The sequence below is a fragment of the Vigna angularis genome, chromosome 5 (genome assembly GCF_016808095.1).
Source record: "Vigna angularis cultivar LongXiaoDou No.4 chromosome 5, ASM1680809v1, whole genome shotgun sequence".
NCBI lineage: Eukaryota > Viridiplantae > Streptophyta > Magnoliopsida > Fabales > Fabaceae > Vigna > Vigna angularis.
Genome location: NC_068974.1, coordinates 11,112,212 through 11,184,300, shown reverse-complemented (window position 1 = coordinate 11,184,300; position 72,089 = coordinate 11,112,212). Strand labels below are relative to the sequence as shown.

Here is a 72,089-nt window from a genome sequence, read left to right as displayed (position 1 = left end):
ACTTTCGATCTTGATGGGCGTACTTCCAAACAGTATATAATAGGTGTTAATCTGGTACCGTTCGGTCAGGCTTTGATTTGATACTGTTCGGTTAGGTGCTGATGTGATACCGATCGGTCATGTGTTGTGATCTTTCGGCCAGGGTGCAAAACGTTCGTCCCAGTGGTATCCGGTTTAATGTTTGATCATATTTGTTTTTAGGTGGCGAGCGTTCGGTTTTGGCATTTTGACATGCTAGTGATTTTAACGCTTGGTAACTCTTAAGCGTTCGGCCTGGATCAGAGGTTTGTGTATGGTCGTTCGTCATACAGCGTTCGGTAGCAGATCCCGTATTGCCCGAGCGTCCAAAAGTAGTGGAGGCTTGCGTTTTTAAATTTTCTTTTAAATTTGTCTGAGCATTACAGTGTAGAGGACGAACGGTCACGAAAGATAGAAAGTGAACGAACGGTCGTGCAGTGGGAGGAGCCGAACGGTTGTATAGTGTGCAGGACGAACGATATAAAGATATGGAGAATAGGAATGATCAGGACGAGCGGTAGATGATAGAGAGTAACCGGGACGAGCGGTAGAGTCTGAAAAGCCGAACGTCTATGCAGAAACGCTCATCGCCAGGAGAACGAACGCTCGCCCTCTGGACGCAAAAGAGCACGCTCGTCCAGCGAACAGGAGTTGACGCTCGTCCTTCAAGCAGAAATGGACCCTTGTCCAGCGAGGACGCTCGTCCGGATCAGTGGACCCCCCCCCCTTTTTTATTTTTTTTATTTTACACTCATGATGAAAATAAATAAATCTATTTGTCATTCCGGACGAAATTGGGTGTTGATACACAGGCTAAATAAGTGGGTACTTAGGTTAAGCTTTTTCCACACAAATGCGAACTTGGTACACCACACTCATTCAGGGGTGCCTAATGTGTTCTCCCTCATTCGTTGTCTTTGTGATTAATTTCGAAACAATTATTTGTCAATTTATTAACAAATTCGTCCCAATCCAACCTCAATTGGTAACGCTCCAGGTGTAGGACCAGAACTGGTACCAAAGGCTAAATAAGTGGGTACTTTGTTATAACTCTTTGCACAGACAGGCCAAATAGGTACTTGGATAAAACGTTTTACACATGAAAGTCAATTAAGTACAACAAACTGAATTTTAACTACCAAATATATTTGTCAACAATTTCTGAAATCAGATTGGATGTGCAACCAATACATAAATATGAAATGTAACAACAACTATTCTTTCATCAATAATCCCCAACATTCTACAAAAGGCCTAAATCTTCCAACACTTGATTCCTCTGCATGTTGTCCACATCCAAAATCCATTGACAAACATATTGCTCCCTAAATTGTTGTAGTTCTTCCTGTAAAGACAATAATGCACAAAACATGAATCCAATGCAACATTTGTATGAAAGATGCACAACATAGAAATTTTGACAGCTTACAGTTGTGTAACTGGGCATTGTGTTTCTTTCATATTTGTCAATGCCATCCCACAACTCCATAATTTTCAAAACAATTACTCCACAATCAAATCTACAACAACACAAGTCCAACAACGCAAGTATCATATTTAACATATCATTTATACAAGAAAATATTATATTTACAAAAATCAACATTACAAACATACTTGTTTGGTTGGATTGGAGTATGCAACTGTTGTCCCTCAAATGATGGTTTCTTGTCTTCCGAACAATTCAACAAATGTCCAAAAAGCAATGCAAGATTATGTGCTTGGAAACAACATACTTCCCTTATAAATTTGTAATTACAAAGTAAACATCAATTACTATACATACAATGACATTGTCAATCTTTTGTCGTTCTTTTCTTTTGTGCCCTAAAGAGTCCAGTGCAAACAGTCAAACAACAAATCTATGGAAGTCAAATACAATCCTGCGTACCTTCTTCCTTCTATCACGTCCTTTACTTTGTTCACCAAGTTCCTCCATGACACTACACCAACACAAAAAGTTAAATTACATTACACCAACACAATCAAGTAAAAGAACAAAATGGAAATGATAACAAACATTGTCAGCATTTGTTAAAAGACAACCAAAAAGAGAACAAAAAAATAATACTAATTTATTAATTCATATCATTCGTGCCACATAAAAATACATTTTGTAAGACTCGTGGTACAGGAACAGAACTGGTACCTAAGGCAAATTAACTGGGTACCTGGGTTCAAGTTTTAGCACACCGAGGCCAACAACGACCACCACACTAATTTTGGGGTGCCTTCTTTATTTTCCCTCATTTGATCTACTTCTACATTATCTGGGAACAATTTCTTAACAATTTTTTAACAAATTCGTGCCACATAAAAATACATTTTCTAACACTCATGGAACAGGAACATAACTGGTACCTTAGGCAGAATATGTGGGTACCTGGGTTCCAATTTTTGCACACCAAGGCCAACTAAGTCCACCACTCTTATTTTGGGGTGCCTTGTTTGTTTTCCCTCGTTTCAGCTACTTCTAAGTAATCTGGGAACAATTTCTTAACATTTTTTTAACAAATTCGTGTCACATAAAAATACATTTTCTAGGACCCTGGGTTCACCAACATAACTCGTACCAAAGTCGAATGAACTGGGTAATTGGGTTCAAGTTTTTTCACAGCAAGGCCAACTAGGTTCACCACTCTCATTTTGAGGTGGCTTGTTTTTTTTCACAGCAAGGCCAACGCGGTCCATGACTATCAATCGAAAAAAATTACAACAACAATGTAAGATTAAGCAAACAACAAGTATACAAATCAGTAACACAACAAAATCCACTTGGGAGACATTTCATACATAAGCAAAAGCATCCACAAACAACATCATGCATGTATGAAACCTTCATTCTGTTGGAACAATCGGTACCGTTATAGAATTTTGCACAGCGGAATAACTTATAAAGCGGAAAGCGTGTTCAGTCAAACTCTTAATAAGATGGTCAGTTTTAGAAATTTAATTTTCTTAGAGACAAATTTCCAAACCGTTGATGTACGTACAATAAAATAAGTATAGGGAATAAGAAGAACAACACAGAATTTTTATCCTGGTTCGAATCAAAAGATTCTACGTCCAGTCGTTAATCACTATAAATAGTGATTAACCTTTTTCACTAAAAATTGTTTAACAGATTACAAGATAATGAACAATAAAAATGAATAGAACTACTCTACCAACTTGAAGAGAACCACTTCAGCAATCGACCAACGATTCACAAGCTTCTCCTTTCACAAGACCAGGCAGAGCACCTTGCTAACTTGAAGAGAGTCTGCTCCGACTATCGACACACGATACGCGAGCCTCTCCTTTCACAAGACCAAGCAAGGGAACAATGAACAAAAAGCTTTCTGAGAACGTTCCTTTGACACACAGTGTTCTAAGCTTTCTCAGTTCAAAAACAACGTTAACGTTCTAATTTCTCCAAAACAAAATATATAGCCAAGTACACTGAATGCCAAAGGTCAGATCCCAACTGCCATGAATAATCGATTATTGTAAGTGATAATCGATTATTCAAGTCCGTTATAGGTTTTCAAAAATGTGATAATCGATTATATGAAGTGATAATCGATTATTCAAGTATGACTTGTGATAATCGATTATTGCTTCATCATAATCGATTATTGTAGTTAAAAATGTAAGTTTACAAGGTTTACAAGAATTTCCTACTACATTTAATTTCTACAAATTGCTTTTAACTAATTCTAATATCTTCTGCAACTAAAACTTCTTGTAACATCATCAAAACAAATTTCTTCAAGATTTACCAATACTCCTTATTGGTAACAATCTCCCCCTTTTTGATGATGATCAAAAATTCAATTTTAAAAGCAAATTTGGCTTACCTGCAAAACATACAAGCTAACAAACAACAACAAGGTTAGCAATACCTGTAATAATTTATACTTCTCCCCCTTTTTGATCAGAAGCAAAAAGATCAGATGTTAAAGGCTCCCCCTAAATATGATCTCCCCCTTAATTAATCAAAGGATGCATATAATCAAGAGATCATTTTATTTATGAAAATAAAGATTACATTGGAAGAAGACACATAACAGACTGAATTATAACATAGATGAAATGGCAAGTAAACAACAAAACAGTCTTACAGAGAACCTATATCTAAAACTCAGGACTAGGAGATCTCTCGGGAGGTTGAATGTTGAGATGATGCTCGATGTTAGAAAGGCGAACATCAAGATCAAGAAATTGATCAACCATGTACTCTTCAACAGATCGTTGCCAATCATAAATCTCCTCAAAGTGAGTCTTTTGTGCAAGACTCATATCCTCCAATTGTTTAGATAACCTTGCAAAATGTTCTTCCATAGAAGTTGAGGAAGAAGAGGGTATGTTGGATGGTCCAGCATCAGATGGAGCAGCAACACTTACTGGGTCAGCCATATGAGTGTCCATGTCATCATCTTCATCGACATCAGGATGATCATCATCTTTGTGAATAAGGACTCTGCCTCTAGTAATGAATCCCATCTGACGAAAGGTAGTATCGCCAATTTCCGAGCCAACAACTTGAGTGGCTTGGACAAGTTCTCCTTCAACATTGACACCTTTGTACTCCAAGATTCTAGAAATAAGAAGAGCATAAGGAAGGTGATAGGAAGGGGATTTCTTAGCTTTTACCATAGTGTCAGCAATGAGAGCAGGCCAATCGATGTGTATGTGATTTAGGATCCCATACAGAAGAAGTAGATCCTGTTCAGAGCATTGAGCATGATTGGTTGCTCTAGGACATAGGATCCAGACAAGTAAGTAGTGAATCATCCTTTCTTCAACCTTGAAACCTCCAACAAGCAATTGCCTTCGATTAGTCTGTTGTTCAGGGTGACGTAGGAAGGATTGGAAGGTCAATAATCGATCGAAATCTTGGAGTCCGAGATGAACTTTGACAGCATCATCCCAGATGGGTAGTTGGGCAACGTTGGTCCACACATCATCATCTAAAATTATGCGGACACCCTTGACTTTAGTGGAAATAATCCCATCTCGATATCTCATGTTGAAATAGAACACTCTGATAAGATCGGGATAAATGCAACCTTTTTGCTCCACCAGATTTGAGAGTCCTTGATCATTAAAAAACTCTAGAAATTGAAATCCATAGAAACGGAAAAAATCAAGGCGAATATACTTTACTGCCATGATTCTTCTCTCTTGCCAGGAAGAAACATAGTCCGCATGTCTTTCTTGATCTGAAATCCATCCATCAATCGTTGTCGGACGTGGTTGAGAGGAAGAAGATGCTCCAACAGCTCTGCGGCGATGTCTCCTTGAATCTGCCATGGAGAAAGGTTGAGGGAGTGATGTTTGAGAGATTGAGTAAAATTGGAGAGATTTGAAGCTCAAGATTTTGATTTCAGCAGTTTCTGGGAGCAAAGAGATGGCCAATAATCGATTAGAGGGGCCTATTTATAAGAAGAAGGGAAAAACTAGCCGTTTATAGCCGTTTGGAGCCGTTATGGGAGGCTCCAACGGCTTTATTTTCGAAACTGTTTGCGTGATAATCGATTATCGTAAGTGATAATCGATTATCTGCTCGTTGGTCACTTTCCAGAAATTGTGCGATAATCGATTATGTATGAAGATAATCGATTATTTGCTCATGATTTTCCAGGGATGAGTTTGAAGATTCATAATCGATTATGGGGTAAGATAATCGATTATCTTAGTGTAGAGGATGTATCCCAGGTTTGTAATAATCGATTATGACCTGATGATAATCGATTATTAACGCTGATCTTATGAAAATTTGCAAAGAACCATAAATGTGGAGTCTAAGACATGTCTAATACCCCTAACTCTCTTCTAAGCTCATAGAATCTATCTTTAGGCAGGGCTTTAGTAAAGATATCAGCTAATTGATGTATCGTGTCAATGTATTCAATTTGGCAATCTCCCTTTTGAATGTGATCTCTCAAGAAATGATGTCTAATTTCAATGTGCTTAGTTCTTGAGTGCATTATGGGGTTCTTAGTTAGGTTGATAGCACTAGTATTATCACATTTCAAAGGAATGTGATCAAGGAAGATATCAAAATCCTCCAGTTGCTGTTTCATCCATAAGATTTGGGCACAACAATTGCCAGCAGCAATGTATTCAGCTTCAGTAGTAGATAAAGCTACACAAGCTTGTTTCTTTGAATGCCAAGACACTAAAGAACAACCCAGAAAATGACAAGTGCCACTAGTACTTTTCCTATCAATTTTACAGCCACCATAGTCTGCATCAGAATAACCTATTAAACTAAGTGAAGCATCAGATGGATACCAGAGTCCAAAAGAAGTGGTTCCTTTAAGGTATTTCAAAATCCTTTTGACAGCAATTAGATGAGATTCTTTAGGATTAGCTTGGTACCTAGCACACACACATACACTTTGCATAATGTCTGGTCTACTAGCAGTTAGATACAGTAAGGATCCTATCATTCCTCTAAACATGGTTTCATTTACCCCTTCACCAGATTCATCCTTATCTAAATAGCAAGACGTTGCCATAGGTGTGTTGGCTTCTCTACAAGTATCCATACCAAACTTCTTAAGTACTTCTCTACAATATTTAGTGTCAGGAGCGGCTGCAGCGGAATGGTTAGCGTGGAATAACAAACCAAGAGGGTTTTTAATACGAACGTGTGCCTTTTAATTTCTACTCAATTAAACTTACCAAGCAATTAATAAAGACAAATAAAGAGAGTAAGGTTGAGAGAAATTTGCACAGATGATTTTATCCTGGTTCGGATCTTACCAATCCTACGTCCAGTCGTTTATCTCAAAGCAAGATAAACAATTCACTAATCACAAAACAATTACAAATTACAATCACAAAGAAACAATTTGTAAGAGTTTAGAAACCACCTCTCTTGATACCACAAGAGATGAAACTACACCTCCTTTGAGTCTTCACAAAGGATGAACACCTCCTCCGAATACTTCACGAAGGATGAACACCTCCTCCGAATACTTCACGAAGGATGATTCTCTTCCGAACACCTCCTTAGACACACCAAGGATGAACCGGCTATTTCCTCTGTCACTGTAGCAGCACTTCACCAGCTCCACAGACACGAGTTTCACAAGCCGAACAAGAACACACAAGTCTCAAGAATTTCTGAGTATTTTAGCACAAGGGAAGAGTTTCTGTGTCTCTAGTTGTTCTTCTTGAGAGGAAATGAGAGTCTATTTATAGACTCATCCAAAGACTCTTCCATTTTTCGTTTTCAGCCTTTCTTACTGTGTTAATCGATTAGCTACAGTGGTTAATCGATTAACACTCCAACGGATAGTCCAACGGCTCTAAAAACGGCTAGTTTTTCAAACGGTCACTGTGTTAATCGATTAACACCCTCTGTTAATCGATTAACGTTAATCGATTAACAGCCCCTGTTAATCGATTAGCTACAGTGTTTTGCTACAGTACATTGCTATAGTACATTGCTACAGTAATGTGCTACAGTATTTTGCTACAGTAATTTTACAAAACACTTTCTTTTTCTAATCTAAGTCCTATACATATTTCTAAGAGTATTACAAAAGCTTTCCATAGCAATACAAGTCTTCATAACATCTTGAATCTTGATTTCTTCTTGACTTGATTTGGACATCATCAAAACTTCATTTTCATCATTTTGCTAACAATCTCCCCCTTTTTGATGATGATAAAAAACTCCTTGATTTAAAGCTTTTGGTAATAATCTGTATTTAAAACACAACTTATGGAAGAAAGAGTGCATTAGTGAATAAGCACAAATAGCACAAATAGCACAAATAGCACAAATAGGCAAATAAGCTTTAAACATTTTCTCCCCCTTTTTGATCATAATTAAAAAGTTGTGTTTGATGTTCTCCCCATAAGATAATACTCCCCCTTAATAAAAGCATGTATGCATATGAGCTAAAAATATTTCAAATTTAAAGATTCATTCAAACATGCACAATAGGATATTTAAAGCAAATATTTTTAGGAGAAAGAGCTTATAAAACATTGTTGAGATCTTCATCTTGAGGGTTGTCATCATTCTTTGCTTCATTTGTTGTCTTCTACAAATCTTCATCATTGCCTGCATGTAATTCAACTGACTCAAGAGGTTTTGCCTCAAGGTCTACAATTTCATCAAAGACAACATGCACACATTCTTCTATTTCAAATGTTTTCCGTTTGAAAAATAGTTCCATCTACCTTGGAATAAAAATTTCTTAATTCTTCTTTTTAAATATTTAGAACAAGATAATTTTTTTTAAAAGTTTTCTTAAATATTGTTTTTAAAAAAATTCTAAATTTTAAACAATAAGTACCCAACTATTTTGTATGGGTCCTTTGGGTTAGTTTGAAAATTTGAAATCAGTTTACAACCCAAATATATCTACCACTTGGAACACCATAATGCTTAATTTTACATTTGTTAGATGTATGACCCTTTTTCATACAATAAAAGCATGATACAACATTTGTGTTCCTATAAGTTGTTCCTTTTTCTACCCAATTTCTACGGGTTCTATGATTGTGTTTATTTTTAATTCTAGGAACATACTTATTTTTAACAACCTTATTTTCATTATTTTTACTACATTCTCCTAAGGTTGTTTCATCTAGTAGTTTCTTATGATTAACACAAGATGCACATTTATCACTACTAGTAAATTTACCCTTTTCAAAACATAAAACTTTATTTTTCAATTCTTTATTTTCTTCAAAAATATTTTCAAAATTTAATTTTAAATTCTTATTTTCTTCAAGAATATTTTCAAAGTCTGATTTCAAATTTTTATTTTCTTCAAAAATATTTTCAAAATTTAACTTTAAATTTTTGAAATCCTTTTTCAATTTTTGATGGGCTTTATCTAATTTTTCAGATTCTACTATTAAAGCAGCATAAATTTCATGCAATTCATTTTCACTAATTTGACTAGAATTATCAGAATCGCTAGATGTACTTACTTGGCTTCCAGCGTCGTCGTTCACCACTAAACAGATGTTTGCTTCTTCATCAGAATCACCCATACTTGATGTTGTGCTTGATGAAGAGCTTGAATTATTCTCTTCCATGATCAAAGTGTTCGTTTTAGCACACCCAATTTCATCTCCGCCTTCATGAGTTACTCTTAAAGTTTCCCACATTTCTTTAGCGCTTTTGCAGACAGAGACCCTGTAGAACTCATCAACAGTCAATGCTGATGCAATGATATTCCGGGCTTTTACATCATTCTGAGATCTTCTCTTTTCTTCAATGGTCCATTGATCATGGGGCTTTGGTTCCTGCATATTGTTAGTTGGAACAAAAGGACCAAATGCAACAGCATCCCAAATATCTATATCAATAGATTCCATAAAAATTTGCATTCTGACCTTCCAAAATGCGTAATTTTCACCTGTGAATAGTGGTGGTCTATTGATTGATGCACCCTCTACAAAGGTTTGATGTGATCCTGCCATTTGAATGACTATCAAAGCAAGCTCTGATACCAATTGTCAGGAGCGGCTGCAGCGGAATGGTTAGCGTGGAATAACAAACCAAGAGGGTTTTTAATACGAACGTGTGCCTTTTAATTTCTACTCAATTAAACTTACCAAGCAATTAATAAAGACAAATAAAGAGAGTAAGGTTGAGAGAAATTTGCACAGATGATTTTATCCTGGTTCGGATCTTACCAATCCTACGTCCAGTCGTTTATCTCAAAGCAAGATAAACAATTCACTAATCACAAAACAATTACAAATTACAATCACAAAGAAACAATTTGTAAGAGTTTAGAAACCACCTCTCTTGATACCACAAGAGATGAAACTACACCTCCTTTGAGTCTTCACAAAGGATGAACACCTCCTCCGAATACTTCACGAAGGATGAACACCTCCTCCGAATACTTCACGAAGGATGATTCTCTTCCGAACACCTCCTTAGACACACCAAGGATGAACCGGCTATTTCCTCTGTCACTGTAGCAGCACTTCACCAGCTCCACGGACACGAGTTTCACAAGCCGAACAAGAACACACAAGTCTCAAGAATTTCTGAGTATTTTAGCACAAGGGAAGAGTTTCTGTGTCTCTAGTTGTTCTTCTTGAGAGGAAATGAGAGTCTATTTATAGACTCATCCAAACCAGGAGGTTGACTAACATATACCTCTTCTTTAATAAAACCATTCAAAAATGCGCTTTTCACATCCATTTGGTACAATTTAAACTTGGTTTAATCCTTTTCGACATCCCTATTTATGTACGAATGTCTCAATTGGGTCCTCGTTTTCTAAAGTGTATCAAAATGGTCCCTAATTTTGAAAATTGAGAGCAATTGAGTCCTTTCCGTTAAGTTGGCTGAACGGCGTTAAAAAAATTGCTGAGTGGATACTGAGTTGACGAACGAACGCTCGTCCACCAGCGAACGAACGCTCGTCCACCAGCGAACGAACGCTCGTCCATCAGCGAACGAACGCTCGTCCATCAGCGAACGAACGCTCGTCGACCACCGAACGAACGGTCGTCCAGTGTGGAACGAACGGTCGTCCAGCAGTAAGAGGTCGACGAGCGTTCGTTCTCTGGTGGACGAGCGTTCGTTCGCTGGTGGACGAGCGTTCGTTCGCTGGTGGACGAGCGTTCGTTCGTCATCTCAGCATCCACTCAGCAATTTTTTTAACGCCGTTCAGCCAACTTAACGGAAAGGACTCAATTGCTATCAATTTTCAAAATTAGGGACCATTTTGATACACTTTAGAAAACGAGGACCCAATTGAGACATTCGTACATAAATAGGGATGTCGAAAAGGATTAAACCTTTAAACTTCATCAAAGAGGCATAAGCAAGTAATAATCTAATTGCTTCTAACCTGGCTACTGGAGCGTAAGTTTCATCATAGTCGATACCTTCCTCTTGACAGTAGCCCTTTGCAACTAACCTGGCTTTGTTCTTTGTGATGTTTCCATCTTCATCAAGCTTGTTTCTAATCACCCACTTTGTTCCAATGACTTGAAAATCATCTTGTCTAGGAATGAGTTGCCAAACATCATTCCTTTCAAATTGATTAAGTTCTTCTTGCATAGCAACACACCATTTATCATCTTGAAGAGCTTCCTTTATGTTCTTAGGTTCTACCTGAGACACAAAAGCTACTGTTAAGCAGAAATTATTAAGATTGTGTCTAGGAGTTACCCCTTTTAATATATCTCCGATGATGTTGTCCAGAGAAAGTCCTCTTGGTTGTTGATAGCTTTTAGGATCAACTACTTGATGTTCATTTTGAGTTTCTGGTGGATAGTTTTCATTTAGATACATCTCTTCAAGAGCTTCCCTCAAATAATCCTCATCACCTGCAATTGATTTATTTGACTCAAGAGGGTTCACCTCAAGGTCCACAATTTCATCAAAGACAACATGCATTGATTCTTCAATTGTCAAGGTTCTTCTATTAAACACCCTATATGCTTTGCTAGTTAAAGAATATCCTAAGAAGATTGCCTCATCAGATTTAGCATCAAATTTGCCTAAATTATCTTTACCATTATTCAAAACAAAACATTTACATCCAAAGATTTTCAAGTGAGATACATTTGGTTTTCTACCATTAAACAGTTCATAGGGAGTTAGCTTAAGAATAGGCCTAATTAGCATTCTGTTCAACACGTAACAAGCAGTACTAACTGCATCAGCCCAAAAGTATTTTGGCACATTTGATTCATTTAAAAGAGTCCTAGCTAGTTCTTCTAATGACCTATTTTTCTTTTCAACAACACCATTTTGTTGGGGAGTTCTTGGAGCAGAGAAATTATGAGCAATTCCATGTTTTTCACAAAACTTTTCAAAAGATTCATTTTCAAACTCACCACCGTGATCACTTCTCAAGGTTTTGATTTTCAATTCCTTTTCATTTTGAACACGTTTTGCAAACGATTTGAATGCTTTAAAAGCTTCATTTTTAAGGGTTAAGAAGAATGTCCAAGTAAATCTAGTGTAATCATCAACAATCACAAGAGCATAGTAGTTTCCACCAAAACTTTTAATTCTAGATGGACCAAACAAGTCCATATGCAGAAGTTCTAAAGGTTTTGATGTTGAAATCATAGTTTTAGATGAGAATGAGGATTTGGTTTGCTTTCCCTTTTGACATGCAGAGCAAAGTTTATTTTTCTCAAATTTTAAATTTGGCAAACCAATCACAAGATTTTTTGAAATCAATTTATTCAAATGTTGCATATGTATATGTGCAGCTCTTTTATGCCATAGCCAAGGGTTTTCCTCTTTAGCAACTAAACATGTTATATTATGACTAGATGCATTTTCAATATCAATCAAGTAAATGTTATTATGCCTAACACCTTGCAAAGCAATTTCAGTAGAATCTTTAAAATATACGTTGCATCTATCACGTTCAAAAGTTACCTTGAGACCCTTGTCACATAATTGACTTATGCTTAGGAGATTGTGTTTGAGACCTTCAACACATAATACGTCCTTTATAGTCAATGTGTTTCCTCCTCCAATGTCTCCATTTCCAATGATTCTACCTTTGTTGTTATCTCCATAAGTCACAAAGCCTTGCTTCTTCTTCTTAAAAGAAATAAACTTTTTCTTGTCACCGGTCATGTGTCTTGAACAACCACTGTCAAGATACCACAGTGACTTCTTTAACTTAATAAGTTCCTACAAAACAAATTTGAGCAAGACTTTAGGTCCCCAATCTTATTATGGGTCCTTGGGGTTAGTTTATGCAAACATACATCATTTTACAGTTTTAACCCATGCATATTTACCATTTGGAACACCAAAATGTTTGATGCTGCATTTGTTTGAGGTGTGACCAAGTTTCATGCAGTAAAAACAACAAGCCTCATACACTTTATTTTTCACAAAAGTTCCTTTTTCTACCCAAATTCTACGAGTTCTTATCACTTTAGATTTTTTGTGTAGATGCGTGTTTCCACTTCTTGCATTGCTTTTCTCAAGGTTTGTTTTGGCATATGACTTAGACTTAGTTGCCTTTGCAAGTAAATTCTCAAGAATATCTATATCAAACAGATGACTTTTACATGATAGACATTCAATAGGTTGTACAATAGTATCAGATTCAGATAATTTAGTTTCCAAATTACTAACTTTGTTTCTTAAAACAACTTCGTCATCTAGTACTTTTTCATACCTCAATTTCAATTCATTATGCTCTTTCTTTAGCTTTTTATGAGCAACATCAAGTTTTTCAGATTCATTTAACAAATCAAGAAATGCCTTTTGTAAGTCAAACTCATTACTTGACTCTAAGCTAGAATCACTTACTTGGCTTCCTGCATCTTCTAGGTCTGCCATTAAGCACAAATTTGCTTCTTCATCTGAAACGCTTGAGCTTGAAGAACTAGAAGCATTCTCTTCCCAAGCTATGTAAGCTTTCTTCTTCTTTGGAAACTTTCTTTCTTTCTTTTCTTCACTTTTCTTATTTTTAGGACAGTCAGTCTTCACATGACCTCTTTCTCCACATCCATAACATTTAATGCTTGAAGAAGATCCATGATTTTCTTTCCTTTCTTCACGGTATTTGTCTTTTCCCTTGGCTTTCATAAATTTTGCAAACTTCTTAATCATAAGACTCATGTTTTCTTCATCATCATCGGAGTCATCATCTTCAATCCTTTTAGAGTTCTTTCCTTTGGAGATCTCGGACTTGAAGGCTAGTGTCTTTCTTTTGCCTTGATCTTCTTCAGCCGTCAATCTTCTCAACTCAAGTTCATGCTCACGGAGTTTCCCAAACAAGATTGGCATAGACATTTGAGTAAGATTTTGAGACTCAGAGATGGCAGTCACCTTTGGTTGCCAAGACCTGTCCAATGATTTCAAAAATTTTACATTTAATTCATCAGTATCAAAAGTCTTACCCAACCCTGTCAAGTGATTCACTATGTGAATGAACCGCTTTTGGACATCAGAAATTGTTTCTCCAGGTTGCATTCTGAACATCTCATACTCCTGAATGAGAGTGTTCTTCCTTGCACGTTTCACGTCCTCTGTTCCTTCATGTGTGACTCTGAGAACCTCCCACATTTCTTGTGCTGTCTTACAAACTGAAATTCTATAAAACTCATCAAGTACAACAGCAGATGAAATAATGTTGCGAGCCTTAATATCAAATTGAGCTCTTCTATTTTCCTCTGGAGTCCAGTTAAAGTATGGTTTTTCTACTTCTACACCATCAATAGTTCTTTTTGGAATATAGGGACCATTTAGTACAGCTTCCCAGATGCCTCTGTCAACAGACCCCATAAAAATTTCCATTCTGACTTTCCAGAATGCATAGTTATCACCAGTAAAGAGTGGTGGTCTGTTGATTGAAGCACCCTCGGCATATACTTGAGTTTGATGACCGGCCATTTTCGAAAAAAAATTTGAAAAAATATCAAAGCAAGCTCTGATACCAATTGTTGGAACAATCGGTACCGTTATAGAATTTTGCACAGCGGAATAACTTATAAAGCGGAAAGCGTGTTCAGTCAAACTCTTAATAAGATGGTCAGTTTTAGAAATTTAATTTTCTTAGAGACAAATTTCCAAACCGTTGATGTACGTACAATAAAATAAGTATAGGGAATAAGAAAAACAACACAGAATTTTATCCTGGTTCGAATCAAAAGATTCTACGTCCAGTCGTTAATCACTATAAATAGTGATTAACCTTTTTCACTAAAAATTGTTTAACAGATTACAAGATAATGAACAATAAAAATGAATAGAACTACTCTACCAACTTGAAGAGAACCACTTCAGCAATCGACCAACGATTCACAAGCTTCTCCTTTCACAAGACTAGGCAGAGCACCTTGCTAACTTGAAGAGAGTCTGCTCCGACTATCGACACACGATACGCGAGCCTCTCCTTTCACAAGACCAAGCAAGGGAACAATGAACAAAAAGCTTTCTGAGAACGTTCCTCTGACACACAGTGTTCTAAGCTTTCTCAGTTCAAAAACAACGTTAACGTTCTAATTTCTCCAAAACAAAATATATAGCCAAGTACACTGAATGCCAAAGTTCAGCTCCCAACTGCCATGAATAATCGATTATTGTAAGTGATAATCGATTATTCAAGTCCGTTATAGGTTTTCAAAAATGTGATAATCGATTATATGAAGTGATAATCGATTATTCAAGTATGACTTGTGATAATCGATTATTGCTTCATCATAATCGATTATTGTAGTTAAAAATGTAAGTTTACAAGGTTTACAAGAATTTCCTACTGCATTTAATTTCTACAAATTGCTTTTAACTAATTCTAATATCTTCTGCAACTAAAACTTCTTGTAACATCATCAAAACAAATTTCTTCAAGATTTACCAATACTACTTATTGGTAACACATTCCATTGAAATCAAAAAAAAAAAACGAACCTTCACTCAGCACGAGGTGCGGCGGTTGGAACACAGACGAAGATAAAGGTGTGGGTGGGACTGACAACCCGGAAAACCCCTCTTTTTGGTCCACCGAACAGTCCACACTCCGGCGACACTCCGGCGATGCTCCGACGGCACTCCGCCGGCACTCCGGGACAGGGACGGAAGCAGCTGGGACGACGCGAGACCTTCAACGCGCCCCTAGTTCGCTGGGCCGGACCGGACGGAAGACGATGGCGTCTTCCCTTCCTTCGCCAACGTCGAACCTATGGCGACCGTGAATCGGAATCGCCTGGAGGGGTTCGATAGCTCCCAGACAGCCTTCAACGTTGTCCGGCGACACTCCGGCAAGCACTCCGTCGGACGTCTCTCTCTCCAACTCCCTTTCTCCAAGTTGTTCGGCCTCTCTAGGTTACACTCTCTATCTCTGAACCTTCGCGCTTCTCTCTCTTAAATTGTTCCAAAATCAATTTCAAATTTGAAACGCGGACCTGCAAACCCTGACCACTCCCTTTCCACGTCATATTTCATTTTCATTTAATTTTTCCAACTGGACCACTCAAATTTAGACACGTGTGACGTGTCTAAATGTTGTCAAAAGTGGTTGTTCAAATATCATTTTCCAATTTATATAGAATATTGTAAACTTTAAGAAAACAAAAATCCATTCTTGCATTTAGTATGGAGTTGTAAAAATGGTTTTGCTGACTAAGTTGTGTTTGTGAACAACATCCATTCACCACTCCAATTCGAGAGATTTCCGAACACAACGGCGGCTTCACCACTATCAGCCACCATCAAACCATGGCGACCTGAAACTCGTTTCACAGAAATACCAGTAATTTTTCGGCAATCGCCACTTCAGACTTGAGGAATCGTCATATCCCGTTAGGGTTTGCAGACTCTCCATTGTGGAGCTTGCTTCAGGTGAATAATTTGAAAGTCTTGCTTTGTCCGCGCAATGATTAAGCTTTGTTCCCATAGAAAAAATATATTATCCAAATGGGTATTGTTTGCAAAAATGCACAGCACAAATGAGGCGATTCAGGAGGTTGGAGAAGCGAGCGAGAGAGTGAGCAAGGTTATGATGACGTGTCCCACACTGGCACTTGACACTGCTCTTAATCAAACTGGAGTTAAAGTTTCCCCTGATTTAGTTGAAGATGTTCTCAAACGATTTGAGAATGCGGGCATGTCAGCATTTCGGTTCTTTGAGTGGGCAGAGAAGCAGAGAGGGTACTCGCACAGCATAAGGGCATATCACTTGATGATTGAATCTCTGGCTAAGATTAGACAGTACCAGATCGTGGGGGACCTTGTTAATGCCATGAGGAAAAAGGGCATGCTAAATGTGGAGACTTTTTGCATCATGATGAGAAAGTATGCTAGGGCTAACAAGGTCGACGAGGCTGTTTACACCTTTAATGTCATGGATAAGTACGATGTGGTCCCAAATCTTGCTGCATTTAATGGTTTGTTAAGTGCTTTGTGCAAGTCCAACAATGTGAGGAAGGCTCAGGAGATTTTTGATGCTATGAAGGGTCGATTTGAACCAGACGCGAAAACTTATAGCATTTTGCTGGAGGGGTGGGGAAAAGCTCCCAATCTTCCCCGGGCAAGGGAGGTTTTTGGAGAGATGGTTCATGCTGGGTGTGATCCTGATGTTGTTACTTATGGTATAATGGTTGATGTTCTTTGCAAAGCAGGGAGGGTCGATGAAGCAGTTGAGGTTGTGAAGGAAATGGATGAGAGCAATTGCAGGCCTACATCTTTCATTTATAGTGTCCTGGTTCATACTTATGGAGTGGAGCACCGAATTGAAGATGCTATTGATTCATTCCAGGAGATGGAGAGGAAGGGAATCAAGGCTGATGTTGTGGTTTATAATGCCTTGATTGTTGCCTTTTGTAAAGTAAATAAGTTTAAAAATGTGCGCAGGGTCTTGCAGGAGATGGAGATCAATGGTGTTGCGCCGAATTCAAGGACCTGCAATGTTATCATAAGCAGTATGATTGGTCAGGGACAGACTGATAGAGCTTTTAGAGTTTTCCGCCGGATGATCAAGTTATGTGAACCGGATGCTGATACTTACACAATGATGATAAAAATGTTTTGTGAGAAAAATGATCTGGAAATGGCTCTGCAAATATGGAAGTTTATGAAGTCAAAACAATTTGTTCCAAGCATGCACACCTTTTCTGCCCTTGTCAAGGGGCTGTGTGAAAAAGGTGATGCCGCAAAAGCTTGTGTTGTGCTTGAAGAGATGATAGAGAAGGGAATTCGACCATCACGTATTACGTTTGGGAGGTTGAGACAGTTGCTTTTAAAGGAAGGGAGAGAAGATGTGCTCAAATTTCTTCATGAGAAAATGAATCTTCTTGTCAAGGAGCCTTTACATGATTAAAAAAGGTGAATGCAGTTGGCAACTAGAAACATATAGCAAGCTTTGAATACTATTTTGTTGTCAAAACAGTTTTGTAACCACAGTTTTGTATACTTGGGATCTGCCTATTATGTAATATAGAAATCAGACCGCTTAACTTACTGGTAGACTTTTTCCTTTACTTATTCACTCTGATTTCTGTTATTATAATTTTGGTTTAATCATTCACTAAGTCCCTATTTTCGCATGAAATCTCAATTTCGTCCCTTTCTTTCTGAAAATATCAATTGGGTCCCAATTTTATGAAAATTGCAACAAATCGATCCTTTCCGTTAATTTGGCTGGACGGCGTTAAAAGAATTGATGAGTGAATGCTGAGATGACGAACGAGCGCTCGTCCTCCAGCGAACGAACGCTCGTCCAGCAGTGAACGAACGCTCGTCCACCAGAGAACGAACGCTCATCGACCTCTTACTGCTAGACAACCGTTCGTTCCACACTGGACGACCGTTCGTTCGGTGGTCGACGAGCGTTCGTTCGCTGCTGGACGAGCGTTCGTTCGCTGGTGGACGAGCGCTCGTTCGTCATCTCAGCATTCACTCATCAATTCTTTTAACGCCGTCTAGCTAAATTAACGGAAAGGATCGATTTGTTGCAATTTTCATAAAATTGGGACCCAATTGATATTTTCAGAAAGAAAGGGACGAAATTGAGATTCCATGCGAAAATAGGGACTTAGTGAATGATTAAACCTATAATTTTTTATGTTGCTTCTTTTCATAAGATTTTCCTTTTCCTTTGGCAGATATGCGGATACTGCCAAGTCCTTCCCAAATATAAAATGCATTGATGATCAAACATTGTATGCCATGTCATTGCTGATGAGATCACAAGACCATTATCCACTAGATTTTCGAATGTGACATAATGATGCCCTGCATGTTATAGGGAAAACTTCCTCTAAAGTTAGAATATCTCTAAATTAGCATGGGTGTATTCACCCTTTGAATTTGAGTTAAGATTTTATGCTTGATGATCGATGAAGTTTTATTGGAAGTGAGCGGGGGTTAAAAGTATTTGCTTTGGATTTGTCCCTAGTGAATTGGAAAATATCCTGATTATCATTTAGTGAAGAAAAACCTTGCGCTAGTGGCTGTTCATGATCTCTGACAAATCAGTGATGTCACTTACCCTGCTGGTAAAGCTCCCTTTAAAACTTACTTTTATTGATCGCAGACTTAGAATGATATTCTTAGATTTTCAGTATGTTGTTTCTTTTGGCCTAAATTTTCAGCTGTTAAAATGCCATTTGAGGTGGGTCTGCATTTTATGATGTCACTTTGTTACTAGCTTATGTTGTATATAATTTAATAATGTTCTACATGATACAAATGTGTTAATTTTCTGCAAAACCGGAATCAAATTAAGCATTGTTATTGGGACTAGAAAAATTATTATATTACACTTAGTTGGATTGATTTTAATCCTTGATTAAGATAAAGGTTGCAGTGTAGTTGCACCGGGTTCTCCACTTTGACTCTAAGATCATCCAAAATGATTTTCATCCAGAGTCCTTCACACATTCCTTGAGCAAGGGCTCGAAATTCAGCTTCTGCACTAGAACGTGATACTCTATCTTGCTTTTTGCTTCTCCATGTTACCATACTATCTCCAAGAAATACACAATATCCAGAAGTAGATTTTCTGTCAGTAATTGAACCTGCATAGTCAGCATCAATATATATCTTCATAGTCAATGTGTCTTCTCTTTTGAATAATAGCCCCTTTCCTAGACTTGACTTCAAGTATTGGAGAATTTTGTCAACTGCTTGCATGTGTCTCTCTCTTGGATCATGCATAAATTGACTCACTACACTAACTGCATAAGCAATGTCTGGTCTTGTGTGTGATAGATAAATCAATTCCCCACCAATCTCTGATATTGGGCCTTCTCTACAGGAGCACTTTCTTCACTTCCAATTCTGTGATTCTGTTCTATAGGAACTGTTGAGGTTCTACATCCTATCTTTCCTGTTTCTTTGAGGAGATCAAGAACATATTTCCTTTGGGAGATGAAAATTTCGTTCTTGGAGTAGGCAACCTCTATTCCAAGAAAATATTTGAGTTTTCCTAGGTCTTTCGTTTCAAATAGAGCTGCCAATTTTTCTTTTAATGCCAATTTTTCTGTTTCATCATCTCCTGCAATAATCATATCATCCACATGGACAAGCAATAGAGTGAGTTTACCTGTAGAAGAGTGCTTTATGAAGGAAACCATTGCTTTTGTAAATCTTCCAAACCATGCTCTAGGGGATTGCTTAAGACCATACAATGCTTTCTTCAAGAGGCATACCTTGTTTCTTTCATTTTTCACTTCAAGACCTGAGGGAATCTCCATGTATACTTCCTCATCTAGATTTCCATGAAGAAAGGCATTCTTCACATCCAATTGGTGTAAGTCCCATCCAAAATGGGCAGCCAAAGCGAGAAAAGCGAGAATAACTCGAACTGTATTCATCTTTGCCACTGGGGCAAATGTCTCCTCATAATCAATCCCATATGTTTGGGTATATCCTTTTACCACCAATCTAGCTTTATATCTTTCTATTGTCCCATCTGCCTTATGTTTCGCTAAATATCCATCTACACCCTATTGCCTTCTTGTCTCTTGGCTTATCAACAATTTCCCAAGTGGAATTTCTTTCTAATGCATTCATCTCTTCTTTCATGGCTTGATTCCAATGTTCAAGTTTCATGGCCTCCTGGATTGAGGTAGGAATTTTTGTGGCATCAATGGTAGCAATAAAACTTCTGTGCTTATCAGAGAGATTGTTAGTGCAAACATACTGAACGAACGCTCGTCCAGTGTGGAACAAACGCTCGTCCACCACTGAACGAACGCTCGTCGACCTCTTACCGCTGGACGACCGTTCGTTCCACACTGGACGACCGTTCGTTCAGTGGTCGCCGAGCTTTCGTTCGCTGGTGGACGAGCGTTCGTTCGGTGGTGGACGAACGTTCGTTCGTCATCTCAGCATCCCACTCATCAATTTTTTTAACGCCGTCCAGCCAACTTAACGGAAAGGACTCAATTGATATGAATTTTCAAAATTAAGGACCATTTTGATACACTTTAAAAAACGAGGACCCAATTGAGACATCCGTACATAAATAGGGATGTAGTAAAGGATTAAACCTAAATTTTTCGTTTTTATAAAAACACATCCTATTAACTTAAGGTAACTGAGTTGACAATATTTTTATCAAATCAATCTTGATTTTTATTCTAAAATCTGTTCACTATTAATTTTTAGTTTTATTGACAAGTTTTTTAATTGATAAATAATATTCTATCAATTAATTAACGAGTTGGTTTAACGTTCAGTTGTGTTGATCATTTTCATTAAGTATTTAAGATTTTTGGTGTTTTTTTTAGTTGCCGTACAAACAACTTTTAAATAAGGAAAAGTGTCTTAAATTGTAAATTATTTTTATTTAAGTTATATATATTGTACAGTATAAAATATTAACCGAGTGGTTACAAACAACCAACCGGATATTCAGGTAATCTGTTTATATCTTATTCTGTTTATATTTTATTGGGCTTATATCAGCTTAGAAGGGCCAAAAGCCAGGTAGGTTCCACTTATACACTATTCACTCTACGCTACGATGATCATTGACTAAATATTCAACCAAGAGCCGAGGCTCTTCAAACCACACGCCTAACTTGAGCGTCGGAGTACCTTTTGCAGGTACATCCTCCCACGTCAAGAGGAAGACCGATCGGTTTGTGCCAACACCGATCGGCCAATAGCAGGAGTTTGGAAGCGAGCGAGCGGCCTAGACACATCAATAGGTTAGTCTTTCGGTCCCAAAATTATCCACCGAAACATTTATGCCCCCCAAGTCTGAGTTAAGCGTTTGGCTTTAGCCGTGGTTAACTATAGGACTGATGAGTTTGAGGGAGGCTGCGTTTGCGGAATTGAAAGCGTTTTACAGCTCGACCTTCAACATTAACCGAGCGGGATTTACCGCTCGTCCTTCAACAGGAACCGAGAGGAATTTACCTCTCGGTCTTCGACATTAACCGAGAGGGCTTTACCTCTCGACCTTCGACATTAACCGAGCGGGATTTACCGCTCGTCCTTCAACAGGAACCGAGAGGAATTTACCTCTCGGTCTTCGACATTAACCGAGAGGGCTTTACCTCTCGACCTTCGACATTAACCGAGCGGGATTTACCGCTCGTCCTTCAACAGGAACCGAGAGGAATTTACCTCTCGGTCTTCGACATTAACCGAGAGGGCTTTACCTCTCGACCTTCGACATTAACCGAGCGGGATTTTACCGCTCGTCCTTCAACAGGAATCGAAAGGAATTTACCTCTCGGTCTTCAACATTAATCGAGAGGGCTTTACCTCTCTGCTTTGATCGAGGAGTGCTTCCTAGTGAACGAGCTTTACCGTTCGGCTTTGAGAGGGCTTTACTGTTACCAATAAGGAGTATTGGTAAATCTTGAAGAAATTTGTTTTGATGATGCTACAAGAAGTTTTAGTTGAAGAAGATATTAGAATTAGTTAAAAGCAAGTTGTAGAAATTAAATGTAGTAGGAAATTCGTGTAAACCTTGTAAAACTTGCATTTTTAACTGCAATAATCGATTATGATTAAGCAATAATCGATTATCACAAGTCATACTTGAATAATCGATTATCACTTCATATAATCGATTATCACATTTTTGAAAACCTGTAACGGACTTGAATAATCGATTATCACTTACAATAATCGATTATTCATGGCAGTTGGGAGCTGTCCTTTGGCATTCAGTGTACTTGGCTATATATTTTGATTTGGAGAAATCAGAAGGTAATGTTGTTGAACAGAAGCTCTTGCAGAATACTGTTTGTCAGAGGAAGTTCTCAGAAGCTATAGTTCAAGTTCCCTTGCTTGGTCTCGTGAACAGGAGAGGCTCGTGTGTCGTGTGTCGATAGTCGGAGCAAGCTCTCTTCGAGTTAGCAAGGTGCTCTGCCTGGTCTCGTGAATAGGAGAAGCTCGCGTTTCGTTTGTCGATAGTCGGAGCGGTTCTCTTCGAGTTGGCAGAGTGTTCTTCTTCCTATTCGTTCGTTGAAGGAAGGTTTATTTATCTGCTTTATTCACTATTTGTTGTAATCTGTGAAACCATTTTTAGTGAAAAAGGTTAATCACTATTTATAGTGATTAACGACTGGACGTAGAATCTTTTGATTCGAACCAGGATAAAAATCCAGTGTATCAATTTTTCTACTCTCTATACTCTTTACCTTTTACGCATGTTAACTGTTTGATTAATTTTCTCTAAGAAAATTGTTTTTCTAAAACGAACCATCAAAACTTGATTTGTGACCGTAACACGCTTTCCGAATATTTTATTCCGCTGCGCAACTCTATAACGGTACCGATTGTTCCAACACTGTTAGTACATAAGCCCCCCAAGCCCGAGCATACTTTTATTTTGTGAAGGGATTTGTTAGATGGCCCCTGAATTGCCGGGTCCACATGGAGGTTGACTGGTGTACCTTGGAGGACAAATGGCCGGACGGTTGATTATGCCTGCCATATTTGGCTAGATTACGGACGACCGGTCGCTTGATTAGTGCCAGATTTGGCTAAGTTATGGACGGCCGGTCTCTTGATGATGAGTGCCAGATTTGGCTAAGTTATGGACGGCCGGTCACTTGATGAATGCCAGATTTGGCTAAGTTATGGACGGCCGGTCGATTGCTGAATGCCAGATTTGGCTAAGTTACGTGCGGCCGGTCCTTTGCTTCGTCGCCCAACCAAGCTGAGAGTTGTTCTCGTTGGAACACTCTTTTTCACCAGCTTGGGTTTGGTAGGGCGGACGGTCCTCTGCTTCGTCGCCCAACCAAGCTGAGAGTTGTTCTCGTTGGAACACTCTTTTTCACCAGCTTGGAGTTTGGTAGGGCGGACGGTCTTTCGCTTCGTCGCCCAACCAAGCTGAGAGTTGTTCTCGTTGGAACACTCTTTCACCAGCTTGGAGTTTGGTAGGGCGGACGGTCTTTCGCTTCGTCGCCCAACCAAGCTGAGAGTTGTTCTCGTTGGAACACTCTTTTTCACCAGCTTGGAGTTTGGTTGGGCGGACGGTCTTTCCCTTCGTCGCCATTGTTGCCGGTTACCTGCACCATGAAGGGAACATAGCGAATTTCAAGTTTAAAGAAAGATGTGTCTGTACCTTGTAAGGTCGAAAATATGCTATGGCCAAATGGCCGAGAACAGGTTGAGGCCAAACGGCCGAGACTGTGCTGAGGCCGAACGCTCTTAATCATGTGGAGGCCGAATGGCCGAAATCATGACGAGGCCGAATGGCCGAAGATAGGCTGAGGCCGAACGGCCGAGACAATGCTGAGACCGAACGTCCTTAAATATGTGGAGGCCGAACGACCGAGACAATGCTGAGGCCGAACGTCCTTAAATATGTGGAGGCCGAACGGCCGAGACAATGCTGAGACCGAACGTCCTTAAATATGTGGAGGCCGAACAGCCGAGACAATGCTGAGGCCGAACGTTCTTAATTATGTGGAGGCCGAATGGCCACGATCACGCTGAGGCCGAACGGCCAAGGATAGGCTGAGACCGAACGATCAATAATACGCTGAGGCCGAGCAGGCCGATAATATGTCGAGGCCGAGCGGCCAATAGTGTGTTAAGGCCGGGCGGCCAATAACATGCTGAGGCCGAACAGCCGAGAGTAGGTTGAGGCCGAACGGCCAAATTTGGCTAAGCACCGGGTTTGAAAGGCCAATTGGTTCAATTCAGATTACGTACCTTGGCAGCCAAACGGCCGGACGGCGGATGTCAAATTTATCTGTGGTTGAACAGTACCGGATGGCTAATACTTGAGGTCGGACGGTCATGAATGGGGGCCGTATGGTCAAGTGGCCGAGAAGAGGTTGAGGCCGAACGTTCGAGACTGTGATAAGACCGAACGTTCTTAAATGTGGAGAACGAACGACCGAGACTATGCTGAGGCCGATCGGCCAAGGATATGTTGAGGCCGAACGGCCGAGACTATATGTCGTGCGGCTAGGAAGTACTGTCGATGGGGTTGTCTGTGCTCATTTCTCGTGGTCACCTTTGGGTAACCAAAGTCACACGGCCCCACGGTGGGCGCCAAATGTTTCGGATGTGTCCGGACGGACCCTGTTAAAACACACTTTAATGGACGGACGAACGTTGGCGAGCGGACGGACGCTTTCCCTCCAGCTGATGCAGACCGGGCGGACGTTCGGTTACGGACGAACGCTGTAGAAGACCGGACGGTCGCGCACGAACAGTACTGGCTGGACGAACGTTTTCTGGTGCTTATCTTCATTCCAAGTTGGGCGGACGTCCTCCCACTCCAAGTGCTGCTCCACACTCCCAATTGGGGAGGGGCCGGGTACCTGCTAAAGGTACTCCGACGCTCAAGTCAGTTATATAACAGGGCTATATAATGCATGCATGCGTTGCGTTCTAAGCGAACTGTCCAGAAATCATACCTGAGACCTTTATTTATACTGATCGTAATGGGCTTTTACCTTTTGGGGGCCTCGAAACGGCCCAAGAATACCTTAATCTTCATTAAGGACTTTAATGTGCCATTTAGCTTTAACAATGTTATCAACTAAGTGCGGATCGGTTGGGAATGGTGGTCGGTCAGGGATGTTACCCTAGGTGGGCGTCCAGTCCTTGGGCGAACGTCCCATCCTTGGGCGATCGTCATATTTTGGGCGAGCGTCCAGCTCTTGGGCGGACGTTCAGTCCTTGGGCGAACGTCCGGTGAATGGTCGAACGTCCCATCTTGGGCGAACGTCCCATCTTGGGCGAACGTCCCATTCTCGGGCGGACGTCCAGTCATTGGGCGAACGTTCAGTCTTTGGGCGAACGTCCCATCCTGGGCGGACGTCCCATCTTGGGCGAACGTCCAGTCTTGAGCGGACGTCTCGTTCTTGGGCGGGCGTCCAGTCCTTGACACCATGGGCGAGCGTCCATTTACTGAATGGCTGAGCGCTCGATCTATGCCGAGCGGACTCTGCTAGTACATAAGCCCCCCAAGCCCAAGCATAATTTTATTGTGCGAAGGGGTTGTGCACGCCTGGATGGGCGACATTGGAAAACCGCTGGATCTGACTGCTCGGACAACCGTTCTTTTGGGCGTTCGGTCTATGATTTTGACGGGGTGAGCTGCACTGGACGGACGCTAGTTCGGACGCCCGGTCTAGATTGGGACCGGGCGAGCGGTATTGGACATCCGCTTGGACGCTCGCCATCTTGGGCGGACGTCCCATCTTTAGAAGACGTTCGGCTTCCTGACTCCCATCCTGGACTGGACGCTCGGCCTGATTTCCATTTTGGACGAACGTCTAAATGGACGGACGCTCGTCCTGATTCCCATTTTGGACGGACGTCCCATCTACTGGATGGTTGGGCGCTCGGTTCACGCCGGGAGGTCCTGTTAGTACATCTAGAAACAATAATATATAGTTGTTTACTCTAGAAATCTCATTCAATGTTACAGGGTGTTCCATCTGTATCTAGGAAGAAGATGCAAATAATGACACATATAAACATGTTGTAATTATTTGTATTTAATTTGTAGTGTTGAAGTCAATTGGGAAGATAACAAAAAAACTGACTAAATACTTAATCTAATTTTGAATTACAATATTATTTTAATTTCATTACCTTTTTAATTCATCCCATTGGAAGGTAGAGAGATTGAAGAAATTAGAGTTAAGTGGATTTCTTTTCTTTGAAGGGTTAGTGACTTATAGAAATATTTTAATAATTTAGTATTTACAATCTTTTGAACAATATTTAAAATCGTGAGAAGTCTCATATAATAACAAAATTATCAATGACTTTTCCTATAATAACAAATTAGAAATTATATTTTTACTTAATTCATTAACTTTCAACCTTAATATTTTCTTTAATAAATATTTCTTTGAAACATACATTTACTTTCAACTTCTGGATGTGTCATCCACATTGAGTTCCTTCTCTGCCCACATAGGAAGTCGAATGACAGGTTTTGGTGTCTCCTTAACAAGGTCAATTGTAGGAGGAGAAACTTCAGCTGGAAATACCTTCACTATAGAGCGATGCGTAATATTGAGGTAGTGGTTTTGCCTAAATGCAGTGAAGGGGTGGACCTAAATGTACAAACGGAATTTGTAAGAAGAAGAACACTTAAATACCAATAAAATAATTATGGTAGTTAAGTAAAAATTTGATGGCTTACAAGATTGAGTATGATAACGGAACCAACTGCGATATTTTCTGCAATTTCAGGATCTTCAAGAGCTTTCTTATGCAACGAAGCCTTCATCGTGGCAGTTGGGTCCTTAAGAGTCAACTGCATATCTCCCAACCCATTGGGCTTGCACTCTTTCAATATGCAAACCACCAATGGAAGGACCTCAGCTGATTTTGCCTCTTGGAGGGAGTTAACGTTCTCGAATTTTCCATCCTTTACGAGACCTATGATAAAAAAATATTAACACAAATTACAAGTATTAAAGGTAATAATGTTCTTGGAAGCGTGTATGAGATTCAGTGTACCGTGGTGTTCAATAAACATCTGTGCCCATTTCCAAGCATTGGAGTTGAAATCTCGTTCATAGGTTGCGTCAGCAACATCACGAGCAAATTCTTGTGTGGATTTCGGTTGTTCTGTTCCCGTTCTATTCATGAAAGCTGCTTGGATGTTACCTGCAGGACCAGGAATAAGCGTTGCGGAAGCATCGCATTTTTTCAAAAACGATTCAAGGACATCATCATCATAAACAAGGTCTTCCCATGCATCCATGATTATGCAGAAATTTCCTGTCCACATAAAAATTGTAGGTTAAGGACAATACATCACTAGGATGATTAAAGAAGTGACTCACAACACAACAATGGTAAGAAGGAAATAGAAGCCGACTTCTCCTCCATGAACACCACTATTGCATGTGGTTCTCAGTCACCAATTGAGAAACAATTTCAAGTGGAATACACACATGCAAAGTTTTACGAGGTCCAAACAGAATTCCGTTCAAGGATGAATTGTTTCATCAAAGACACCTTAAAGGAGGACTTGTGGAACACTTACACTGTAAAAGAGGAACGAATGTGGGAGGGTAATCGTGTACCGGATAAATTTTACAAAGTTCAATTTGATCCCATCACACAGACAACCACTTGCTCTTGCCACCTCTTTGAGTTTAGAGGAATTATATGTCGCCATTCCCTGTTGGTATTTGGCCAAGAAGATGTTTACAGTGTTCCCTCACAATACATTTTGAGGCGCTGGAGCAAAAACATTCGAAGAAGACACACACTAATAACAACATCGTATAGCTCTTCGACAAATGAACCACGGATGCAAAGATACAAACTGTTGTGCAAACGTTTTTATGAAATTGCTGAAGTTGCATGTGAGTCTGAGGAAGCTAGTACTGAATTGGAAAAAGAACTTAATTGTTTGGGTACAAAATTTGGATTCAGTTCTTCCATGACAAATAACATCATCAGTGATGCAGGCCAACTAAGATACGATACTGGTGCATGCACGTCAATACCACTTACTCCAGTTGGAACATCTGATGTCCTTGTACACAGTCCTGCAACTGTTAAGCGAAAAGGACGTCCACGCACAAATAGGTTGAAGTCCACTGTTGAGAAAAAAACCAAAAGAAGAAAGTCAACTTCATTGACAAACACTTCAACACCACCCACCGAACAATGCGTGAGTCATTATTTACGGTCAAAATATTTATTAAATAGTTTTTAGTGTATCAATTATGTTTAACTTAGTAGTTGTGTTGTTTCAGGGCGAAAGACCAAGTAATGTTCTTGAATGTGATCACCATGAACAATTTGAAGCGGACACTATCCAACTATCACAAGATACCGAAATGGGTCATTTTGGATTTATGTCGTTGTTGTCAGCTGTACATAACAATTTCGATAACAACATCAACTGATATATACAACTTGTTTGCTGCTTATTTTGTAACTTTTTTCTGTTTTTCAAAGTTAAAATGGTCTTCCATGAAATTCCTTTAATGAATGTATGTGATGCATATGACCACACCAGTATTTGTTATTGTAATCGATTACGAGGCTCTGGTAATCGATTACGAGGCCATTGTAATCGATTACTAGGCTCTGGTAATCGATTACTGTGTTCAGTTAATTAAACCAAATTATCCCACTGCATAACGTGTATAACTTGCAATCATGTTCATAACCGCACAAAACACATCCTTCCTCAAATTCGTTTCGAAAACCTCTCTTCTCTCAGTGCAAAACCCTAAACGAAATACAATGGCTGATCGTGGAACGAAGAAACAAAAGGCATCTTCTTCCGTTGGTGGACGTCGCCGTCGCCGGAGTCCAACCCCATCACCATCGTCATCCCCTCCTACGCCTACCAATGATCTCTTCTCGTCGGATGAGCAACAGGAGAAATATGCCCAACATTTCGTAAATCGGGAAATTTTGGAGAGTAAGTATCTAGAGGACGAATACTTTCAAGGAAAAAATTTTCAATTCTATGACATATTACACGAAGCTGGGCTGACTGAATTTGTGTGTTTAAGAAGACATTACCACCCACAATTAGTCAGAGTGTTCTATAGCAACATGTCAATATCGGATACGGGGGTTATTCGAAGCGAGGTTAGAGGGGTCAAAATTAGGGTGAGCCCTAATCTTTTTCAACAACTGACTAATCTCCCATCTGATGGTGTTTGTTACGAAGGCAAAGTTGTAGATGAGTGGAAAGAACAATATGATTCTGTCACTGCAAGGCAACTAGTGTGTAGAGATGATGCAGCCATACAATCTAGAATACTAGCGGGGCAAATGAAGGTTCAACCAAGGATACTTCATTACGTTCTCACTAGAGTATTAATTCCTCGTGCAACCAATATTGGTCAGGCATCCGAAGAGGATATTATGCTGCTATGGGCATTTTTCAATTCCATTCAAATTAACTGGGGACATCTTATTAGATATAAGATGAAAAGAGCATTAAGGGAGAACGCAAAGTTGCCGTATCCACATTTGATAACCATCTTCATGGAACACTTTGAAGTGCCTACTGAAAGTTATCCCATTTCAGAACTGAAGTTCAAGCAAAGAATTGGTTGTGAAGTTGTAGCATCATTTGGTTATATGCAAAATGATGAAGGAGAATGGGTTCCCAAAGGCAATGCCCCCCATCCCCCCTTACAAGAAGGTCAACAGAATCAAGGACAAGATGATGAACAAGGCAGTTCATCTACAACACTAGATAATGTAATCAACCGCATAGAACAACTTCAAACCTTTGTTGGTACAAGATTTGATGCCTTTGAAACTCGATTTGATGCCCTTGAAACAAGATTTGGAAACATGGACATGGTCATCACTACAAGGTTTGATGCGTTGCAATCGCGTGTTGGGAACATTGAAGAACAACTGCAACACTTGCCAAGTGCTTCTGGAAACAATCCTCAGACTTAAAATTGCTTGTTTAGGCTTTCTTTACTGCATTTTAAAGAACTATGTACTCCAGTTCCTGCTTTGATCATTTCAAGTATTTAATAAAATGAAGTTGTTTAGTTTCAAAATGGTTCCTCAATTCTCGACATTTATTATGTAATGTTCAATTTATGATACACTTAATACCATGGCAGTTGTGAGTAAAAGTCAGTAACCAATACCACTTAATACTAACCAATAACACTAACCAATACCACTTAATAACACTGCAGTTGTCTGTAAAACTAAAAGTCACTTTTTTTTCCAATGGTGACCTGTGTTCACCTGACTGAGTACCTGTGTTGGACTTTCTGTATAAATTGGCAATTTCTCTCGGGTAATCGTTTACAGGGGTCCTGTAAACGATTACCAACCCCTTTTTTCAGCACTCTCACTCATTCCTTGCACAGCTTGCTCCTCCAACTCATGAGGGGTCTCCCCACCCTCCTTGGCCTCACATCACATCACCATCCACCCTCTCCCACCACTAGAACACCTGCACAAGCCTCAGACAGTTGCAGAAGTGCCTTAATGTTACTTTTTTTTCCAATGGTGACCTGTGTTCATCTGACTGAGTACCTGTGTTGGACTTTCTGTACAAAGTGGCAATTTCTCTCGGGTAATAGTTTACAGGGGTCCTGTAAACGATTACCAAAGCCTTTTTTCAGCAGTCTCACTCATTCCTTGCACAGCTTGCTCCTCCAACTCATGAGGGGTCTCCCCACCCTCCTTGGACTCACATCACATCACCATCCACCCTCTCCCACCACTGGAACACCTGCACAAGCCTCAGACAGGTGCAGATTAGCATAAGAGTCACTTTTTTTTCAAATGGTGACCTGTGTTCACCTGACTGAGTACCTGTGTTGGACTTTCTGTATAAATTGGCAATTTCTCTCGGGTAATCGGTTACAGGGGTCCTGTAAACGATTACCAGCCCCTTTTTTCACCACTCTCACTCATTCCTTGCACACCTTGCTCCTCCAACTCATGAGGGGTCTCCCCACCCTCCTTGGACTCACATCACATCACCATCCACCCTCTCCCACCACTGGAACACCTGCACAAGCCTCAGACAGTTGCAGAAGTGCCTAAAAGTCACTTTTTTTTCCAATGCTGACCTGTGTTCACCTGACTGAGTACCTGTGTTGGACTTTCTGTACAAATTGGCAATTTCTCTCGGGTAATCGTTTACAGGGGTCCTGTAAACGATTACCAGCCCCTTTTTTCACCACTCTCACTCATTCCTTGCACACCTTGCTCCTCCAACTCATGAGGGGTCTCCCCACCCTCCTTGGACTCACATCACATCACCATCCACCCTCTCCCACCACTGGAACACCTGCACAAGCCTCAGACAGTTGCAGAAGTGCCTAAAAGTCACTTTTTTTTCCAATGCTGACCTGTGTTCACCTGACTGAGTACCTGTGTTGGACTTTCTGTACAAATTGGCAATTTCTCTCGGGTAATCGTTTACAGGGGTCCTGTAAACGATTACCAGAGCCTTTTTCCAGCAGTCTCACTCATTCCTTGCACAGCTTGCTCCACCAACTCATGAGGGGTCTCCCCACGCTCCTTGGCCTCACATCACATCACCATCCACCCTCTCCCACCACTAGAACACCTGCACAAGCCTTAGACAGGTGCAGATGAGCATAAAAGTCACTTTTTTGTCCAATGGTGACCTGTGTTCATCTGTCTGAGTACCTCTGTTGGACTTTCTGTACAAATTCCCAATTTCTCTCGGGTAATCATTTACAAGGGTCGTGTAAACGATTACCAGCCCCTTTTTTCAGCACTCTCACTCATTCCTTGCACAACTTGCTCCTCCAACTCATGAGGGGTCTCCCCACCCTCCTTGGCCTCACATCACATCACCATCCACCCTCTCCCACCACTAGAACACCTGCACAAGCCTCAGACAGTTGCAGAAGTGCCTTAATGTTACTTTTTTTTCCAATGGTGACCTGTGTTCATCTGACTGAGTACCTGTGTTGGACTTTCTGTACAAAGTGGCAATTTCTCTCGGGTAATAGTTTACAGGGGTCCTGTAAACGATTACCAAAGCCTTTTTTCAGCAGTCTCACTCATTCCTTGCACAGCTTGCTCCTCCAACTCATGAGGGGTCTCCCTACCCTCCTTGGCCTCACATCACATCACCATCCACCCTCTCCCACCACTGGAACACCTGCACAAGCCTCAGACAGGTGCAGATTAGCATAAAAGTCAGTTTTTTGTCCAATGGTGGCCTGTGTTCATCTGACTGAGTACCTCTGTTGGACTTTCTGTACAGGTTCCCAATTTCTCTCGGGTAATCGTTTACAGGGGTCCTGTAAACGATTACCAGAGCCTTTTTTCAACAGTCTCACTCATTCCTTGCACAGCTTGCTCCACCAACTCATGAGGGGTCTCCCCACCCTCCTTGGCCTCACATCACATCACCATCCACCCTCTCCCACCACTGGAACACCTGCACAAGCCTAAGACAGTTGCAGAAGTGCCTAAAAGTCACTTTTTTTTCCAATGGTGACCCCTGTTCACCTGACTGAGTACCTGTGTTGGACTTTCTGTACAAATTCGCAATTTCTCTCGGGTAATCGTTTATAGGGGTGCTGTAAACGATTACCAGAGCCTTTTTCCAGCAGTCTCACTCATTCCTTGCACTACTTCGTCCCCCTACTCATCACGGGTCACTCCACGCTTCTTGCGTTCACATCAATCACCAACACCCGTCTCCCCACTCAGAAATTGATCAAATCCTTCGCATTAATTACCATTAATTTTAGTGAAAATGGTCTCGTACTTTTCAAATTTTTATTATAATGCTGCGTTCATTTTTCAATCACTATTTTTGTCATTATAACAAACACAAACGCAAAGTAAAAACAATTCATTTTGAAATCCAACCACTATTCTTATTACAAACACATACTGTACATTGTGAAATAACATTAGGTACATATTTGAACATCTTATACATGTCAAAATTGTCAAATAACATTAGGTACATATTTGAACATCTTATACATGTCAAAATTTGATAATTTCTTAGCAATCCTAGACAATGCCGTATAGATGTAGGGCTTCCATTCTGCTAATGTTCTCATTGTCCAGGATCCAGTCACACACATATTTCTTTCTAATCCCAAATGTCCAGGATCCAGTAATAACGGATTAACCTCGTGATTGTGGCCGGGCGGGAGTGCCCAAATGTTACACCAGGCGGTAGTGCCTAATGTTCTACCAGGCGGGAGTGCCTAATGTTCCACCAGGCGGTAGTGCCTACAGTTCCATCAGGCGGTAGTGCCTAATGTTCCACCAGGCGGTAGTGCCTAAAGTTTCACAAGGCGGGAGTGCCAGGGCGGGAGTGCCCAAGTTTCATAAAGCCACCACGAGTACAAGACCCGCCATAGCTCGGTAATCATTCTAGTCCGGACAAGTCAGGGTCTAAAGTAACAAGTCTTGTGATGTCAGTTTACCATGTTTGGATGAATGTTTTCATGTCATGGGAGTGTGTGAAATATAGATCAATGAGTATGCTTTAATTGTTATTTTATATGAATCTATGAATGATTGCATGAATTAACTGTGCTGTATGTATAACATGCTTTTTATATCTAGCTCACCCTTGCATTGTTTGTGTTATGTGTTGTTTGGGTATGTTTCTTTGGCGATGATCATCCACTTGGATGGGAGCAGATGACGGAGAGGATACTTTGGAAGCAGCCCTTGATGGAGATGGCAGTGTTGCAGCTTAGATTAGCTAGTCTTATTTCGTAATTCTTAATGTTTGGAAGAACTCATGTGTGTTTTAAGTTTTAAATTCTCCGTGATTTTCATGGAGAAATTCTAATACTCTTGTTGTCAATTCCGCACTATTCTGAGGATGACTGTAATCCTTAAATTACTCTTGACTGCTTTCCTATATTATGCATGATGACGTCTTTATTATATATGAATGATGTATATAATTGGGACGTTACAATGATGGACCCAGAGAAGATTAAAGCTGTGAAAGAATGGCCTGAACCGCATAATATCAAAGCTCTTAGGGGATTCTTAGGGCTATCGGGGTATTATAGGCGGTTTATTAAGGATTATGGGAAGATTGTTAAGCCATTGACAAATCTCTTACGAAAGGGGAAATTTGAATGAACTTCCCAAGGTAAAGCATCCATGCAAACCCTTAAAATTTCTCTCACAACAGCACCATTGTTGGCACTACCTGATTTGTCACAGATTTTCCATCTGGAGTGTTATGCATCTGGAAAAGGTATTGGGGCAGTTTTGTCACAAAATAGAAGACCTATTGCTTATTTTAGTAAAGCCTTAAATGGTTCTTCCCTGTCAAACTCTATATATGAGAAGAAATTGATGGCTTTGGTTCTTTCTATTCAACATTGGAGACCATATTTGTTGAGGCAAAAACCTATGGTGCATATAGATCAAAGAAGTTTGAGGTATTTGTTGGAACAACATATAACCACTCAAAATCAACAAAATTTGTTGGCCAAGCTTTTGGGTTTCGAGTTTGAGATTGCATACAGGTCTGGTGTCACTAACAAGGTGGCTGATGCATTGTCCCGCAAATTGGAGGAGCCATAAACTGTAGAATTAGAGTTGAAGGGCATTTCTAGGCCTTTTTGGCAAGATTTTCAGGAAATAATGGGGGGAGTACAACAAGATATTGTACTTCAAAAGATCATTAGTGATTTGGAGAAAAACCCTTATTCACATCCGAATTTCACAATGGAGCATGATCTGTGGATGTAACACATCCTTTGCCACAAACTCGTGCACAATGCCATTGATTTCAATTGAGCTGCAACCAGGAATCTTTTCTACTCCTCTCTTCTTCATTATATTTCTTGCGTTCCTTGCCTCCTTCCACATTTTTGCCTCACTGTACATAGTATCAAGCAAAACATAAATACCACTATCTTGAGGATCCATCTCAAGAAGTTTCAAAGCTGCCCTCTCTCCTATTAAAACATTACCATGAACACGACATGCAAAGAATAAAGCACCCCACACAGCAACATCTGCTGCTATTGTCATATTTCTAATAAGCTCTTCTGCTTCCTCCAAATGACCAGCCCTTCCTAAAAGATCCACCATGCACGAGTAGTGTTTAAGCTGAGGAGTTATATTAAAGTTAAAGCTCATTTGGGAAAAGTATTTTCGGCCTTCTTCAACTAAACCTCCATGACAACAAGCTGATAAGACACCAAGAAAAGTGATCTCATCAGGTCTTAAGCCACTACGGATCATTTCTGAGAAATAGGATATAGCATCCCAGACATTCCCATGAAGTGCTAAACCACAAATAATGGCTGTCCAGGTCAAACAATTCTTTTGAGGAACCTCTTGGAAAACCTGGAGAGCCTTTGCAATATTTCCACACTTAGCATACATGTCAACTAGTGCAGTTCCCAATGCAACATCGAGAGAAATACTATGCCTTTTAGTATAATGGTGAATCCATATTCCTACGTCAAGTGCTCCTAGTTGTGAGCATGCAGACAAACAGTTAACCATGGTAACTTTATCAGGTTTGATTTTCTTAATTTGCATTTCATGGAACAGAGCCAGGGCCTCTTTACTATTCTTAGCTTGGACACAGCCACTGATGATTGCATTCCAAGGCACAACACTCTTTTCTGGAATTTTATACAAAAGCTCCCGAGCGACATCCAGAAAACCAAATCTAGCATACCCCAAAACCATTGTCGTCCATGAAACAATGGTCTTGTGTGCCATTTTATCAAATAGAATTCGTGCAGCCAACAGGTCTCCACACTTGACATACATGTCCATAAGTGCATTACTGAGTGGGATTGTCAACTCAATGCCATGTTCTGTGACATAAAGATGAAATTTTCTACCGAGATTCAAATCCTGCAGTTGAGAACAAGAAGAAATAATCCCAATCATCGTAATCTCATTTGGTTTCACTTTCTCTCCCACCATTTCCTGATAGAGTTTTTTAGCCTCATTAGCTAGCCCTCTTCTAACACATCCCGTAATCATGGCATTCCATGTTACCAAGTCTCTCACACAACCATTGTTGAACACATCATACGCTGCCTCCAACTCTCCATACGAGAGTAACATAGTTATTGATGCATTGTGCACAAATATATCAAATTCAAATCCAAACTTCAACACATGTCCAAGTACTGTATAACCAACACAATTCATAGATGGGAAAGAGCAAGCCTTGAGCAAGAAAGGATAAGTATGATTATCTGGTTTCGTAACACCAGATTGCAAAATTCTCTTGTACAACAAAACAGCTCCTTCTAAGTCCCCACTTTCCACAAATCCCCTAATTGTCACATTCCAAGAAAATACATTTGGTTCTGGGATCCAATACAAGATCTTGGTACAATACTCAAGGGCCTGCGATTCAGATAAAGCACAGAATGTAACAAGACGACTTGCGGCAAAGCTGTCGTTAATGAAGCCAGTCAGGATCATCTGGGCCTGGATTTGCTTCAACTGGAGCAAGGACTGACACCTTTCTAAGAGAGAAAGGAGAGGGTTGTTTCGAACGAAGCTGTGGGAGGTGTTCCAATTGATGGGTTTCACATAAGGACACAAGGAACGAGTGTGTACACAACAAAGGAGACCTAAAAGTGGGATTTTTAAAGGGTATCTGAATCTCAGTTTGTTGGCAAACAGGATAAACATGACTTGCCAATGATCCACGAAACATGACTTGCCAATGATCCACGAAAGGCAATAATATAGTGTCGGGTTTCTCGTAAGTCCTATATAGAGATATAGATATAACAAGTGGGAACAAACAAAATTTTATGTGTGCATGATACTGAAGGATTGAAATGAATTAGGGTTGACAGTGAGAGAGAAGAAGAAGAAGAAAGGGTTACCTTTAACGTTAGTGAAGAAGATCAATGTGTTGTGTTCTTTCGCAGGGTGTTTTGTTTTTCGTAATTTCAAAACTGGAAGCAAATAAAAAAAAGGAAAATGATACTTGAACAACCACTTTTGACAACATTTAGACACGTCACACGTGTCTAAATTTGAGTGGTCCAGTTGGAAAAATTAAATGAAAATGAAATATGACGTGGAAAGGGAGTGGTCAGGGTTTGCAGGTCCGCGTTTCAAATTTGAAATTGATTTTGGAACAATTTAAGAGAGAGAAGCGCGAAGGTTCAGAGATAGAGAGTGTAACCTAGAGAGGCCGAACGACTTGGAGAAAGGGAGTTGGAGAGAGAGACGTCAGACGGAGTGCTTGCCGGAGTGTCGCCGGACAACGTTGAAGGCTGTCTGGGAGCTATCGAACCCCTCCAGGCGATTCCGATTCACGGTCGCCACAGGTTCGACGTTGGCGAAGGAAGGGAAGACGCCATCGTCTTCCGTCCGGTCCGGCCCAGCGAACTAGGGGCGCGTTGAAGGTCTCGCGTCGTCCCAACTGCTTCCGTCCCTGTCCCGGAGTGCCGGCGGAGTGCCGTCGGAGCATCGCCGGAGTGTCGCCGGAGTGTGGACTGTTCGGTGGACCAAAAAGAGGGGTTTTCCGGGTTGTCAGTCCCACCCACACCTTTATCTTCGTCTGTGTTCCAACCGCCGCACCTCGTGCTGAGTGAAGGTTCGTTTTTTTTTTTGATTTCAGTGGAATGAAGGTTTCATACATGCATGATGTTGTTTGTGGATGGTTTTGCTTATGTATGAAATGTCTCCCAAGTGGATTTTGTTGTGTTACTGATTTGTATACTTGTTGTTTGCTTAATCTTACATTGTTGTTGTAATTTTTTTCGATTGATAGTCATGGACCGCGTTGGCCTTGCTGTGAAAAAGAACAAGCCACCTCAAAATGAGAGTGGTGAACCTAGTTGGCCTTGCTGTGAAAAAACTTGAACCCAATTACCCAGTTCATTCGACTTTGGTACGAGTTATGTTGGTGAACCCAGGGTCCTAGAAAATGTATTTTTATGTGACACGAATTTGTTAAAAAAATGTTAAGAAATTGTTCCCAGATTACTTAGAAGTAGCTGAAACGAGGGAAAACAAACAAGGCACCCCAAAATAAGAGTGGTGGACTTAGTTGGCCTTGGTGTGCAAAAATTGGAACCCAGGTACCCACATATTCTGCCTAAGGTACCAATTATGTTCCTGTTCCATGAGTGTTAGAAAATGTATTTTTATGTGGCACGAATTTGTTAAAAAATTGTTAAGAAATTGTTCCCAGATAACGTAGAAGTAGATCAAATGAGGGAAAATAAAGAAGGCACCCCAAAATTAGTGTGGTGGTCGTTGGTTGCCTCGGTGTGCTAAAACTTGAACCCAGGTACCCAGTTAATTTGCCTTAGGTACCAGTTCTGTTCCTGTACCACGAGTCTTACAAAATGTATTTTTATGTGGCACGAATGATATGAATTAATAAATTAGTATTATTTTTTTGTTCTCTTTTTGGTTGTCTTTTAACAAATGCTGACAATGTTTGTTATCATTTCCATTTTGTTCTTTTACTTGATTGTGTTGGTGTAATGTAATTTAACTTTTTGTGTTGGTGTAGTGTCATGGAGGAACTTGGTGAACAAAGTAAAGGACGTGATAGAAGGAAGAAGGTACGCAGGATTGTATTTGACTTCCATAGATTTGTTGTTTGACTGTTTGCACTGGACTCTTTAGGGCACAAAAGAAAAGAACGACAAAAGATTGACAATGTCATTGTATGTATAGTAATTGATGTTTACTTTGTAATTACAAATTTATAAGGGAAGTATGTTGTTTCCAAGCACATAATCTTGCATTGCTTTTTGGACATTTGTTGAATTGTTCGGAAGACAAGAAACCATCATTTGAGGGACAACAGTTGCATACTCCAATCCAACCAAACAAGTATGTTTGTAATGTTGATTTTTGTAAATATAATATTTTCTTGTATAAATGATATGTTAAATATGATACTTGCGTTGTTGGACTTGTGTTGTTGTAGATTTGATTGTGGAGTAATTGTTTTGAAAATTATGGAGTTGTGGGATGGCATTGACAAATATGAAAGAAACACAATGCCCAGTTACACAACTGTAAGCTGTCAAAATTTCTATGTTGTGCATATTTCATACAAATGTTGCATTGGATTCATGTTTTGTGCATTATTGTCTTTACAGGAAGAACTACAACAATTTAGGGAGCAATATGTTTGTCAATGGATTTTGGATGTGGACAACATGCAGAGGAATCAAGTGTTGGAAGATTTAGGCCTTTTGTAGAATGTTGTAGATTATTGATGAAAGAATAGTTGTTGTTACATTTCATATTTATGTATTGGTTGCACATCCAATCTGATTTCAGAAATTGTTGACAAATATATTTGGTAGTTAAAATTCAGTTTGTTGTACTTAATTGACTTTCATGTGCAAAACGTTTTATCCAAGTACCTACTTGGCCTGTCTGTGCAAAGAGTTATACCAAAGTACCCACTTATTTAGCCTTTGGTACCAGTTCTGGTCCTACACCTGGAGCGTTACCAATTGAGGTTGGATTGGGACGAATTTGTTAATAAATTGACAAATAATTGTTTCGAAATTAATCACAAAGACAACGAATGAGGGAGAACACATTAGGCACCCCTGAATGAGTGTGGTGTACCAAGTTCGCATTTGTGTGGAAAAAGTTTAACCTAAGTACCCACTTATTTAGCCTGTGTATCAACACCCAATTTCGTCCGGAATGACAAATAGATTTATTTATTTTCATCATGAGTGTAAAATAAAAAAAATAAAAAAAGGAGGGGGGGGGGGGGGGGGGGGGGGGGGGGGGCGTCCACTGATCCGGACGAGCGTCCTCGCTGGACAAGCGTCCATTTCTGCTTGAAGGACGAGCGTCAACTCCTGTTCGCTGGACGAGCGTGCTCTTTTGCGTCCAGAGGGCGAGCGTTCGTTCTCCTGGCGATGAGCGTTTCTACATAGACATTCGACTTTTCGGACTCTACCGCTCGTCCCGGTTACTCTCTATCATCTACCGCTCGTCCTGATCATTCCTATTCTCCATATCTTTATGTCGTTCGTCCTGCACACTATACAACCGTTCGGCTCCTCCCACTGCACGACCGTTCGTTCACTTTCTATCTTTCGTGACCGTTCGTCCTCTACACTGTAATGCTCAGACAAATTTAAAAACAAATTTAAAAACGCAGCCTCCACTAATTTTTGACGCTCGGGCAATACGGGATCTGCTACCGAACACTGTATGACGAACGACCATACACAAACCTCTGATCCAGGTCGAACGCTTAAGAGTTACCGAGCGTTAAAATCACTAGCATGTCAAAATGCCAAAACCGAACGCTCGCCACCTAAAAACAAATATGATCAAACATTAAACCGGATACCACTGGGACGAACGTTTTGCACCCTGGCCGAAAGATCACAACACATGACCGATCGGTATCACATCAGCACCTAACCGAACAGTATCAAATCAAAGCCTGACCGAACGGTACCAGATTAACACCTATTATATACTGTTTGGAAGTACGCCCATCAAGATCGAAAGTTCAACTGAGAGTAAGCATACCGAACGAGCGTTCACATAATGTGACTGAATGCTATTTTGCTGAGCACTGTTTGCTGATCAAACCATACTGGACCGAACGCTCAAAACCGAACGCTGAAGAGAAACATCATGGAGACCGAGCGTTGAAATGAGAATTCACCAAGACCGAACGTTCAAATGAAGACCGAACGTTCACTAAAACACTATGATCGAACGGTTGAAGCTGAGAATTGCCGAACGTCGTAAAGGAATGAATGGACGAACGGTCGAATAAGGCAAAGGACGAACGGTCGAGGACGAACGGTCGAGGACGAACGCTCTTTTTTTTATTGTTATGTTTTAATTTTAATTTTATTTTATTTTTTTATTTTTATTTTACACTCATGAATAAAACAAATCTATTAGTCAATCCGGACAAAATTGGGTGTTGACAAGTATCAGTTTAAATAGATTTAAACTATCCTATCTTAAATTGTTTAAAAATTGGATTTGATACAGTGCTGCTTCAACTTTCTATACCTGAAAATATAAAATTAATATTAGAGAACGTTCCAAGCTGGATGCAGTGCTGCTTCAATCTCTCATTCCAAGCTCTCCAAAGACGTTCCAAGCGAAACCATTTGCAGCTGGATGTGTACGTACGCGTTGGCTAGTGAACGTGCGCCTCCAAGTTGGCAGCTGGATGCAGTCCTCCTATCTCCAAAAGCAACGTTCCAAAGACCAAGAGCCAAAGGTGAGAGAGTCCGTCTGAGAAGTATATGGCAGCTGGATGTGTACTGAGGTGTGGGTTGGGTGCAGTTCTCCTCTCTCAAGGCAACGTTCTCCAAGAAACAAAAACAATATGAGAGAGTTCTCCCGTCCCCATCTGCATGCTGAATGTCGTCCCCCTTTCTTCCAGAGCCCCTGAAAAAAAGATGAGAACCTAGAGTTGTTGTTGGAGAATCTCCCTGCTCCTGGCCGTCCACCTTCTCTTGTTCTCCACCTCTCTTACAAAAATAATTTCTCCACTCCTCTTTTCAGAGAATTCCTGAACCAAAGTGGCAGCAAGCGTGCAGCTATTCTTTCTGCATTTCTGGAGGTGGCAGTTATCAGTCCCTGAGAGTGAATGAGTGCAGCCTCTTTCTTTTCTATTTTCTTCCTCCGGACCATGCTGGATGTGTTTGTTATTCTCTTGGGGCGTCAATGTGCAGGCCATGCGTCTTCCAGTTGAACCAAAGAAAATAATATCTCCCACGCTTCTTGTATGCTCTGCTGCCTCCAACGTGTAGTGTGCTTCTTGTTCGAAAATGGAATGCACCGTGTCAAGCTCTACATCACGTGTACACCACTTCTTGCTTTCTTCTGTTTTCTCTTCGGCTGGAGTGCTACATTCCCTTCTTCCGTGGGCCTCATTGCCTTGGTGCGGGATGTGTGATCTTGTGTTGGACCGTGGCTTCACTAAGCTGGACAAGCATCAGCTGTTTGGACCGAGTGCACCCTCCCAGCTCAAGTGAATTAGTAGCTGCTTCCTTAAATTGCCAAAGCCCAATTGTCCAATGTGAACCGTGGCAGCTGCGTGTGTTTCTTTCCAGTCTGCTACAGTTTGAATGTAATAATGCACTTTTGTTTCTCCAACAATTCGAATAAAATGTGAATCAGTGTGCTACAGTTCTACACTTTTAATGATTCCATGTGATAACCCATGTGTCATGTCCATAGTATCAATCACCACACATTTAATTCATCCAACAAATACTATTAACAAACCACCTCCATCATACATAAACAACATTCCACCGTCATCTAACAAGTCATATTTTTACAGCTTACAAACAACATATCATACATAACCAAAATCATCCACAAACAACATCATACATAGATTAAAGCTTCATTCCACTGAAATAAAACAAACGAACCTTCAGTGAACACAACGTGTGCCGGTTGGAACACACAAGAAGAAAAATGTGTGGGTGGGACTAACAACCCGAAAAACCCCTCTTTTTCGTCCACCGTACAGTCGCCACTCTGGCGGCACTCCGGCGGTGAATGCAAAGGTCCGGCACAGGGAGGGAAGCAGGTGGGACGAAGCGAGACTCAGAACGCGCACCTAGTTCGCTGGGCCAGAGGGAAGACGACGCCGTCTTCGGTTCGTTCGCCAACGTCGGAGCTGCGGCGACCGTGAATCGGAACCGGCTGGAGGGCTTGAGGACCTCCGACGGCCTTCAACGTTGTCCGGTGACACTCCGGCAAGCAATCCGTCGGACCTCTCTCGCTCGAATTCCCTTTCTCCAACTCTCTCGGGCTCTCTCTCTAGGTCACAGCCTCCCTCTGAATGTTCGCGCCGCTTCTCTCTGTACAATGTTGGAAATGAATTTCAAATTTCAAACGCAACTTCTAACCCCTGGCCGGCCCTTGCCACGTCAGATTTGAACAACTTTTTCATTAAAAACGTGGACAGCTCACATTTACACACGTGTCCCGTGTCTAAATGTTGTCAAATAAAGTTGTTCAAGTATCATTTTCCTTTTATTTATTTATGTTAGTATAGGCTAAGCCATCATTAATTTATATACTATCAATCTATGCATTTTTGTCAGAACACAATGAATATGAGCTATAAATTATTTTTAATTAAAGAACCCATATTAAAAGATAAATTTTTTGTTATAATTTCCTTTATCTAGATTCATCTTATTCACGTATATACTCTTGCATTCACACTTGTTCTTTCATTCTTATTTATATTTTTCATTAACATATATTTTTTATCCACACTTTTTTTTATCAAATTTGACGCTATTAGATAATAAACGTAGGTTTTTACCAACGCTTTTTTTTCTTATATTATAGTAGGTTTTATTTTTATTTTTCTTTTTTGCAACATGCTTACTTACTTATCGTACAATTTCTTCTTATATGTGTTCTATGTTGTTAAAATGTTAGGGTATTGCCAAAGGTACCTTTTTGTTCTAGAACATAACGAACCTTGTGGTAGAAATCATGACCAAATGTGTTGGGTAGATCCTCCATGCAAGGTGCAACATCCTTTTTCCTTCTATTCACATTACATCCTCCATTTACATGAATCATTTTAGACTTATTTAAGGCCTTTATTAAGGAAACGTTGATTGTGTGTTAGTATTTTGGAAATTAATTTAATCTCATATTGCTTAGCATTGTAAGATGTTGTTCTCATTTAATTATACAAACAACTTTCTCTAAAGCTGGTAAGTGTTAAGTTATTAAGTTTCTGTTATTTAGTTTCTGTCACGTACTAATAAGTTCCTGTTTTATAGGAGTGAAAGTGTCTTAGGTGGTTACGTGAGTGCCTATTTTAGTGCATTGCAGTATGACATTTTCAGTTTTACATTTAGTGTAAAGGCTTATATAAGCCACCTTTGTTTATTGAATAAAACACCTTTTTCTCATTCTGCATCATATTGTATATTGTATACCCTGAGTATTTACAATTTGTATCAGAGCTCCGTAAGGGGCTTGGTACAGAGTGTGAGTCTAGAGTGCTGTGAGAGAACCACAAAACATTCAAGTGTGAGAGTACAGTACGTGTAAAAGGATGTCTGCAGAGAAGTTCATGCAACCGGCCATACCAAGGTTTGATGGCCATTATGATTTTTGGTCCATGACGATGGAGAAATTCTTACGAAGCAAAGAATTGTGGCAGCTTGTAGAAGAGGGCATACCAGTGATTGAAGCCACATCCACTAAGGAACAACGTAAGAGTGTGGCTAAGGCCAATCTAAGGGATCTGAAGGTAAAAAATTACCTATTCCAAGCTATTGATCGGGAGATCTTGGAAACCATATTAGACAAAAGTACGTCGCAGGCAATTTGGCAATCCATGCAGAAGAAATATCAAGGCTCAACGAGAGTGAAACGTGCTCAGCTTCAAGCACTATGTCGTGAGTTTGAGCTTTTAAAAGTGGATGCGTATCTAGGACGCACACTCAGTATAGTTAACAAAATGAAATCAAACGGTGAGAAAGTAGATTCTAGCACAGTGGTTAGCAAGATACTCCGATCGCTAACTGCAAAATTCAGCTATGTGGTGTGTTCCATTGAGGAGTCTAACGATTTAAGCGCTCTCAACATTGATGAACTTCATGGCACTGTTCTTTTCCATGAACAAAGAATGCAAAGTCTTCAACGAGAGGAACAAGTATTGAAAATAACTCATGATGATCGATCTGGAATAGGTCGTGGTCGTGGTCGTGGATACAGTCGTGGTCATGGCAGAGGTCGAGGACGACAACGGTTAAATCGAGCACTCATTGAATACTTTCACTGTCACAAGCTCGACCATTTTCAGTATGAATGTCCCGAATCTGGAAACAAGGCCCACTACACAATATTTGAAGAATCAAAAGAAGTAGAAGATGAGCTATTACTAGCAACATATGAGGAGATGCCACAATCTGTCCAGGAGGAAGATTGATTCTTGGATTCTGATTGCAACAACCACATGACCAAAAACAAGCTTTGGTTTTCAGAAGTGAGAGAAGAGGAATTTAATTGGTTTGTTAAACTCGGAAACAACACAACAATGGTTGTCACTGCGAAAGGTAGCATTCAGATTCAAATTAATGGCACCTCTCATGTCATCACTGACGTTTACTATGTCCCAGAGCTTAAGACAAATCTCTTAAGTCTAGGGCAACTTCATGAGAAAGGTTTAGTTGTTCTATTTCAAAATGATACATGCAAAATATACCATCTAGATCGAGGACTGATTCTTCACACCAACATGAAAGGTAACCGAATGTTTTATCTGACAGCTTCAATGATTACTCAACCTCTCAGGTGCCTTCGGAGTGAGGATGCTTCAGACATGGAGACACAACTATGGCACAGACGTTTTGGGCATCTTCATTTTAAAGCATTAAACATACTTGCGAGTAAGCAAATGGTGATCGGTCTGCCACAAATGAAACTTCCTCAAACTCTATGCACTACCTGTCTTGTGGGCAAGAACCATAAAGATAATATACCAAAGCAAAGCTCATGGAGAGCTTCAGCAAAACTTAAGTTAATTCATGCTGATGTTTGTGGTCTGGTCTCGCCTGTTTCACACAGCAACAAAAGGTACATATTAAATTTCATTGATGATTACTCAAGAAAAACTTGGGTCTATTTCTTACATGAAAAATCTGAGACTTTCATTGCATTTAAGAGCTTTAAAGCCTGTGTTGAGAAGGAAGCCAACACCCACATCGCTTGTCTCAAAACAGATCGTGGTGGTGAATTCATATCAAAGGAGTTTGAGAATTTTTGCACTCAACAAGGCATCACTAGGCAATTGACAGCTGCCTACACTCCTCAACAAAATGGAGTTGCAGAACGCAAGAATCGCACCATCATGAACGTTGTACGAGCTGTGTTACACGACAAACAGGTCCCAAATTCCTTTTGGCCTGAAGCACTACGTTGGTGCATACATGTTCAAAACAGAAGTCCTACTTCTGCCCTTGATCAGCGAACCCTAGAGGAGATATGGAGCGGAATCAAACCACAAGTTGACTATTTTCGAACATTTGGTTTCATTACTCATGTGCACATTGCAAATCAAAAGAGAAGCAAGCTTGATGATAAAAGCCACCTGTGTATTCTGCTGGGTGTAAGTGACGAATCTAAAGCATACAAACTATTCGATCCTATCATGGAGTGTGTGATCGTGAGTAGAGACGTAGTGTTCAAAGAAGATAAAAGCTGGAATTGGAACAAGAACACAGAACGAAGCAAAATTGTAGTTCTAGATTTGGAAAATGAAGTAGTCACAGTAGACCTAGTGAATGAAAATGCAGAAAATGAAGCAGTCACAATAGACCTAGTAAATGAACATGCAGAGTCTACATCACATGAAATACCAACTAGTAATAACGAAGTGCACAAACCAGCTTCCAATTCAGAACACATTGATTCCTCAACAGAAGTCTTGGGCCCAAGATCACGAAGACAACCAGCATGGCTATGTGATTACGAGACCACTTTTTCAGTAGAAGAGGAAAATTTACTGGCACTGATGATGACTGAGTCTAGAGATCCCCAATCATTTAAAGAGGCGTGCATAAATCAATAATGGAGAGAGGCTATGGATGAAGAGATGACAGCAATAGAAAAGAATCATACATGGGAACTTGTGAATCCACCAGAGGGAGTAACACCCATTGGTGTCAAGTGGATTTTTAAGACCAAGTTTAATGAAAGTGGCCACATAGAGAAGTATAAGGCTAGACTAGTGGCCAAAGGGTATGCACAACGTTTTGGAATAGATTATACTGAAGTCTTCGCTCCAGTGGCATGACTTGACACTGTGAGACTGATATTAGCTCTAGCAGCTCAAAATGCATGGGAAGTAATGCAACTTGATGTCAAAAGCGCCTTCTTACATGGTGAGCTCTTGGAAGAAGTATATGTCCAACAACCTGAAGGTTTCATCAAGAAAGGAAAAGAAGATCACATCTACCATCTCAAGAAAACACTATATGGGCTTAAACAAGCTCCAAGAGCTTGGTATAGCAAGATCGAAGCTTACTTTGCAAAAGAACACTTTGAACGATGCTCGAGTGAACACACCTTGTTCACAAAAAGGACTCACGATAACATTTTAATTATCAGTCTCTATGTTGACGATTTAATTTTCACTAGCAATAACAAATATATGTGTGAAGAGTTTAAAAACTCAATGAAGGCAGAGTTTGATATGACTGACTTAGGCAAAATGAGACACTTCCTAGGAATCGAAGTTATACAAAGAAACACAGGAATCTTCATTTGTCAAAGACAATATGCTCATGATGTACTAGCTCGATTCAACATGACTGAAAGTAACTCGGTGCAAAATCCAATGGTTCCAGGTTCAATACTCTCCAAGGATATTGAAGGTGTTGTAGTAGACACTAGCAAATTCAAACAAGCTGTTGGGAGCCTCATGTATCTAACAGTGACTCGACCAGATTTAATGTTTGGAGTGACTTAGATGATAGAAGAAACACATTTGAAGCAGTTTTTCTGATTGGAAATGGAGCAGTTTCGTGGATATCTAAAAAACAGCCTATGGTAAGCCTATCCACCACCGAGGGTGAATACATTGTCGTAGCATCTTGTGCCTGCCAGTGTATTTGGATTCAAAGAATTTTGGAGCATCTTGGTTCAGCAGAAAAGGAAGCAATTGAAATTTTATGTGATAACAGTTCTACCATTCAATTATCGAAAAATCCAATCTTTCATGGGAGGAGCAAGCATATAGGAGTAAGATTTCATTTTCTAAGAGACTTGGTTAATGATCAAGTAGTTAGTTTAACGTACTGCTGTTCCAATGAGCAAGTAGCTAACATAATGACTAAAGCATTGAAGCTTGACCAGTTTGAAAAAATCCGACATATGCTTGGAGTAACGACAATCACTGAAATAATCTAAATGCAGCCATTTAGCTTACGGGAGGGAATGTTAAGTTATTAAGTTTCTGTTATTTGGTTTCTGTCACGTACTAATAAGTTCCTGTTTTATAGGAGTGAAATAGTCTTAGGTGGTTACATGCGTGCCTATCTTAGTGCTAGTATGGCATTTTCAGTTTTACAGTTAGTGTAAACGCTTATATAAGCCACCTCTGTTTATTGAATAAAACACCTTTTTCTCATTCTACATCATATTGTATATTGTATACCCTGAGTATTTACAATGATACATCAAAATAAATATACTTGCTAGTGTAGTGTGGACGTAAGACTACAATAGTACTCATACATTTGTAAGTTGAACCACATTAAATTTGTTTATTTCTCTCCCTTCTTTTTATTGTCTTGTTCCTAACAATTGGTATCAATAGCTAATTTCTTAACATGCTCTGTAGTTGTAGCTTTGTCTGATCTTTCACATTAGAAAAGATGTGGTTCTCTTTTTTCTTGGCAATCTTGCTTTAGAGAAGTCGTGAGAGATTTCTTCAAAAGTAGCGAGAGCAATGACATGAGAAGGTGAAGATTGAGAAGTTGGATGACAGTGACTACCTGATCAAAAGAAGTTGTATCTACCCTTAAGAGGGCAAAATTTAGAAGATATGGAGTAGTTAGATTGGGAGTTTTTAGATTGGTATACATTTAGTGTGATCTGACTGACATTAGCTAGGAATATTGCATTCAACATTATGAATAAGAAAACAACCGTAGATTTGATGCAGGCATTGTCAAATATGTATAAGAAGCCATCTACAACTAATAAAGTGTATTTGATTCACATACTTGTCAACCTTAAAATGGGTGAAGGTAACTAGGTTACTCATCTTATTAGTGAATTTAATACAATGTTGCACAAGTGACATCCATGTAGATAACTTGTGATGATGAAATAAAAATATTAGTTTTATTATCATCTCTTCTAGAAAGTTGAGGTGCAACTATTACTATAGTTAGTATTTTTGCAAGCAACAACAAGTTGAAGTTTGATAACATCTATAATTTGATCTTAAGCAAAGATATTCGCAGGAGAATTTTAGTGGAATCTTTCAGTTCTAATTGCGGTTCAACATTGAGTGTTGAAAATAGAGGAAGAAATAGTCAAAAAGGTCTTAATCAAGGCCGATGCAGATCAAAGTGTAGAGTGAGACCATAAGAAAAATTACAAAAATGATACTGTTGCAATTGTTAGAAAAATGGTCACTTTACAAACCAATGTTAGGCTTCAAGGAAGAACAAAAATAAAAAGAAACAAGATGATGATCAATCAACAAATGCAACAACAAATGAAATTGCAAATGCATTATTATGTAGTTTAGATAGTTTCATTGACTCATGGATTATGGACTCAGGTGCATCATTTCATACTACACCTTCCTTAGAAGTATTATTTAACTACGTTTCTAGAAAGTTTGGGAAGATTTACCTTGCTGATGAAAAATCTCTTGATATTGTGGGAACATGTGACATTAATGCTAGCAAAAGAAGAAGATGAACATCTTGCTTCAATAAATGATTTTGTTGATGATGTTTCATGAAGAAATGTTGAAGAGTTAAAGAATGCTTGGATTCATGAGATACATTAAAGCCTTAAGAGTTTAGTTATTAAAGTCCTTTAATTTGTGTATTATATTTAATTTAGTAGTTCAAGTGTCAATAGGTAGAACTCAAGTAGTAGAGCACTCAGAAAAAAAAAATTAATTTTTCATACAAGCCTCTACGATAATTGATTATCACTAATGATAATCGATTATCCAATTAAAGTCAAGAATTTTAGAAATGCCTCTGTGATAATTGATTATCACCGAGGATAATCGATTATCATAGAAAGAAATTGTTATTTGAAAAATTTTATGGAATAATTGATTATCAGTTATGATAATTGATTATCAGTGGGAGTTGCGAACTTGACTCTTAGTTTTCTAACTTAATTTTCAAACGAAAGAGTCTATAAATACTTAACTTAAACCTAACTTAAAAACTTTTCACTAAGAGTATTAGAGTTGTGTGCGTAAGAGAAAATCTCTGTGTTTGTGAAAAGGGAGCTTGTGAACTTCGTGCTTGTAGAAGGAAGTGCTTATCTTAGTGGGTCTAAGTGGTGAAGCATATCTGCAAAGCAAAGTCAAGCTGTATTCATCCTTTTGTTGGTCAAAAGGAAGTGTTTTTCATCTCTTATCTGTTAAGAGAGGTGCTTTCTGAACTTTCACTTTACTCAATTATTGTAACTTGTTTATTTATTTTAGTTGATAAATTAATTCCTCTTTTTAAAGAGATTAACAATTGAACATTTTTGAGACAAGATCATCTAGAGAAAGTGGATCATCTAACATCTCTGGTTTTGAAGTTTAACAAATAACATTAAATGAAATATCATCTTAGAAAGAAGAGAATCTAAAGATAATGAACATACATAACCCAAAGAAAGTAGACTTAGACAATAAACTGCTAAAGAACCTTGTAGGAAACAAGTGTATGAGAAAAGAGAACATAGATACATAAAAAAGAAAACATAGATATATCCCTAATTGATCACAACAGAGAGTGTTTGAATATTAAGAAAAATATCTTAGAACTATCAAAAATATCTATGAAATAGAATCATCCAGATAATTGTTCGACCAAGAAATAAAAACCAAAAGAATTAGGCTCAAATTATCTAGAAGCATCTAGTAAAAACACGGAAGGCTAAGAAGACTTAAGCTCAAAAGCATCTAAGGGCTTATCTAAAAAGTCTTATCATAAGGGATCTAAGCAAACAATGTCTTTCCAAACTATGAAGATTATCAAGTGAAAATGTCTAATCAATGAGAAAAGTTCATAAGAATACCTTGTAAAATAATAAGCTTAAATGATCAAGAAATAAAGCTTTTGGAAAATGTATTGACTTAAAGAAAGAAATGAGTCAAAATGATATGCCACACTCTTAAATAGAAACATCTGATCAGTAGGAAGAACCTACATAAAATTGTGAGACACTATGCGTAAAATATAATCACATTCACAAAGTGATGAGTGAAAAAGTGTCTAAGAGAATCTTGTAAAACAACAAGCGTGAGAAGCTGTCACGAACAAATATGTTTTACAAAGATGAATTTCGACAAGCATCATTTAAGAAAGACAATGCAAAAATATCAGGATAAGTTCTCATGTGCTGAAACTAATATATCTATCCTTGATAAGAACAAATTATTGGAAGCCTAAACATTATATATTCAATAAATTTTAATGAGAGACATGGTCTTAAACATGTTATCAATAGAAACATCTTATAGAAGAGATAATCTAATGAAAGGTGCATCAGAAAAACAAATCTTACGAAGGCTTTTCATTTCACAAGCGCATAAACGCTTTGTATTGTCTGTCAATATTTGAACGTTGAACTAAATAAGATACATTTATTATTGACATGACATATGATAAAAATTTTTTGAACAAGAAATGATATTTGATGAATATAAACGTTCAAAATATAAATTTCTCATTAATGCATGTACTGCAAAGTGTTATTTTGCTTGTATGCTTTGTCCTGGTTTAATGTGTAGATCAAGATTACATAATGGATTAATTAGAACATTTGCATACGTGGATAAAGATGTTGAGAGAATAAAAGAACATAATGATTTAAGTATAGACTTCTACTTTGACATGTCGTACAAGTCGTGTTTCAATCAAGATATGATAAAGCATTGTACCTCTGAATAACAAGACAAGTAAGTGTGACCATTTACCACAAAGCATTAAGAAGCCTACATAAAGATCAACTCTACATCTGACAGTCATGTCTTTAAAAGGCTATATAAATAAGATCTAAAGAAGAGAGAAGTTTGATGAAGTAACAATAATTGAACTATGACGCGCAAGATGGGATGAAAGAAAGAAGACAATGAAGAAATGAAAAAGAGAGACAATGATAAAAACAGAGAGTCAAAGTATTATGTCTAAGATGGGATAAGAGAAAAGAAGAAGAAAAGTAAAGAGGTTGAAATAATTGAGGTTGAAATGAAGAAAAGAAAAGAAGAATAAAGTTGAAAGCATATTAAAAAGAAGAGAATAAAAGAAAGAGAGCATCTATTGAATATTCACTTTATCACTCACTATGCTTATACATATCGTCTAAAGCTCATCCATCCAAAAGGGAACACAGAAGAGATGAAGCTTAATTGAAGAAAGTGGTTGAATATTCAACAATGCTACTGCTCAAAGCTTACATTTTCTAAAGCTCTACAATTAAAGAAGAAAAACTTCATTAAGCAAGAAAAGTAAAGAGAAAGAGCATGTATTTGTCCTACTACTCTTCACATTACACCGTCTGATGCTTCTCTAAGGAACAACCTCACTAAAAAGAAGATAAAGAGCAAGCTTACATTGTTTGATACTCTTAAACAAAGGAAGTAACCTCTAAGTTACAAGACAACACTTCATTTTATTTATCCTCTCCAAGAGAGTAATTTGAGTCTCTAACTTTATGAGTTAGATGTATTGTATCTGTAAACAAATTTGTTGATAGAGGGACCTATATTTAGCAATACCCATCTCACATGAGTGTTTTTAATGATGAACAAAAGAAATGTTTTATACTTTCTTGCACAACAAAGGGTAAAACAATTGCTTGATCATATTCGTGTTTATGCTTGAACTGATTTGTAAATGCATTCATTTTATGAAATGAATCATAAGTTGAAACCTATTGCACATTGCATATCTAGAAGAAATAATTGATTAAATTGTTTATATAATTTGTTAAATTTCTTCAGATTTTAGTATATGCTTATGAGGGGAAAAAAACTATGTTTTAATCGATTACATTAGTTGTATAATTGATTAAAACATTTTGCTATGCCAACATGTGTTTTGCTGAGTGCATTGATGTGTTTTGAAAGGAAAATGATTTTGAAATTCGCTTAAGTATGGAACTTAACCGATTACAAAAGTTTCATAATCGATAAAAATGTTTATTTTGTGAAAATCATTTTCATTGAAAGACATAACTGCCTATAACGATCATATTTGTTTGTTGTTGGCTTGTATGATTTACATAATCGATTGCATGCGTCATTTAATCTGTTAAATCTGAAATAGATTTAAAATTGTTAAAGAAAAAGGAAAAACTTAATAGATTACATTATGTGCTTAATTAATTAAATTGCATCAGTGATTGAAAATTCTTTAAATAGACGCAGTGCATGCTACTTTATACGAATTAATGATCTAACATTTACATAAACAATTTGTTTGTTGAGTATTGATTGCAGGAGCATCCTAGACTTCTTAGAGAATCAAGATCATTCATTTAGACATAAATTCATCAAGATTCTTGCAAGATAGTTGTGCTTACACATTGCTGATCATATTCTGCACTTGAGGTGTACTATTTGAGGATTAGAGTCTTCACTACAATCAAGAGGATTGTGTTCCTTATTGCTGTGAGCCAGGAATAGAACCTATGTGTTATGCATTTAGAGTTGGGATTGCTCTAAAGGTTATAGAAAGTTGGGATTACTTTCTGGGTTGTGAGATTGTAAGGTGACTCACATCTTGTACAATAGGTGATATTGAGTTAGGGAAGGAGAGTGCATTGAGAGGATAGTTCTTTGTATTCTTGCTTGTATAACTCTATAATTATAGTGGTTCCCTTCAACTAAGGTTGTTGAAGGAAGATTAGATGTAGGCTTGACCAAACTAGTATAAATCTTTGTGTTGATCTCTCTCTTCCTTCTCTTTTTATTGTTGTTGTTGAGATTGTTGATATGGGGAGTACTGATAAGGGTTGAATTTATCGTTATTTGATACTTAATTTTGATACTAAAAACACCCTTTTCGACTTAGAAACTAGCTTCGAATCATAGTTTTAATGAATAAGAGAGTTGAAGATGAATTTAATAGTTTTGTACTAGATTTCAATGTTTTCAAAGGGAATTGAGATTATTTGGAAGAAGAGTTGAAGTACTAAGGAGTTGGAAATCGAGAAGAACTAGAAAAGCATTAGGAAAGAGGATCGCAACAGCGTTGAGCGCTACTTTAGGGGCCCTCAGCGCCAGAGTACGATGTCTCACACTTGGCTGCCCTTTTTCTAGAGCCCTCAGCGCAGGATACCCCTGGTTCGCGCCTAGGCGCCTTTTTCAGGGGCGTTGAGCGCCATTTCCTCGAGTCGCATCACGCCTGCTTGCCTTCTGAGCTGACCCTAAGCGTCAGTTCTGACCCGCACACCGCTTGGGCGCCCTAAGTGGGGCGCTGAGCGCCAGTCTCGTGGGCTTGGACCCGTTTTCTGTTATTTTTATGTTCTTTTTTAAGGACTTGGACATCCTAGGGTTCACATATTTGGACGGAATAGGAACAACAACACACTCTTTGATCACTCGGAGGCAGATTTGGATGCGGAAGGTCCTATCTTCAATTTTTAGGGTTTTATCTTTCAATCTTTTTCCATTATTCATCTAGTTTCACCATGTCAATAGGGAACTAAAGTCTATTTTTTGTTGGGGATTGATGTAACCTTTGTAAACTCTCATGTATTGAATTGATTCTTAATTATATATTCTTCTTTCCTTAATTGTTAGGGTAATTCTTCTTCGTGTAATGCTTGCTTTGTTTAACTCATTCATTAGCATGATGTATGTTTTGCATGAGTACCGGGAGGTATCTTACAATTCATGATCTAGAGAATTATTCCCAGAAGCAGTATTGCTCAAGAATGGGGGTATGAGTTCTAGTTGTTTTAAGCTTCTGATCTTTAGAATTAATTATTAGGAATGTTAGGAATGGTATGAACTAATAATTAAGGATATGCTTTCTTCATCGAGGAATCGGGTTTTAAGTATTTTAGATAATGACATTGACATTAAACTAGGTGAAATCTAACCCCAACAACATATTCATTCTATAATATCAAATCCGTTCATCTTTGCACTTTTGTCCAATTAATCAAATTGCATGCATATTTACTTTTCTATATTTGCATTCTAAACCCAAAAGAGTTTGTTTTCAAGTCTTATTTAATCAAGAAATCACATAACTGTTTAGGTCTGAGTCTCTAGGAAAATGATACTTGGTCTTACAATGTTTATTACTTGATACGATTCGGTACACTTGTCGGAGTCTTAACAAGTTTTTGGCGCCGTTGCCGGGGACTCGTGGTTTAACTATTCTATTTGTGTGATTATTGATTAGCTTTGAATTGAATTTGTTATTTTTTTTTATTGTTTTGTTTTGTTCTAACAGTGTTTTCTGGGGTTTTGTTTTCTTGTGTATGCAGGATACAATTCGAACTATAAGCAAGAAAACCTCAAAACCTCTTCTTGAAGGATTGGACGAGAGTAGAAGGAGGAGGAGAATACGAAAATCTAGAGAATTGTTTCCTTCTCTAGAGACACTTTTACAACCTTCACCGCAAGGATCTGACAGATTACACAACAGTTGTTGGCCCTTGTCATTGTAATAGCATTGCAAGGCCGAGGGTCAATGTTGCAAACATGGAGGTAAAGCCTGCGTTGATACAATTGGTGAAAAGCAACCAGTTTAATGGACTGTCTCATGAAAGTCGATGAGAGCATTTGACCACATTCAACAAGATTTGCAACGAAATTTATTCTTTTAGGCAAGGCATGGAAGAGACTTTAGGTCAAACATGGGATAGATACAAGAGCTTGTTGAGAAAGACGCCCACGCATGGCTTTGATGAAGCCATAATAGTCATTCTTTTCCTTGGAGGTCTGATAGGTGTAAACTTTTCTTGTTTTTGTTACTTAAATTGTCGTGCTTTTGAGTGAGTTTTAGTATTAATTCTAATGAAAAGTATACAAATGTTGATGTAAATATAGTTTTGATTGTTTAAATGTGTTTTGATGCTTTTGTTTGTCTATTTCGAAGTAGAATAAGGATTGGATACCATCACAAACTTGGAGAGCGTCATTTGCCGAAGCCAGAAGGATCAAATAGCCTGAACGAACGCTCACCCAGCGAACGGACGCTCGTCGCCCAGCGAACAGACGTTCGTCGCACAGCGAGTGGACGCTCGTCGCCCAGCGAGTGGACGCTCGTCGCCCAGCGAGTGGACGCTCGTCGTCCAGCGAGGACGCTCGTCCAGCTCGCAGTGGACGCTCATCCAGCGAGTGGACGCCCGTGACCAGCAAGTGGACGCTCGCCCAACGAGAAGACGCTCGTCGACCAGCGAAGACGCTCGTCCAGCAAGCGGTGGACGCTCGCCCAGCGAACGAGCGCTCGTGAGTCAACAGTTGACGCTCGCCCAGCGATCTAGGACGCTCGCCCAGCGACGGACGCTCACCCAGCGAACGTACGTTCGTCGCCCAGTGAAAAATCACTTACAACCCTTCTCTTTAAAAACGCGATCCAGAGGCAGAAATGAAAAAGTTCTAGAGGGGAGGAGACCAGGGGAGACGTCCAGCTGCTGTCTAGGTGCTTCCATGGTGGAAAACCACCAATTTCCACCATCGAATCCATCAGTTCTCGTTTCTATGATGTATATGTGTAGCTAGAACTCCATTTCACTAGGGTTGAGAGTAAAATTCTGAACTTCTATGTAATTTCTCTATTAATGCATGAACTTGTTTGAATTATGTGTTCTATCTTTATTATTCATGCCTATGATGGGAATCTGAGCTATTTGAACGATTAAATCATTGGGAAATGTATGAGACCGCGGACTTTGGATAGAACTGCTAAAGGATTTCAAGTCCTAGACATAGGATGGAATTTTTAGTCATCTGTGACATTGTGTTTAAGGCAAATCTGATAACTGAATTAGCTAAGGGATTAGTAATTTAGTTTTAGTGATTCTGAACTATCATCTGAGGGATCAGAGGCTACATGCGCCTAGGATGTCGATGCTTAATTTTAAGGAATTGTGTTAGTAGAAAACTACCTGAGTGATGAACTTGAATTTCAACCCCAGTGAACTTTAATTCGACTGTTTTTACCACTTTAATTTCATCTGTATGCAAATCTTATTTGTGTTGTAAAAATACGTTTATTAATCGCTAAACTAGTAAACTTTAACAATCAGTGAATCTAAACAAATCTCTTGGGAAAACGATTTCCGGACTTACCAGTTTATTACTTGAACGATCCGGTGCGCTTGCCGAGGTCTCAACAAGTCTTTGGGGCCGTTGCCGGGGATTTGCTTTTGTTTTCGTTGATTGTTTGTTGTTTATCTGGTTTAGTTGATTTTAGCTATATTTTGTTTAAGTTTTTATTGTGATTATTTTTTAATTCTTGTGCATAATTGTTATCATCTGTAGAAATTGTGTCTTTTTGGATTGTTTCTTTTTTTATTTTGATTTTTGTATGAGAAGCAGAGAATAGGTTGAAAATCTACTTTTTGATCCGGAAATTGAAAGAACTGCTCGAAGGAACAATAGTAGAAGGAGGCGACAAAGTAGAGAATCCAGAGAATCATCTATTATATCTGAAGAAATTCTAGACTCTTCATCTGGTCAAGAAAAAGAAGAAATGGAAGATAATCGCACTGGAGAAGGTTCTGGGCAAGGAAGACGTACTCTTGCAGATTATAATACTTTCTCAGGACCTCTGCACTTCAACAGTATTGCAAGACCAGTGGTGAATGCTGCTAACATGGAGATGAAGCCAGCTCTTATTCATCTGGTGCAGAACAATCAGTTTCATGGATTATCTCACGAGAATCCATACACTCACTTGGCTACTTTCATGGAGATCTGTAATACAGTGAGGATTCATCAGGTTCCAGATGAAGCAATCCGACTCAGCTTATTTCCATTCTCATTGGCTGGTAATGCTAAAATGTGGCTGAATTCCTTTCCAGAGAATAGTCTGACATCCTGTTAGATGCAACAGCTGGAGGTAATATCAGATGGAAGACGCCTGAAGAAGCACATGATCTGATTGAAAATATGGCCGCAAATGATAATGAAGTTCAGAGTGAAAGAGCCCAATTTCAACAAAAAGGTGTTCTTGAACTTCAATCTCAAGATGCTTTACTAGCTCAGAACAAGATTATGACTCAGCAACTTGAGACATTAATGAAGTTATCTCAGCTACCTAAAGAACTATAGAATGTTTCTCAATTTCAACATCAGGTGGTTCAGAGTTGTCAACTGTGCGGAGGAGATCATAATAATGGTCAATGTATAGTGCAAAGCATGTCTCATGAAGAAGTACATTATATGGGAAATCAAGGTCTTCAGACAAATTATGATCAACGTCAAAGTTTTAATCAAGGATGGAGACCTCATCCGAGTATGGGACAAGCTGTTCCTTTCAACAGACCACCTCCACAGAACTTTCAGCAACAACCTTCTCTGACAGAAAGAACTTCAAAATTGGAAGAAACTCTTCAGCAATTTATGCAGGTATCAATTTCCAACCATAAGAGTACAGAAGCCTCACTTAGGAATTTGGAGATTCAGGTGGGTCAATTAGCTAAAAAGTTGGAAGAAAAACCAGAGAAGGAATTTGGGGCAAACACTAAAGTAAATCCAAAGGAAGACTGCAATGTTATTACTACAAGATCAGGAAGAATTCTGGAAGAAAGAGGGATTGAGAAAAAAGTGAGTGAAGAAAAAGATGAGATGAGTAAACAGGGAGATGAAGAAGAAGAGAAAGAGGATAGAGAAAGTGAAAAAGAGAGAGAGTGAGAGAAAAAGAAAGAACAGATGTATGAGAAACCTCTTCCATATCCAAAGGTTTCCTCTAGAAAGGAGAAGGAAAGACAGTTCCAGAGTTTCATTGATATTTTCAAGAAGTTGGAAATCAAGATACCCTTCTCAAAAGCGCTGAAATAAATACCTGCTTATTCGAAATTCATGAAAGATTTGCTTACGAAGAAGAGAAAGTATATTGAGGAAGAAACTATAGAAGTACAGGGCCAGTGCAGTGCTATCATTCAGAAGTTACTTCCACCAAAGTTTAAAGATCCAGGCAGTTTTACAATTCCATGCACCATTGGTAAACTGGCTATTGGGAAGGCGTGAATTGATCTTGGAGCCAGCATCAATCTTATGCCTCTGTCAATGTTTAAGAAGATTGGAGAATTAGAGTTGAAGCCCACACGCATGACTCTACAATTGGCAGACAGATCGATCAAATATCCGCAAGGAGTAGTAGAAGATGTTCTGGTAAAGGTAGACAAATTCTTATTTCCAGTGGATTTTGTTGTCATGGAAATGGAAGAAGATACAGAAATTCCTTTGATTATGGGAAGGCCATTCATGAAGACTGCTCGAGTGTTGATTGATGTAGATGATGGAAAGCATAAAGTGAGAGTTGAGAATGAAGAAGTAAACTTCAATGTTTTTGAAGCAATGTCTCACCCAAATGATGAAGATACATGCTTTCAAACTGATGAAGTTGAGGAAGTCTGCATGATTGCACAAAAGACGATGCATATATCATCACCTTTTGGAAGAACTCTTGTTGATGCTTGTGAATTTTTACTTGCAGATGAAGATAAATTAATTGATGAATGTATACAGAGTCTGGATGCTTTAGAGGAGATTCCATGTGATGAAGAAGAGATAAAAGAAAAGAAGCTGGAATTGAAGTTGCTGCTTTCACAATTGAAATATGTGTTTCTTGACAAAGATGATAATAAACCTGTGATCATCAACAATGCTTTATCCACTCTGGAGGGAGAAAAGTTAATTGAATTCTTAAAAGTGGACAAAGGAGCTGTAGGTTGGTCAAATTATGATCTGAAAGGAAGAAGTCCTTCGTCTTATTGCATGCATATAATATTCATGAAGGATGATTTCAAACCATTGGCTCAACCACAGAGATCTTCTTAGTGTCAAGCTAAAGACGTTAAACAAGCGCTTACTGGGAGGCAACCCAGCTTTCTAACCCTATATCTATTTATGTTTTCAGTTCTTTTGGTTGTGTGAATTCAATCTGAATCTGTTTGGTTGTGTGGATTGAATTATGTCTCTGCAATAATTTGTTTGTGAAATGTGTGTTTGAAGTTTGATTATGAGTTTTGAATTCTGTCCATGATAACTGGCATGATTGTGAGATTGTTATTGCAAAAATCTGAGTTTTAGAACTTGTGTTATGATTATATATGATTCGCTCTTGAATTTGATTGATTGTGACCCAGAAGTTGAATATCTGAGTGTTCTGAGACAGCTTTGAAAGCAAGTGAGAAGTTGTTATTGCTATGAATTTGGTTTTTGCATAATTCTTATTATTACAGATGCATTCTGGTTTAGAAATGAGAAAGGCAGTTGTTGTTTTTGAAATTAACTACTTGGCCAGATGACTACCCATATGTGAATATTCATCCTTTGTTATCCTGTTTGAGCCTTATATATATTTTTGTGTGAACCTTGATCTTATTACAGAACAATCTACCTTATCCAACACTCTAGAAGAAGAGAACAAGAAACATATTTGTCAAGAGATAGGTAGAAATTAAGTTTGGGGGAAATCATAATCAGTTGAGTCTTAAACTGTAAAAAAAAAAAAAAAAATATGAGTTAGAGAAAAATTCAGAAAATGTGTTATGTGATGAATGAAGAGGAAGTTGATAAATAAGTTTCAATGTTGTTATGTTCTTGTTCTCCTCTTCTTCAGTGTTGTTTTGTTTTCCTGTAAAACCATGTTTCTTCTAACCAAGCCAAGTTATAACCTGAGAAAGTCCTTTTGATTTAAATCAGAATGTGTGAATTGTATATGAGATGACTTGCAAAAGTTGATGAAGTAGTTGATGACACTCTGAGCGTGAACTTGAGTGTAAACACTTGCAGGAGGTAAACACTGATTGAGCATATTTGTTTTATTCTTTCTCTGGTTGTCTTATCATGTTGGATTCAAGAACTTGTAAATATAGAAGTTATAACATTTGATCTGAATAGTTGGAGGTGTAGGTACAATCCTTACCTTTGTGACAAAGATTATGTGATAGAATACTAACTGCTTTGTTGGGTTCGTTTTTATATTGTTTTTGTTTATTTTCATGAGGACATGAAAATATATAAGTTTGGGGGAGTTTGATAGGTGTAAACTTTTCTTGTTTTTGTTACTTAAATTGTCGTGCTTTTGAGTGAGTTTTAGTATTAATTCTCATGAACAGTATACAAATGTTGATGTAAATATAGTTTAGATTGTTTAAATGTGTTTTGATGCTTTTGTTTGTTTATTTCGAAGTAGAATAAGGATTGGATACCATCACAGACTTGAAGAGCGTCATTTGCCGAAGCCAGAAGGATCAAATAGCCTGAACGAACGCTCGCCCAGCGAACGGACGCTCGTCGCCCAGCGAACAGTCGTTCGTCGCCCAGCGAGTGGACGCTCGTCGCCCAGCGAGTGGACGCTTGTCGCCCAGCGAGGACGCTCGTCCAGCTCGCAGTGGACGCTCGTCCAGCGAGTGGACGCCCGTGACCAGCAAGTGGACGCTCGCCCAGCGAGAAGACGCTCGTCGACCAGCGAGGATGCTCGTCCAGCGAGCGGTGGACACTCGCCCAGCGAACGAGCGCTCGTGACTCAACAGTTGACGCTCGCCTAGTGATCTAGGACGCTTGCCCAGCGGCGGACGCTCGCCCAGCGAACGTACGTTCGTCGCCCAGTGAAAAATCACTTACAACCCTTCTCTTTAAAAACGCGATCCAGAGGCAGAAATGAAAAAGTTCTAGAGGGGAGGAGACCAGGGGAGACATCCAGCTGCTGTCTAGTTGCTTCCATGGTGGAAAACCACCAATTTCCACCATCCAATCCATCAGTTCTCGCTTCTATGATGTATATGAGAGTAAAATTCTGAACTTCTATGTAATTTCTCTATTAATGCATGAACTTGTTTGAATTATGTGTTCTATCTTTATTATTTATGCCTATGATAGGAATCTGAGCTATTTGAACGGTTAAATCATTGGGAAATTTATGAGACCGCGGACTTAGGATAGAACTGCTAAAGGATTTCAAGTCCTAGACATAGGATGGAATTTTTAGTCATCTGTGACATTGTGTTTAAGGCAAATCTGATAGCTGAATTAGCTAAGGGATTAGTAATTTAGTTTGAGTGATTCTGAACTGTCATCTGAGGGATAAGAGGCTGCATGCGCCTAGGATGTCGATGCTTAATTTTAAGGAATTGTGTTAGTAGAAAACTACCTGAGTGATGAACTTGAATTTCAACCCCAGTGAACTTTAATTCGACTATTTTTACCACTTTAATTTCATCTGTATGCAAATCTTATTTGTGTTGTAAAAATACGTTTATTAATCGCTAAACTAGTAAACTTTAACAATTAGTGAATCTAAACAAATCTCTTGGGAAAACGATTTCCGGACTTACCGATTTATTACTTAAACGATCCGGTGCGCTTGCCGAGGTCTCAACAAGGTCTCGGCTCACAAAGCAAATTGATGCTATGAATTGATTGACAACATGACTACTAATGACAATGAGATGCATAACGAAAGAGGAGCTCCATCTCAATAGAAGGGAGTCCTACAGTTACAATCTCATGATGCTCTACTTGCACAGAATAAGATTATCACTCAACAATTGGAGAATTTGATGAAGAAACTCTCTCAATTGCCAAAGAAGTTGCAAAATGTTTCACAAGTTCAACGAAAACTCTGTGAATTATGTGGTGGTGATCATATCAATGGTCAATATGCTTTTCCAGTGGAGGCCCAAGAAGAAGTCAACATATGGGCAATCGATTCCTCTACGGTAATTTCAATCAAGGGTGGAAACCTCACCCAAGTATGGGTCAAGGTCAATTTGGGCAAGCAAGATAATTCAATAGACTGTCGCAACAACAATTACAATGTCTCGTGGTGTGATGTAGGTAACTATCTCCAACCACAAGAGCACTAAAGCTGTTATAAGGAATTTGAAGATGCAGCTGGGCCAACTGGCCAAGAAGTTGTTGGATAAAGTTGAGAGGCAATTTGGGGCTAGTAATGAGGTTAACCCTAAGGAAGAATGTAAAGCTATTGTGATCATAAGTGATGAGAGAGTAGGGAGAGAAAAGAAAGAGTTGAGAGAATAGGTGAGGTTGAGAGAAAAATGAAAGAAAAGAAGAAGGGAGAGAAAAAATTTGAAAAATTTGAAAAGATTCTTCCTTATCCTAAGGAGTGTAGCAGAAAAGAAAAGGAGAAGCAATTAGGATGTTTTAAAGAAATATTCATGAAATTGGAGATTAAAATTCCTTTGGCTGAAGCATTGCAACAAGTCCCTATGTATGCACAATTTCTAAAGAGATTCCTAAAATAAAAGAGTTAAGTAGATGAGGAAACCATTGATGTATAGGGCAATTGCAATGTTATTTTGTAGAAGGTATTTCCTCCAAAAGTTAAAGATGCAGGAAGTTTTACTATTCCTTACATCGTTGGGAATGTTAATATAGGGAAAGCCCTAATTGATTTAGGGTCAAGCATTAATTTGATGCCCTTATCTGTCCTTGAGAGGATTAGTGGTCTTAAAGTGAAGCCTACAAATGTTACTTTGCAACTAGTGGATGGATCTACCAAAAAGCCCTATGGTGTGGCGAAAGATGTTGTGGTTTGCATAGACAAACTTGGATTTTTGGTTGATTTTGTAGTGATGGAGATGGAGGAAGATGTGAAGAATCTTATTATTCTTTGAAGGCCATTCATGAAAACAGCCAAGGTAATCATCAATGTGGATGATAGGACGATAGCACTTAAAGACCGAGAAGAGGAGGTGATCTTTAATGTCATCAATGTTGAGCAGCAGAATCAAGTGAGGAAGACTAGTCATAAAGTTGCAGATGAAGATGCACCAATGACTAGCCTTAAAGTTACCAATCAGGTCATCAAAGGTAAAACTTGTTTCTTATCACAGGGTAAGGAAGGGGAAGAAAAAGATGGCGAAGGAAAGATGGTTCATCATGACTCGGTGGATGAACAACTCAAACTTGGCGCACCAATGAGATTCAAGGGCACAATGTGGGTTGTTCAAGAGCTTAAAGATAATGGAGTCATATAGATTGAAGCTCCGTACTCAAGGAGAGTAAAAAAGGTGACCAAGAAGATGTTGATGAGTTTGGGTGAGAGGAAAACGAAGAACACTAACATGAAAGAAGTGACTTGAGCTTTATTGGGTCAAGCTAGTGACGTTAAAGAAGTGCTTGCTGGGAGGCAGCCCAGTGATTTGAAAACTTTAATTTTTGTTATTTAGTGATGTAATTTTAAACTTTTGTTATTTTATTTGGTTTTGGTTATCATCCTGCTATGGCACAACAAATATTGATGGATGTTAGGTGATTGAGTATCTACTGAAGGATATTATGCTACTAGACACTTACTGATAGGTGTTGGAAGAGTTATTGGGTCAGGCTCGTGACATTAAAAAAGCGCTTTCTGAGAGGCAACCCAATTTTCTAAACTCATATCTTTGTTTTATGCTCTAGTGTGCATTATAGGTGTTGATTATTGAATGTTTGTAGGGTGTAGAGAGATTCAATGTTTTGAGTGAGTGTTGATGTGTGAGTTGGGTGAAAAAATACATGAAATTTTGAAAATTTGGAGTTGAAGTCGAGGGATCTTAACTAGGAACACCCAGGACAAGCCAAGAAGAGAGGGAACCTAAGTCACGTACGTCGCTCAACGCCCTTCTGAGGGACGCTGAGTGCGACTTTCTGCTGTTAGGATTTTTAATGATTGGGCTGAGCGTAGGGTGCGGCCCACTTCATTCTTTTTACTCCCTAGGGTTCGCCCAAGCCCCTTTTCTCAGATTTCACTCTTTCTAAACTCTCCGAACACTCTCCCTAAGAACTTTCTTCACTTCCCCCTCATTTTACCACCAAAAACCCTATTTCCCACTCACTTTGCATCATTCTTCCATCAAAGTTTGGGGTTTTTGCATGTTGTGCTGCTTAGGTTTTGATTTCTCCAATCTCTATGAGCATTTTTCCCTAATCTTTGCATCCCCAACCAAGGAAGTTCATGCATTTTGTGATTTAAAGCATTTGAAAGTTTGATTCTTGATGAATATTGATGCCTATGCATGATTTGCTGGATTTGCTGCTGTTTGAACCGATTAAATTTCATTATTGATGGTTGGGACTAAGTAGGAAGTGATTGAATAGTGTTTAAGGCCATCAAGGGTCGTTTTTGGAGTTGCACTGATTGACGCTAAGGGCCCTTCTGAGGGACGCTCAGCGCTATTCTGCATATGTGATATTTGTTGTTCCTGGCTGTTTGTGTGATCCTGGTTGTTTGATTCAATGCAGGTGACGCTGATGGTCCTTTGTTTTGCCTCAGCGTTGTTAAGAGGCAGTATTCTGAATTGTTTTAATTTCAAGTACTGATGCTTGATGATGTTTTCTATTTTGTGAATTTGTGTGGTGTAGGAATGACTGTGAAAACCATTGGAAATAAGAGGAAGGATAAAGGCTATTTATAAAGGCGAGCAGGAGTTGTTGAGGAATATCACAACCGCCTTTCCTGAGTGACAGTTTATGCCTCAGGAGGAATTTTTGGCATGTACTGGGTGTCCTGCTGATCCATCACATGCTGGTGGTGGAGCTGGACCAGCTGAAGCTTCAACTATGGAGAAAGAAGGGGAACAGGAAGAAAAAGAGGAGGAGGATGAAGAGTCGGTGATAACAGTTGAAAAACTGTTATTTTCATGATTAAAATTGATATTAAAAGCAACCTTTAACACTCAGAAACTAGCTTGAAATCATGCTTTTGGTTATATTTTCAGAAATAAGAGAGCTGGACAGGTTTATGCTTGATTTCAGTGTTTTATGCAGGTTTTAAGGTGAATTTAGTGAAAGAAGTTAAGAAGGATAGAAATGGAATCAGAAAAGACATCAAAAAGTGCAAAAAGAGAAGTCGCAATTACCGCTCAACGGCAGTTTACCGCTGAGCGCCTGATGAGAGGGTCGCACCTCCCACAAAAGTTAATTGCAAAATTAATGCAGTATAAGCTAGGAAGTGACTCCTAGGTCGTCTCTCAAGGACCAAATGTGGTTCGGATCTTAGGACAAACACGTAGTGGGAGGGTTGGTGAAGATTTTGTGAATGCAGATGAACTAAATCAAAATGCGAATGTAAACACGGATGTAAACCCAGAATAATAAAAAAAAAACGGTTGGTCATTAACTCAATTACAATACTTTCAATCACAGATTAACAAAATAAAGTGCTACTCTAACATCTCTTCCAACACACATTTCCCAAGTGACTTAAACTAACATCACAACTAAATTAAGGAAAACTTGCTTGACTCGCTTGAATAAAATATGATACATCAGAAATCACACATTGCATTTTGGAATAAACATTTGCTACACTTAAGCTAACAAAACTTCAATTTAAAAGGGTTGGAACCAGTTCAAATGCAGTGGATATAAACTAAATGCCAAAGTGTGTGACACGTGGAAATGCAATAAATAAATGACAGAATGCATCATTACTACTAGAATAAAATAAGCTATGCCTTATCTAATAAATGAGACGCAATATTCGAAACAACTAAGGAAGCAAGAAAGAAATTTGTGTTGCACCCAATCTCTTCTAAAATAAATCACCACTGTTGGGATAAGAGCTGCTTCCTCTCCAGCCGTGACACCTCACCGTTTCTCCAATTGAAACCAAAGTCCATCCCGCGAGCTGCATCCAATCACCGTGGCATAATAAACCGAGAGCTGCTTTCAGCCGTGGCACCACATCCTTGCTGCTGGAATGATGCATCACTTCTCCCTGCTTCCAGCTCATTCTCCACGTCCGAGAATCACCATCCTATGAGCTTCTGCAAACCAAAGTTGAATATTTCCCAATAGAAATGTAGCAACATTCTTCTCAAGATGAAAAACGTGCCCTCGCTCTATCTTCCAACACGTCATCGTGCACACCACCTACTCCCATCAAATCAGCTTACTACTATTCTTAAAGAAAAATAAAGACTCCATCCGTGATGAAGCACCCCCCTATTCAGCTCAACCTTCCTGTCTCCATCTTCCCCCAAATTAAAAGCATCAAAACGTGGCAGCCCTTTATCCAATAACCTGCTGGACTTGACTTCCCACTAACTCCCACCTAACCACCTCTTCATTCTCAAAGCAATTTGGTGTAGCGTTGCAAAGGAAATCAACCACCGTAATACTAAATAAAAAAAATTCAAGGTGCTCTTCAAATGCTAGAGTTGACGTGACCACTCTTCATTCTTTAATGAAAGAAATCTCCAAGCATCAATCACGGTACTTTTGCATTCAATGATAAGAGAGAAAACGTTACTTCCAATTGAAAATAAGCATCCTTTTTCGTTCCAGCAAAGAAGCAATGAAAGACTTCAATCAAAGTGCATAAAAAATAAACAAAATGAAAAGGCCAGAGTGTGCTTCTTCCATTCTGCAAATTGTAACAGCATTTTTGTTTACGCTGCCAAGTTCTTACATTCCCCTCAAAGAAACGTTCACAGCAAAAGCGTAAAAGAAAATTTCGAGAGAGAGTGGCAAGTGGCGGCTAGAGCCCTTGGCCGTGTGTCCTCTCTTTAATAGGGGTGGGGTCCACACAATAAAACCCTAGGGTCCAAGTCACTAATTTCTAATTTTTGGGTCTAATCTAGTTTACCAAACATTGACCCAAAATGTAAGAGTTGATTCAAAAATTCTAAACTACTGAGTTACAATTTAATTAATTCTAAAATGTCTGTGTGGAGAGTCTTGAATTTATTTGCATTCTTCCTGATGTCCCAAAATGTATCTCCAAAATTTTTCCTGCAATCAATGATGAAAATAATTAACTCAGATAATTCAAATTAATTAAAATAAGAATTTTTGGTCAAATTAGGCACAATTAGCAAAAACAGGAAAATACCGGACATTTAAGCACAATTCCCCGATTAATTCTAGCACAATAAACTAAGTGAAGTGAAGAAAATATTGACTCATCAGCGGCACTCAGGCATGCTGCTGAGGGGAAGAATTCAACTCACGCACTTACCGCTGAGCGACACTATTTTGGGCTTGGGCCTAATTTTCTATATATTTTAGAATAATATATAAGCTTTATGACGTCCTAGGGTTTGTATCTTTAGGTGAGACGAAGCAAACACTCTCTTTTCCACCCCTTGAAGGAAGATCTTGGATGCTTAGACTACCTCCTCCTCTTTCTAAGGTTTTATCTTTCATTCTTTCATTATTATTCATCTAGTTTCACCATGAATATGGTGAACTAAACCTTGTATTGTTGTTGGGGAATCAATGTAGTCTTGTGAAACTCTCATATATGGAATTTGTTTTAACATCTTATTTTTAAGACTTATGCTTTCTTTCATCATTAGTTAGGGTTTTTCCTCTTTGCTTAAAGCTTGCTTTGTTTAACTCATTCATTGCCATGATTATTGATTTTGTCGATATGGAAACGTACGGGGAAATCTAGATCCGGAGAATTTCTCCCAATAGTATATTGGTTGCTGTTAAGCTTTTGCAGTTAAGAATTAATTACTAGGAATGCTAGGAATTGTATGAACTCGTAATTAAGGATAGGCCTTCTTGCAAGGTGATTTAGAGAGTGACATTAGCATTGATGAAAAGAATGATGAATTCCTAAAGTATATGAGAGTGGATAAGATGAAATTGATAACCCCAACAACATACTCATCCATCTAATTCATTGAAGTGTTTGTATTCTATTTTTCTCCATTGATCAAATTCATGCATACATATTTAATTACTGTCCTTTGCATTTAAACATACAATCAATTTGTTCTTAAGTCTTAAATAATCAACAAATCATATAACTAACTAGGCCGTGAGTCCTTTAGAAAAACGATACTTGGTCTTACCTTGTTTTATTACTTGATACGATTCAGTCACACTTGCCGATTGTTAAACAAGTTTGTGGCGCCATTTTTCGGTGTTCATAAATTTGTCATCAGTCTGGTGACAGTAGAGGATGAGGAGTTGAGATAGCATCTACTAATGGATGTTATCATCATTAGTTCAGGATTTTCTTGTCTTTTGTTTTGAACTATATTTTGCTTCTGTTATGTGATGTACTTGGCTTAAAACTTTATGTGATGAGTGTTGCTTCATGATGTTGATTATATTGATTGATGTTGAGATGATGCATGATGTTCATATACAGGTGGTTTCTCATAATATTGTGAAACAGATGCATGATGATTTGTGATTGTGTTACGTAGCAGGATGTTTATCTAAATGTTGGAACTTGAATTAGCTTGTGTGAGGATTGAACTCTAGAGTTTTTTATGAATGATTGCTATTACCTTGAAAGCATGAATGACTTTGCCTAAGTTTCTATGATTGAATCACTTGTTTGCATGTGTCATATGATCAAGGTCATCTATTGTTATCCCGTTTTAGCCAATGCATGATTTTAGCCCAATATAATAGAGCACAATGTGTTCTATCCTTTGAACCGTTAACCTTAAATCATTGAAAACCTTTTTGAAAATCTTTACCTTGAGTTAAGTTGAGAATATTTTGTGTGGTATTGATAAAGGTTCAAGTTTGGGGTTGTTGGGAAATCTAAAAAGGGAAAATAAAGAGCATGAGCATTGAGCTAAGTATTGAGCAAATGAAAAGCAAATGAAAAAGAAAAGAAAAGAAAGAAAAGAAAAGCTCAATGCAAGGGAAAGTTGGGAATAAGTGAGAATGGTTTCTTGAAAAGAGATATTGTGTTTGAATGATGAAATTTTGAATGACTCTCTTTACTCAAGGATTTTGTGATCCGGACAAACTAATTTTCTTCTTAGCCCAGCCACATTACAAGCCATAGAAAAGCCCTTGTGATGATACTTGCTTGTGAGTTTGATTGGTTGTGGTTAAATAAAAGGCAAAGTTGATTTATGTGACATTGTGATAGTAGAGTGAATGAGTCACCTCTATATCTTTGCTTGGTTGACTATTCATGAGTTTAGCATATGTTGAATATTTTGTGATTATGTGAGCACCACAATGAGCTTAATTGAATTAAGGCATTTATTCATCTTGACTGATATTCTTTATAATAAGCTTATATGAGCAATTACTTGTCTTAAATGAAAAGTTTTGAAATGTGGTGGAACCATTGAATGGATTGGTTGAAAGCTAAGTTATATTTTGTTTGCTTGAGGACAAGCAAAGTTCTAAGTTTGGAGTTGTGATAACGGTTGAATTTACTGTTATTTGCTATTTAATTTTGATACTAAAATCACCCTTTTTGACTTAGAAACTAGTTTGGAATCATAGTTTTGATGAATAAGAAAGTTGAAAGTGAATTTTATGGTTTTGTGCTAGATTTCTTTGTTTTTAACAGGAATTGAGATGGTTTGGAACAAGAGTTGAAGTAGTAAGGAGTTGGAACTAAGGAAGAAATGGAAAAACATCAAAAAGGAGGATCGCAGCAGCGCTGAGCGCCACTTTAGGGGCCCTCAACGCCAAAGTACTCTTGGGTGCCCTGTTTCTGGAGCCCTCAACGCAGGATACCCTTGGCTCGCGCTTGGGCGCCCTTTTCACAGGTGCTGAGCACCACTTCCTCGAGTCACACCACACTTGCTTGCCTTCTGAGTTGACCCTGAGCGCTAGTTCTAACCCGCATACCGCCTGGGCGCCCTAAGTCGGGCGCTGAGAACCAGTCTCATGGGCTTGGAACCATTTTCAGTTATTTTTATGTTCTATTTAAGGACTTGGACATTCTAGAGTTCACATCTTTGGACGTAATAAGCACAACAACACACTCTTTATGCGAAACTAAAATAGTCCTATCTTCAATTTCTAGGGTTTTATCTTTCATTCTTTTTCCATTATTCATCTAGTTTCACCGTGTCAATGAGGAACTAAAATCTATTTGTTGTTGGGGAATGTTGTAACATTTGTAAACTCTCATGTATTGAATTGATTCTTGATTATATATTCTTCTTTCCTTAATTGTTAGCTTCATTCATTAGAATGATGTATGTTTTGCATGAGTACCGAAAGGTATCTTACAATTCATAATCTGGAGAATTATTCCCAGAAGCAGTATTGCTCAGGAATGGGGGTATGAGTTGTGGTTGTTTTAAGCTTCTGATCTTCAAAATTAATTATTAGGAATGCTAGGAATTGTATGAACTAATAATTAAGGATAAACTTTCTTTACCGAGGAATCAGGTTTTAAGTATTTTAGATAGTGACATTGACATTAATGAAGAAGTAGAATTCGTATATACCTGAGAGTGAACTAGGTGAAATCTAACCCCAACAACATATTCATTCCATAATATAAAATCCATTCATCTTTGCACTTTTGTCCAATTGATCAAATTGCATGCATATTTATTTTTCAGTATTTGCATTCTAAACCCAAAAGATTTTGTTTTCAAGTCTTATTTAATCAAGAAATCACATAATTGTTTAGGCCGTGAGTCTCTTGGGAAACGATACTTGGTCTTACCATGGTTATTACTTGATATGATTCGATACACTTGCCGGAGTCTTAACAACAACGTGGCAGAAAAGAATGAACATAACCTTAAATAAGAGAGCAAGATGTATGAAAATCCATCAGGTATTACTCAAGGTATTTTAGGCAGATGTAATAAACATATTAGCCTATCTTAAAAATAGAGGATGATCGATTATTTTAGATTATAAGTTACTTAAAGAGGTGAGGTCTAGAAATGGGGTAAGTCTTTCACACTTGAAAAGTCTTTGGTTGTGCTTTATATATATTCTATTGGACTCTAATAGTAGAGATAAATTGGACCTTAAGGCAAAACAATGTTATTTAATTGACTATGGATTTGACATGTGTTAAACTCTTTGGCAAGTGCACCAAATCGTTCAAGTAATAAACCGTGGTAAGACCAGGTATCGTTTTCCCAAGAGACTCGTAAT

At 38.8% G+C, this 72,089-nt stretch overlaps 5 protein-coding genes and 1 long non-coding RNA gene across 7 annotated transcripts; 4 read left to right on the top strand and 2 right to left on the bottom strand.

Annotated features, from left to right (window-relative positions):
- The first annotated feature begins 16,296 nt into the window (after nt 1-16,296).
- Nucleotides 16,297-19,043, top strand: LOC128196751 (pentatricopeptide repeat-containing protein At1g77360, mitochondrial-like). 2 transcript variants are annotated; one of them, XR_008249118.1, is made up of 2 exons: nt 16,297-17,941; nt 18,583-19,043. XR_008249118.1 is itself a non-coding variant. In XM_052878289.1 (2 exons), the coding sequence occupies exon 1, from the start codon at nt 16,356-16,358 to the stop codon at nt 17,796-17,798; it is 1,443 nt and encodes a 480-aa protein (XP_052734249.1). In that variant the 5' UTR covers nt 16,299-16,355; the 3' UTR covers nt 17,799-17,803; nt 18,583-19,043. The 2 variants fall into 2 exon arrangements, 1 of the variants encoding a protein (XP_052734249.1); XM_052878289.1 differs by having other exon boundaries at nt 16,299-17,803.
- Nucleotides 19,044-26,784: 7,741 nt separating this feature from the next.
- LOC128196626 (uncharacterized) lies at nt 26,785-27,629 on the bottom strand. The gene is made up of 3 exons (XM_052878114.1): nt 27,383-27,629; nt 27,063-27,301; nt 26,785-26,973 (listed from the first exon to the last, which is right to left on the bottom strand). The coding sequence occupies exons 1-3, from the start codon at nt 27,627-27,629 to the stop codon at nt 26,785-26,787; spliced, it is 675 nt and encodes a 224-aa protein (XP_052734074.1).
- A 548-nt stretch (nt 27,630-28,177) lies between these two features.
- On the top strand, nt 28,178-29,475 carry LOC128196475 (uncharacterized). The gene is made up of 2 exons (XM_052877418.1): nt 28,178-28,550; nt 28,636-29,475. The coding sequence occupies exons 1-2, from the start codon at nt 28,185-28,187 to the stop codon at nt 28,786-28,788; spliced, it is 519 nt and encodes a 172-aa protein (XP_052733378.1). The 5' UTR covers nt 28,178-28,184; the 3' UTR covers nt 28,789-29,475.
- Nucleotides 29,476-35,062: 5,587 nt separating this feature from the next.
- Nucleotides 35,063-37,224, bottom strand: LOC108320810 (pentatricopeptide repeat-containing protein At2g22410, mitochondrial). Its single transcript, XM_017552353.2, has one exon. It carries the CDS (start codon nt 37,022-37,024, stop codon nt 35,063-35,065), a length of 1,962 nt encoding a protein of 653 aa, XP_017407842.2. The 5' UTR covers nt 37,025-37,224.
- A 611-nt stretch (nt 37,225-37,835) lies between these two features.
- On the top strand, nt 37,836-39,577 carry LOC128196441 (uncharacterized). The gene is made up of 4 exons (XR_008248741.1): nt 37,836-37,943; nt 38,871-39,196; nt 39,294-39,384; nt 39,469-39,577. It is a non-coding gene; the product is annotated as an uncharacterized LOC128196441 (long non-coding RNA).
- Nucleotides 39,578-44,411: 4,834 nt separating this feature from the next.
- Nucleotides 44,412-45,290, top strand: LOC108339189 (uncharacterized). The gene has a single exon (XM_017576331.1). It carries the CDS (start codon nt 44,412-44,414, stop codon nt 45,288-45,290), a length of 879 nt encoding a protein of 292 aa, XP_017431820.1.
- Nucleotides 45,291-72,089: the final 26,799 nt, after the last annotated feature.

Excerpts from the sequence above, each read along its gene's own strand:
- LOC128196751 (XM_052878289.1), top strand. The coding sequence starts at position 16,356 with ATGATTAAGCTTTGTTCCCATAGAAAAAATATATTATCCAAATGGGTA.
- LOC128196626 (XM_052878114.1), bottom strand. The coding sequence starts at position 27,629 with ATGGATGCATGGGAAGACCTTGTTTATGATGATGATGTCCTTGAATCG. Across the intron at positions 27,302-27,382 it reads GATGTTTATTGAACACCACG|GTCTCGTAAAGGATGGAAAA; the intron begins GTACACTGAATC and ends TTTTTATCATAG. Across the intron at positions 26,974-27,062 it reads CCGTTATCATACTCAATCTT|GTCCACCCCTTCACTGCATT; the intron begins GTAAGCCATCAA and ends TTGTACATTTAG.
- LOC128196475 (XM_052877418.1), top strand. The coding sequence starts at position 28,185 with ATGCAAAGATACAAACTGTTGTGCAAACGTTTTTATGAAATTGCTGAA. Across the intron at positions 28,551-28,635 it reads CACCACCCACCGAACAATGC|GGCGAAAGACCAAGTAATGT; the intron begins GTGAGTCATTAT and ends GTGTTGTTTCAG.
- LOC108320810 (XM_017552353.2), bottom strand. The coding sequence starts at position 37,024 with ATGTTTATCCTGTTTGCCAACAAACTGAGATTCAGATACCCTTTAAAA.
- LOC108339189 (XM_017576331.1), top strand. The coding sequence starts at position 44,412 with ATGTCTGCAGAGAAGTTCATGCAACCGGCCATACCAAGGTTTGATGGC.